A 72,089-nucleotide genomic window follows, 5' to 3' on the forward strand; every position below is an offset into this window, starting at 1 on the left:
CAGAACAGCGCTACTTATATTTTTACTTTAAACAATTTAGCAAATTGTACTTTTCCAATAGTAATAAATGTTCAGTTATATACATACAAAAACATTAAGTATCAGTAATGAAACCTAGGCTTGGGTGTATGGATCCCAAGGCCATATTTTTAGAAGGACAAATATTAAAACAGACAAAATGCAAGAAAGAGCATTTTCTGCATCATATCAGGAATAATTTGGAAATATATCGGGCCCAGACAGGCCATTTGACACACAGGGCAAATGCTTGGTGGGCCGCTAGCCGACGGCACGCCACATTTACCCGATCTGTTGCTCCAGATTGGATAATTTGCTTCATATTTAGTCGATCTGTTGTCAATCAAGCAGCAGATCGGGTCTTGCAGTGTGTGTCTGGTACACGCAGCCTCACACTATGCAACTATAACATTCATACCTGAAATTCATCACCCAGGATATGAAGCAGGGCTAACTGTAAATGTAAAAGGGCAAACCGTATGGTGGAAATCCGCTGTCTAATTCTGCCTTTGGAACTGAAATTCTGTACACAGGTTACATTTAAATACAGCTGAATATGTATCTAAAAGACAATCTTCCTTAATCTTTGCTATGTTGGTCTAAAAGCTTAACACTTTTTGTCTTCTGTAGTGCTCCACCCCTGATAGGAACTCTTTTTAGGGCGATGTCTGTATCAGCTAAAGGCCCTCCTATCAGATGAGATGGAGTACTTTCTACCGTCACGACGGTGCCACAAGGAACCTACAAAACAAATATTACATAATTACACAGGATATCCCTGACCATATCTTATTATTTATTGTTTTACAAAGTGACATCATATTCCACTTCGCTGTTAAGATGCTTTTAACTTTTATTAAATGCTCTACTGTACATTGCCATCCCCTGTCTTTGCTTGATGACTTATGAAGAAAAGTATTTTTTTTCAACACCATAATATGCCCTTGAATGTTTAACCCCCTAAGGACAACGCATTGTGAGCCCGTATATATACAGGCTTTGTCGTGAAGGGGTTTAAAGTCGCTATTTAAACCTTTTCCAATTAATGGAGCAATGACAAACCTTTTTAGCACTTACTGTTGTATTAAGGCGAGGAATATGTGTTGAGTGCAAAATTACATTTTTGGGTTTTACTTTAGGTCTTGACGATTCAATGGATTTTTCCTGAAGTCGTTTTGCTTTCTAAAAATAAAGATATAAAGTACATATGGTATGCATTAATATATGTGACTACATTTAGTAGCTGAACATATAATGAAAGGAATATATATATATATATATAAAAATGCAAAAAAAATAAAATAAAAAAAATAAACCAGGGGGGCACAATATCAAGCTTATCACATATCAAATAACAAAAACCCTGCATTACAGGATGTAAAATGGAGATGATACTATGTAATATTCATAAGGGTTAAAATATTACTTTAATACTTCAACTTTTGAAAGAATATTCTTAATTATATTCTAAAACAGTATTACTGACGGTTTTCCTAGGTAAGGGCTATAATATTGGAATGTATCCAAGTAACAATTAATATTATTATTTTTTTTTTTTTTTGGGTAATATATTTTTATTGTGTTTTCACAAATATAAGCAAAACAGTAAATCAGGGAGAGGGTAGAGGGGAAATACAGTACACCTGGAGAGGTAAGGGAAAGTGAAAAAGAAGTCCCGACGCAGCGGGAGTAGCAGCGAGTAATACAGTCACCAAGGAAGATCACAGGCAGTACAAAATGAAATAAAATACATATACAAAACTACAGTAGTACATGATGATAACCATACTCGACGCACAACCCGTGACTGGCAACAATAGGGAATGAGCTGACTAGGTGGAACGACATCACACATGGGGGACAGAAAGGAGAAGACAAGGGATTGCGGGAAGGGGAGAAGAACGGGAGGGAGGGTAGAGAAAGAAGAAGAGAGAGAGAAAAAAGAAAGAAAAAAGGTGGGGGGAGAAGGAAAAGCGTCTCCAACAGCACCTCACGTACCTCAAGGGCCACACCTACATCTAAAGTCTAGAGTCCCAAAATGGCCCGAGCATCAGGGCTTGCAACATACTCCATCCAATAGAACCACGTTCGATTATATTTCTCAATTTGATCATCAGAGGACAGAGTTAGTTCCTCCAATGTTCTAATGCTTTCCACCTTCACAATCCACTCCTTAAAGGAAGGAGGTACGGGGTCCCTCCAATGAAGCGGAATCAACGCCTTAGCAGCGTTAAAAAGATGAGGCACCACCGACTTCCTATAACTGGAGATCGAACTAGTGGTATTATGCAAAAGGAAGGCAGTCGGTGAAAAAGGAATGGAGCAATCCGTGAACCTCGGTAAAAGCTCATGAATCTTGCTCCAGAAGGGAACTATCTTCGGGCACTCCCACCAAATATGCAGCAGCGTACCCACCCCCTCCATGCACCTCCAACAGGTATTGGGCACATCCGGAAAGGCGCCATGAAGCGCTTCAGGGGTCCGGTACCAGCGAGCAAGAAGCTTATAGGAAGTTTCCTGTAACTTCGTGCTACGTGAGCATTTATGCGTAAGAAGGAAAATTCTTTCCCACTCCCGGGGGCTCAAAGAAATCTGCAACACCCGCTCCCAATAGCCCTGAAAGCACAGCGGAACGGCGGTCAGAGATTGTAATAGGAGTTGGTATAACAACGAGATGCCATGCGCAGGCATAGAGGCCCCGGTACAGAGAAGCTCAAAGCAAGTAAGTTCCCTAGTCAGAGTCCACTTCCGAGGAACCGAAGCAAGAAAGCTCGTCAATTGAAGGTAATGAAATCCGTCCAAAGCGGTAGGTACTCTGTCAACCAAAATGTCCGGCAGGGGCCGCAATTTGCCGTCAGCTAAAAACCCAGAGATCCGGGCCTGGTCCGTCAGCGTAGTGGAAAGAAAGGGGCCCGCACTTTGGCCCGGAGGAAAGTCAGGGTTGTTCCGAATAGGCATCAAGGGGGAGGGGTACGTCGTCAAAGCATGCGTCAAGTGTAGGGAGTGCAAGACTTGAAGTGTGGCTGCCACAAATGGGTGGCCGCGGGCAAGAGCTCGGGAATGATGGCGCGGCAACCACAGAAGGTGATGCAGCGGCAGCGCGACCGCAATGGACTCAATATTCACCCAAAGTTTATGGAGAGGTCGATGAGACCACTCCAAGACCCTGAGAAGGTGACAGGCCTGATAATACAAACGAGGGTTGGGGAGACCAGCACCGCCACAACGCTTCGTCCTGCAGAGGGTGGTGAATTTTATTCTGGAGTGCCGCCGCGCCCAGATGAACCGTATGAACATGGACCGCACCGAGGCAAAAAAGGCCAAGGGAATCGCAATCGGAAGCGACTGGAAGAAAAAAAGAAGTCTGGGCATGATAGTCATCTTAATCGCATTGATTCTCCCGAACCAAGAGATATGGTAGGGAGCCCAGCCATTGAGGTCTTTTTGGATGGAAACCAGTAAGGGGGCGAAATTATAGCGATACAAAGCCGACAGATCATTTGTGAGCCAGATACCTAGGTATCGCAGCTTCGCCATGCACCACTTGAAGGGGAAACTAGAACTCAAGAGGGCTGCCGCGGTGGCAGAGAGATTGATATTCAGGATTTCAGACTTGGAGTAATTGATTTTTAAATTTGCCAGTTCTCCATAATCCCTGAATTCCCGGAGAATAATTGGCAGAGATAGCTGTGGGTGCGTGACTGTGAAGAGCAAGTCGTCCGCATAGCCCAAAACTTTGTGCGTAGTCGTCCCAACCCTAAGGCCCCGGATATCAGCGTTCCGTCGGATAGATTCCAAAAAGGGTTCTAAGGAAAGTATGAAAAGCAAGGGCGAAAGTGGACAACCCTGCCTAGTCCCGTTTGTGATGGGGAAGGAGTCTGTAAGCATCCCGTTGACCCGAATCCTGGCGGACGGGCTGGAGTACAAGGATGCCACCCAACGTCTCATGTTAGGGCCAAAACCCATTCGTTCCAGAACCGCAAACATAAACGACCAATCCAACCTGTCGAACGCCTTTTCAGCGTCCGTCGACAGGAGGATAGTCTCGGTCTTAGACTGGAGCGCATGATGTATCAAATCCAGTGCCCGGATCGTACTATCCCTGGACTCTCGTCCCGGAACAAACCCCGTCTGATCAGGGTGGATCAGGGTCGGTATAAAACGCTGCATTCTAGTAGCTAAGATCTTAGAAAATAATTTAAGATCTGCATTAAGCAGAGAAATGGGGCGAAAACTGCTACATTGTTCCAAATCTTTGCCCTCTTTCGGGATCAGGGATATAGTAGCCATCAGGGTGTGCGAATGGATATCCTTGCCGTCTAATATAGCGTTAAGGGAAAGCACCATCTGCGGACCCAAGACCTCCAACAGCTTTTTATAGTAGAGCAAGGAAAGCCCGTCAGGCCCAGGGCACTTCCCCAACTTCGATCCCTTAATGGCAGCACCCAATTCAGTCAGGGTGATAGGAGATTCCATACTCTCCGAGTCTTCCACAGACAGTGTTTTCCTCAGGGTTCTATCAAGGTAAGTATGAATTTTGGCTAACCGCACAGTACGTGGGGCGGAGGAAAGAGGATCAGAGAGGTTATAGAGGCCGGAGTAATACGTCATAAAGGCCTGCATTATCTCTTGAGGGAGTCTACAATGGGATCCGGATGGAGAGCGTATTTTAGGAATATAGGAGAGCCGTCGGCGGGCACGTAGGGCTCGAGCTAAAAATTTGCCGGGTTTATCCCCGTGTTCATAGTACACCGCCCTCAGCCTCAGAAAGGAACGCCTCGCCTTAGCAGCAAGCAAGGAGGATAATTCCTTCCTAAGAAGGACCAGCCGCTGGAACATCTCGTCCGTGAGAGTATCCTTATGAGTTTGTTCAAGAGTCGCTATTTCCTGATACAGTTTCCCCAACGCAGCCGAAGCCGCTCTCTTCCTCTCAGCGCCAATCCTAATGAGATGCCCGCGGACCACACACTTATGAGCCTCCCAAACAGTCAGCGGGGACACGTCTGGTGTTGTATTTTCTAAAAAATAATTAGTCAAAAGCGTCCGAATGTCGGTCAGAAGGGCTGGGTCGGAAAGAAGCGTTTCATTAAGTCTCCAAGAAGCCGAAGTCGGTCTGGTTAACGTCGAAGCCAAGCACATAATCAGCGGAGCATGATCCGACCAGGTAATCGAGCCATATCGCGCCGCCTTCAACGAGCGAAGGTGATAATACGGCATGAATAAGTAATCAATTCTAGTGTAGAGCCCCCGAGGAGTGGAAAAAAAACTATAGTCCCTGTCGCAAGGATGGAGCGCCCTCCAACAGTCCACCAACTGAAAGTCATGGAGCAAGGATTTCAACCTGAGAAGGACATGGGGGGGTGTGCAGGAGCGCCCAGCAGAAGTATCCATCGCAGGCTCAAGAGCCACGTTAAAATCCCCTCCGAGGACCAACAAACCTTCCTGGAAGGACCGCAGTAACCCGAGAATCTTAGATAAGCAGCGATGTTGCTGCCTGTTGGGCAGATAGACATTAGCAAAGGTGTATAGGGAATCAGCAATAGTGCCCGTCACAAAAACAAATCTACCATCAGGGTCCGTCATACTAGCTTTTTCAAGAAATGGGGTATGTTTGTCAAAAAGAATAGCCGTACCCTTAGATTTAGATGTCACATTATTACTAAAAAACCCCAGGGGGTAGGAAGCATTGAGTAACGAAGGTGGTCTGGGTGCCTTAAAATGGGTTTCCTGCAGAAAGACCACAGAGGCCTTATGATAAGACAGATCCCTCAGCAAATGGGAGCGCTTTTCGGGCACGTTTAGACCCTTCACATTATAGGAGACAACGGTGAGATCCCTAGGTACACAGGGCGGGTGCCCAGCCGCTAAAGTAGCCATATTGGAGACCAAGAGAAAAGAAAAGGGGAGGAAAAAGAAAGAGAGCGAGAGAAAAAGGAGGGGAAAAAAAAAAAAAAAAAAAAAAAAATAAAAAGGGGAAGGGGGGGAGTATAGGGCGAGAAGGGGGAAGGGGGAAGGGGAAAGAAACCACTTGGAGTGCCTACTGGATAGTGGAACGCGTCCCCCCTAATAAGGAAGGACGGCAGTCGTAACCACCTCAGTAACGATACACACTCCCAATGAGGGGGTAAGTGTCACCCGGCCAGAGAAGGAAGCAGGTACACCTAAAACCGTGTAACTAAGAGAACGAAAAATAACACTGGTAAGGGAGACAACCGCCGCCACCCAAAACCAACAATAGTAACATGAAATCCCGCAGGAATCATCAGAGAGCAAAAAGGGCAAAACATCAGTATGATAACACTTTTACCAATAGCAAAAACATATGTGTATAGAAAAATCAGCATACATCACAGAATGGGCCACTAATAAAGGGGTAGCATGAGGAGTGAAACAGAGCAAGGGCCAGAGCACAGAACATATGCATGTATACGACACGTATAATACAAAACAAAATCCAGTCCAGGCATGGAGCCACATCCAGGAGAAGAACCCCAAGGAGCAAGAAAACCATCGTGAGGAAAGCAAAAGGAATACCAGCGTGATAGGTGTCATGGCGGCCTAATATGACCGCGTGAAAGGAAAAACGAGAAAAAAAAAAAAAAAAAAAAAAAAAAAAATGTGTGACAACAATATACATTCATATGAGGGCATATGGACAAGCCCGGCAAATCAACACAATAATAATAACTATACTGTGGTACGAAAGCAAAATAATACGAGGAAAGGCCCATAGAACGAGCACCGTGACACATGGTCTGGTCCCCAGATGGGAACAGCAAAATGTGATGCAAATGTACGCAATAATGAATGAATAAATGAATGACCCCAATAAACCACGTCCAGGGGAGCGAGTAAGAAGAGGTAGAGTGTCAAGTGCAATGGATATACGAGGAGACATATATATGAATAAAATAATAAAAAAAAAAAAAAAAAAAAAAAAAAAATTTAAATAAAAAATGCAAAAAAAATAAAGAAATAAATACATAATGCGTGATGATGTGGAAAGAGACCCACAATAACCTGGCGTGTGTGTGTGTGTGGACATCGGGGGCATACGTACAAGACGTATCGCAGTTGGACAAGCCCGATAAACCAAGGCCCCAGCAGTGTCCTAGAGGTAGAGGGACCAAAGCCAACCATGAACTGTGTAGTGCAAATGGACAATCAAGATAAACCACGCCCAGGACCGTGGTATGTGGGTGGGTAGTGTCAAGAGCAAGAGAGGCACGAGTAAGAATGGCAGGACAAGCGCCAACAGTGCTGCCTAATCACAGGTGCCCACAAAAACAAATAAACAAAAAAAAAAAAAAAAAAAAAATAATACAAAATGAAAGAAATAAAGAAATAAATACATAATGCGTGGTGATGCAGAAAGAGAGCCTCAATAACCTGGCATGTGTGTGTGTGTACATCGGGAGCATACGTACAAGACGTATTGCAGATGGAGAAGCCCGATAAACCAAGGCCCCAGCAGTGTCGTAGCGGTAAAGGGACCAAAGCCAACCAGGAACTGTGTAGTGCAAATGGGCAATCGAGATAAACCACGCCCAGGACCGTGGTGTGTGGGTGTGCAGTGTCAAGAGCAAGAGAGGCACGAGTAAGAACGTCAGAGCAAGCGCCAACAGCGCTGCTTAACCACAGGTGCACACACAAAGAAAAAAAAAAAAAAAAAAAAAAAAAACCCCAAACAGCAGTAACATGCCACACAGAACGGATTCCATGACATAATACACCATAAATAATAATAACACCATAAAACTACTACCAAACATCCGCAGAGTCAGGGCCACAGGGGGCCAGCCAGCACAGAGAAAAGACACAGCCACTGTGGTAGATGAAGCGAGGATCATAAAGCTGGAGACCGAGACCGCCCGCAAACACACGTGGCGGCGTAAATGGAAGTCCCAGGTGTATAGTCTCAGCGCCATGTTGTAGCCGGCGAAAAACCACGTGGTAGGGCCCAAATAGTCTCAAATGGGGCCTAAAAGTAAACCCCCCCCAAAGCTTGAAACTAACCAGGTAAGGTCCATGCAATATAGAGCAGGCCATGAGGTGTGCCAGCCGAGGCCAAAATGAACCCAGTATAAGGCCCAGAACGGGAGCCCAAAACAAAGGGCCGCAGACAACGATGTCCCTCAGGGGGACTACTCACTACTCGGGATAACCCTCACTCCTCTCGCAGAAAGCGTCCCGGGGGATCAGCAACACGGCGAGAGCCAGCAGCCGAAGCCGGCGGTCGTGGAGAACTGCTGGTTCTAGATGACTCCTGACGTCGTCCGCGGGAAGGGCGATCCATGCGGTCCGAGGGGAAGCGTAGATCCGGTAAACCCCAATCCTCAATGGGCAAATTAGAGATGCCCAGACCTTCCAAAAACTCCGGTAGCTCATGGAAGTAGCGCAGCGATTTAACGGAGTTGTTAACCCGTACATTCAGGCTAAAGGGGTAGCCCCAACTATATCGCAACTCTCTCCGTTGCAGCTCGCTCGTCAATGGTCGCAAGAGCCGTCGGGTCTGAAGTGTGAGATCAGAGAGGTCATGGTAAAAGGAGATATCATGGCCTTCAAAAGGCCAAGAACCCACCTCCCTCGCTCGCCGCATAATGGATTCCTTCAGCCGAAAGTCCACCAGGTGACAGATGACATCTCGAGGGGGAGCCGACGGAGGACCACGCGGCCGCAAAGCCCTATGAGCACGGTCCATACAAATCACCGTCTCTGGGGGCCTGTTGAGGAGCGTGTTGAAAAGGACGGTAAGTAACTGGAATAAGTCCTCACCCTCCTGGGAAAGCGCCTCAGGTAGGCCTCGGACCCTGATATTGTGTCTCCGTCCTCTGTTGTCGAGATCTTCCAATCGCCGTCTAAAATCCGCCAAGTAAAGCGTATGTTGAGAGGAAACCCTTGCCACGTTTTTGAGGTTATGCGCCACGCGGGTAGACTCCTGTTCCTGGATGGTAAGGCGTTTGTCAAGGCCCAATAAGTCCGCACGTAACGACGCCACTTCATCCTTCACCACGTGCTTAAGTTCCGTGATGAGGGTACTGAAGTCTTCCTTCCACGGGGCCGATGAAAACAGACGGAGCACAGTGTCCTGGCCTCGAACATCGGAGGGGACATCCTCACCCCCGCTCTGCCTGCTGTCCTCAGTGCCCACTGTACTCGCAGGCGAGGGAGCCTCGAGGCCCTCAGAAGGCAGTGTAGACAGGTCTCGTGGCGTCTGAAAATATTCCCTCAAGGAGGTCGAGGGCGCTTTGCCTTTGCCCCTAGGGGTCTCTGAGTCGTCAGATAACTTTTTATTTCTGCCCATGGTGCAGGATGGCTAAAGATGGCTAAAAACGGTTAGGGCCGCGACGGAGCTCTTCACCTAAGCGTCCATCTTCTCCGACGGCTAGCCACGCCCCCCTCCAATTAATATTATTTATGACTAGAATGTGCTAAGTGACATTTCTTTGTGTTTGTGGACTTTGGTATAAAGCTGGTGTACTCTAATATCAATATATAACACAAAAAGTACAAAGCAAAAGAATACCTTCAGAGCTTCATAATTTGATGTCCGCGCAAGGAAATTATCCCATGATTTCATTACTATTTCCCTCTGTTTGTGGTTTGCTTTTATCTGGATATAAAAAAGAACAGCTGTCTATGTATAATGCTTGACAAAAAAGACAAAAATGCATTTCTGAAGCTTGATGATCTTATGAGGGTCTGTTCATCAAAGGTTCCTACCTTAAATCACAGAGATAAGATCATATATGAATACGGCTTATAAACTGAGTACACCTCATACCATGTGATTTACCTAGATTTACCTTTAGTAAAGGTTAAATGTGTTTCAGGTCTCTATTCATGACCCCAACACCATTTCCACCCAATCCTCTACCTAGCCCAGGTTATTTTAACCCAAAACATCATTTCTACACAACTATATGAAATGTGAAGGTGCGAGAGGTGGTATATATGCATGGCTAACTCCGACAAGAGTGGGAGAGCAGGAACTAGAGCAGGAACTAGATCTGGAACCTGCTTTAATCCCCTCTCCCCTCAATCCATGGCTCCTTGTTCATTTCTAGAAGAAAAGCCTGTGACTCGAGAAGTGGGACAGATATGCAGTGCACCGTGGGAAGTTCTCAAAGCTGGTTCCTGGTAGCTCTTCTCTCCCTTCTGCAATTTATGGGACCGGGAAGAGGAGCAGCGGAATCAGAGAGGTGGAGCTAGCGACACACAGGGGCCACGCTGGCTCCCCCAATATCATTTAAATATGGTGGGCATGCACAGAACCAGAGGAGGTTGGGGATGAAGCCAAACTAATATTGACCACAGATCTACCTCTGTATATTTCTGTTGTTCTTCTTGAAGCTCCATTTGTTGGTGGTTTTCAATCATCTCAGTCTGGTGAGAGGCGACAATTTTACTAGTATTTTCTGACGCTTTTGCGATAACGTCCAAGACTTCTTGATCACAGGTTACAGGTTTTATATTTTCAGATTTCAGTTCCGCTCTGATTTCACTCCATACTTCCCCAACCTGAAACACAAAAAATAAAATAAAAGAAGGACATAAAAAGTAATAACTTTACAAATCCCATGACATAAGAATAATTTTAAAAACATATATATTGAACATTTCTATGGACACTGTTATGTATAAGTTTATTAACTATGCTGTGTTGATAAGTCCACTGTAATTACTTTGTATTTTTAATCATGAGTAGCTAAATCTTTTAATGTATGACAAAAACTAGTAAGGATATTATGTCTCATTACATCTTATTTATTGGCTTTCAGATAAAACATAACATACTGCAACAAACACCTGGAATATGTGGCAAAGCCTGTAGGTGAGGGCCATAAATGTCACCTTTAAGGATTTTAAGCATGGTCTTCAAGGGCAATAATGCTCAGGAACATCAATTTGTAGCAAACTGTGTGATTTATTAGCAAGTACACAAATTGAACACCCCAAAACAAAATCATAAAAGAAAAAGCCTAGCTCCCAATTGGAGCCGTCCCTGGCCCAGACAGACCAGCACATTCCGACTGGACCCGGCTAAGCCGGGATCTAGAACCCCCCCATGCCAGGCTCTGGACCCCCCCAGACACCACACACGGGTTCAGGCAAGTATTGCCTCACTTGGCTCTGGGATCTTCTTCAAGTCCTCTCCTTGCCCTGGGAGCACAGGGCCCTCTCCCCTCAACAGTCTCTCTGATTCTCAAGCACCAGGGGGTTTAATGTCCAGTACTTACGCAATACTGGAGATGGAGTATTGGCCCACCCTGCCCTCCGAATGCCCCACCCCAGGGACCCATACTTATAATTTGCACATGATCTATGCATAAAAACACAACAAAACACCCCTGAAATGCAGTGACATTAAACTTAAACCATTTTAACTTTTGTGGAAATTATTTAGATCGGTCCTTACCTTAAATTCCAGATACCTGCTTATCACACTTAGTGTCACATAATCCAGGGAAGACAGGCCGGGGAGATTTTCAAAACCTACAAAAGATAATTCAGCCTTTATGGCACTGAGCTTTTTGCTTTTAAAGTTCAAACACCAGCAAATATTTAGAATATAAATGTCCAAAAGCCATTAGAGCTATTTAACCATGCTAAGCAGCAGTGCTCTGGGGTGGTAGAAAAATACAGAAAATATTAAGATTCCATCAGGCCCTGGTCAGGATGCCAAACCATACGGCTACGATGTGCACACGCAGCATTCAACCCAGGGAGCCAGCATCCGCAACACCGTGATGCACGCTAACACCATTTAAAACCCCAGGCAGCACCCAGATGTCTCCTCGTTGCGGAAATCGAGCTTTAACTTAACCAGTAGCTTCAGGCAGCTTGTACTGGACAGAAGAAGATAAATATTATGTATTCCTATAATCTTCCATCGGATTGGTTATTGTGTTTTATTTTAAATTAACATTTAGCTGCGCAAATTCAAAGAAATTTGGTTTTGTTGTCACATGAGCAAATAGCGTGAAGAACTGAAAAAAGAAAAAACTTTTATTATTCATAAATAAACTACAGTCCTGAACCTAATGTGTTCAGTAAAATATGTATGTATAAATGCTGTGTAAATGGTACTCCGGTTAAAAAAAATTCCTAATTGTGATATTTAGTACATTTACAAGTATTTCAGAATAAACACCTCAAATGTCTAACAAAAGCAAATGGGCAACTTACCAATTTTGCAAAAAACAGAATAAATTTTGGCTCGAGTGTTTTCTGCAACTTCCATAATAGCAACGCTGAAGCAGCTGCCGGGCGCCGGCGTTATCTCCTGAGCATCCTGGAACGGTCCCACTAAAGGCTTCTTTACATCTGGAATAACAGCATAAAAACTCAGATCCACTTAAATCTTTCCAAACTCTTTCCACTACGTCCCCACTTTCTAGCACCCCTTCATTATATTCACAATGATAAATATTCCCTGTGCATTTATCATATAATGTGTATACTGTGCACAAAAGATGGAAACGGGCGATATAACAGTAACAATCAAGTACATTTCTGCTTGGAACTATATTACATTCCATAATGTATTTTATTACGAAAGCTTCAGCTTCACAATCTTATACAATACATTTTTTATCATAAAGAATGTTAAGTAATTGTGATGATTTTTAATCAACAGTAGCATAGAGACTTGATAGAAGGTATATTAAAAATGCCATGCATGCGCACAGGTCTTCAACGAAATATGCACATGTAAAGCGAAGCGTGGAAATGTAATTGGCTCCGATCTCATATAAGACTTATTACACCCCTAGTTTAGAGCTAGAGCCTTAGATTTGACTGCTGTGGAGAGAAATTCTGTGTATGATTCTGCATTAATAGTGAGAGAAGATTGCTTTCAACAACCCCACCACGGTCTACGAGATCTACAACTGATCAGCTACAGAAAACTTGGTACGTCCCAGAAGATTCCCCATAACATAAAAACACGTTTTGCTTGCTTGTAAAAGTATTTTCATTCACCGCGATAAACCATCTAGTTAAAGATTCAAATGACTGTCATCGTTCTTGTAAAATAGCCAGTGATATTTCAGTTTGAATACCCATTGATCCTCATTCAAATGCATTTAAACACCTCCTTGCCGAATTTATGAAAATGTTTCACGGGCAGCTGTAATCTCAAACTCAAATTAACCTGCAGCGTCCCCAAGTCAAGGAAGGACTGAATTGGATCAAGTCAACAAAACTAAGGGTTTATCATCAGTAAAAAAATATTAATAACATAAATAAATCATTCTGAGCAGTTTCATACTGGGTGTTAGCTTCAAGAACCCAAAGGTAAGAGAATAAACTATTCCACAGGCTATACTCACCAATAATACACCCAAATTCATCACGTCTCACACCCAATTCCTCCTCCTCCTGTTTCCACAACCGTATCAGAAGTTTGGCGGCCGTCTCGTTCTTTTTACCGCGCCACGTTGCGATATGTGGAATGGTTTTAGGATTGTCACAAAATTCCACTAATATTCCAAGTACTAAATTGGTCATGCTTTTGATGTTAAGCTTTAGGGAAGAACAAAAGTATGACATACAATAATCCATTTGAGGGCTAGTAAGTAAAAATCTCTGTTAAGATAAAGTAACTTAGGTTGCTGTTTTTGGGCAAGCTTAAAAATATAAAGAACTTACCGCTAATAAATCCAAAATGATAAACATTCCTTCTTTCTCAAGAAAATAGTCTTCAGAGGTGAAGCATCCCAAAATACAGCACCTCAAAAATAAATATAAATATATATTTAGCTAATTTAGTAAGACTTATGGGGTTTAAAACTTGAAATAGTTAAATTTTTACAGACATGTTTTTTTTCTCAAGGTAAAAGAAAACCAGGAATACATTATGGAAAGAAATAATAAGAGAGAAAGAGGGGGGACCGGATTATTAGAAGTTGATTCCAACCTTTGCAGAAGCTATGTCATCTAGATTGTGAGCTTATCGGTTTGTGTTAGTCTGTCAATTCTAGTTTTGTATGGACCGTAAGAAGCGCTGTGTAAATTGTTGGCACTATATAAATAAATGATAATAATAAAACAATAATACTAATATTAGTTAAGTCTTGTTTCGAGACTACTAGGTAGACTGACAACACCTGCAGAACGTTCAAAGTAGTGGCATGAAACAACCATTAGACGGCACACTATCGACACAAATGATAGCACAGCCAGACCTACAGCAAATCAGAAGGGAATGCATTGGTGAAGTCCTATGGAATCAGGACAGCAAACGCCTTACCTTAGAACATATTGGGTTTTCATTCATTTACTTACCTTATGTTATCTTACTTCAGGCTGAAAATAATGTGTTTAAAAGAAAGCCATCACAAATGGATCTTTAAGTATTGAATTCAATTATTAAAGCTACCTTTAAAAGCTCTAGTATTTACCCATATATAAAAATACATTATACATATATACTGCATATATATATATATATATATATATAATGTATTTCTGAGATATGAGATCTAGATCAGTGAAAATGTGTATGTGCAGAATTAGTAACAGGTTCTCTTTAACACTGCATGCTTGCAAACATCACACACTCTAACTTACCAGACACAGTCCAAAGTACAGAAGAGGAGCTTGTTGTGACCCAAACCGCTGTAGAATTTAGAGGGCTCCATCTTAAGTAACAGAAGAAGCATGTCGACCCCTTCTGTGCCAAACAGCTCCTATGAATTACAAACATGTATTGATATTTATCAATCAGAAGGACCATGGAGAAATGTTCAAACACCACACTGAGCTGATTCTGTATGGCAATGGTAACGGAGTCCTGCTTGTGCAATGAAATCCTTTGCTCCGTAGACTTTTGCTAGCCAGTGTCAGGCCGGACAAATAAAAATGTCGAATATGGTGCTCCCTGAAAACATTATGCAAAAAAGAGAACGGCACAATGCTTTTTTTTATCTCACACTAATAATAAAAATGCTTGGTGGGAGCTTAAGTTTAAACATCAGCACTGTCTGATATTATTTATGTGTATAAATATATATATATATATATATGCGTTTAATGTGTATATATATATATATATATAGATATATATATATATAGATATATATATACATACATACACACACACACCTGATTACTAGGCATTGTGGGGAACCAGGGACTAGGATTCTAGACTGCCCTTTATGACCAATAATTAGAAACACCGAATTTGACGGCAGATAAGAACTGTTTGGCTCATCAGGTATGCCTGTTTTTCCTAACGTGAAGACTACAACCTTAAACAGCCCTTAATTCAGGATAGTTTTCTGCCGATCACACGTATGAATTCCCTCACTCACTCAGGGCCGGGCTCGGGATGACGAGGCAGCCCTGGTGTTTTCTACCCGGTGGCCAGAAACTGTTAAAAGTGCAGCCAACAGCTAGATATCACACGCCACACGTTATGTTTTTACGCTCATGTAGCATGCAGGTGGGCATGGAGCGATCTCAGCCAGCCTGGGTCTGCCATCACTGTATTAACCTTTACCACTTCTGATGGGAGGCGGTTCGACTTATCTACTAGCCTCTCAGTAAAGTAGAACTTCCTTGTACTACATCTATGCCTCCAACTCTCTCTCAGGCCTTCTTGCAGGAGAAGTTTCACACAGTCATGTGAAATGTTCATCTGTTCTGAAAACGTCTGGTTTGATAAATACTCCTCAGAAAGGGTTCTACGTATTATTTTGTGAGGGTAAAAGACTGGGTGAAGATTTTGGGAATGTTGTATATTTTGTAATGAAATAAGGTTAACAATTATCACCTTTTGCCTCTATAGAGGCAAAAGGTGATAATTGTTGACCTTATTTGCATGCACCTACCCAGAATCCCTTGTGGTTGTGGCAGCACCGTGAGATTTCTGAGGGAAAAAACAAGCCTTCTGGCTTGTCTGTTGTCTGTAGATGAGTGTTTAATAATACTTCTACTACCCCTAAATTGTAGTGGAAGGGTTTTCCACCACCTTTACCCACCATAACTTATGTAATGGTAATGAAATAATAAAACAAGCACTGAATTCTTTTCGTCATTTTGGTTTTGGGCATTTTGATACAAACCTTTTTATGAAGGTCGTTTTCACAAATTGTTGACAGAATAAAGAGGATATCAGCCTGGATTTCCAAAAGAACGTAGTCTTCCTTTTCCTCCGTGTGATTCAATATTTTCCTTAATATCCCTGATTACAAAGGCATTTCAATTATTACACTGGTATAAATGTTAATAAAGAAGCTTTAATTGATATAAATTATTAATTGAGCATCTTTAATAATAGTGCAGTTATGCTTTGATTTGTCATGATGTCAGGACTGTCCTGGCTGAACTGGGATTTTAGATGTATGTTGTTGGCACCATTATACTGCCTAACAAAGGTCATTTCAATGTTATTTTTAACATGTCGTGGTGGCCTGTCTGCTAGTAGGTGGGCAAAGTGGTGTATTTTGGCCCAGTCACCTCCACAGCGACTATGCTTTATGCTGAGTGCCTGGATATGTCATCATATCCTGTAGCTCCGCCTCTGAAGGACACATGGTGCTGCATATGTTTATTGGAGTCAAAGGGATGGTTACCAAGAAGATCTCCCCAACCAGTCCATTGAACAGCGGCACACCTGAGAGTCTGACTGCCCCCCCACCCCCATTATGGGTTGGAATATACCACTGAGGGGGGAGAACTTGCAGGGGAACTAAAAACATTAAAAGGAATCATTTATGGATAAACATGTCCCTGAAAAAACTATCCAAGAATTACTTTCCCTTTACTTATGAGATTCAAAGCTCCTTCTTTAAAACAACATATTGCGTCTAAGTGTAAAAAAACTATGTTTTGATTTACCTAAGAGTTGGCTAATTGCTCCCTGATCACAAAGGTCCTGATTCACAGTCTCATCCCCAACGGCCACAACAGACCTCAGCAGCCTCAAGCTGTACCGCATCTGAGCATGCTTGTTGCCACGACCACCGGCGCCATGGAAACAGTTCCCTGCGCCAGAGAACGCATCTGAAACAACAGTGTTCAAAAGAATGGAGTTATTATGTTTGAGCAGCGCTCTGGGTGTCCCACGCTATACTTTACCTCCATATAACAAGACAATCGTGTTAATAAGAGCAGTATTTGTAATTAAAACATCACCCTGCCAAGATATCCCAGCAACGTGAGAAGGTTCGCAGATGTATAGTCCTCAGTCCATGGTCTGGTCTTAAAATATGCCTATGTTTATATTCATTCCCTCGCTATATTAACCTCTACAACTTCAGATGAGAGGTTGTTACACTTATCTACCACCTTCTCATAGTTACATAGATAATGCGGTAGAAAAATGACATACAGTTATAAGAAGGGTGACCCCATGTTTTTTATACTCATGCAGTCACCCTAAGATAGACAATGTTACGACAACAAAAATCACCTTGACTGATGCACCATTCAAGGAACAGAAGGATCCGCGTGCTCCCTTGGCAGGTCATGTAGTCCTCTAGCAGTAGGGGAGCCACTGTTGTAAGGGTTGCGATGGCGTGAAGCTGCAGGTCTTCAAACCGAGCAGAGGGCCAGTCATGGATCGCAGGCTTTTCATTAGCTTTCACATAATTGAAGAGAGCCAACACCACCTTCCCATCACAGAGCAACTTAAAAAAAAAATATATGTTTATACATTTCTAAAGTCCTTCTATCGTCCTCCATAATTATTCCATGGGAACCAACATATTTTGAAATTATATATATATATATATATATATATATAACTATCATTCAAACGTTTGGGGTCACTTAGAAATGTTCTAATTTTTTAAAGAAAAACAAATTTTGTCCATTAAAATAACATGAAATGGATCAGAAATACATCAGTGTAGCAGTGTGCCGCACCTGATTTTTTCATGGACTATATTCACTGGCGTACAGTATCACTCCCATCACTCTTGTGTGTTCATTAATCCTCTAGACTGTAGGCTCTTTTGATCAGGGCCCTCCTCACCTGTTGTCTCTGGTTTTCAATTTGTTATGTTACATACTACTTGTTATGTCCTGTCTACCCATTGTACAGCGCTACGGAATTTGGTGGTGCTATATAAAACAATAAATAATAATAAATAATAATCCAAGTTTAAATTTAAAAGGCTATTTGAACAATCTAAGTGACCCCAAATGGTAGTGTATGTATATAATATATATATATATATATATATATATATATATATATATATATATATATATAGATATATATACACCACTCTGGTTTGATAAGTATATACTGAAAAAGGGAAAACAATGTACCTGGATGGCAGATTCATCTTTGGCTAAGACCACAATAATGTTAAAGAGCAATTTCTTCATCTCAAAGTCTTCATTATTGTGTAGAAGTTTTAGACTTTTAACCAACGGATTGTGGCTCTTAACTGAAATCACAGAATAACATTATAAAAAATTATAATTCAAACAATAATGTAAGGGGGTTAAAAGACATTAGCATAAAGGGACTTCACAGCAAACCTGTAAAACACGAGCACAGAAAGGAACCAGTTACTGAGTAAATGTTTTCTTAAACCTTGTTACTCTAGAGTCTAGACACTCTGGTGTCTTTAGAATTACACGTAAAACCTGCAAAAAGATACAGGTAGTGACTTCAAATATTTAAATAAGAGCATCCCAAAGGCTAATTGCTAATTGTTTTAATGCAATAGGGTTCACCGAGTGAAGCATATCATAGATTAGGAAAGTGGGTTGTTATACATTCTAAACTCACCTTCGGAAAAAGTAGCAAACAGGATGAGCTGCTTGGCAAATCCGCTTTCCTGAAAATGTATAAAACCAATGAATGCATTCTAGAAGTGATAATAAATAGAATAAACGTCATCACTTCTTTCCAACTCTCTCCAGCAGGACTGATTTTCTGAAGGGTTACATCAGGTTTGAAATCTGGTTTCCTTCAAGAAAGGCAAAGTACTCTGGTTCTTTGTAATCCTTGGCACGCACCAGATCTCATTGAGTAGCAGCATGCCAGGGATCCCAGTCACCCCATTAATGCCCCACCTAAACCTGCCAACTCTCAACTTCCTGACTTTACTTAACTATATACTTTGGACTAAAAGTTCATAAATACTTCTTTACCATCGGCTCCAGAATGTTTTCTTTTTCTACCTACCCTTCATAAAATGGCAATATAGGGTTAGCCATCACTTCAACAAATAATACGTTTGGGGGAAACATGCAAGTAATTTACAAATGCACTATAGTTGCACATTTACTTACAATCATTGGAGGCCCGCTGTTTTCTGCAATCAGTGTAGCGATTACAAGCAGATCATTCCTAAGCTGACGATCATAATGCTTGTTACCATTTGTGAGAAGTCCAACAAATGAATCTTTCAATGCACTGAAAAAATAGCACAGCACGACAGATCAATATCACAGTAAAAACAAATAAAGGATAGAAAATAACTTTTTATTATACATCTTTTTTACCCTATATGCGGTTTCTAAGCTGCTGGACGCATACAGGTGCCGGAATGAACATGCCTTAGGGCGGCATATTGCCACCTGGGTCCCATGCCCCTTACATGGGTCTTGGTGGCTCTGAGCTCACTGTTAAGCAGGATTTCGGACCTAACATTTTGTGGAAGTGCCTGTTTTTGGGCAGACCAACCCAATCTGTATGATACTTCAGGTTGTGTTTTTCTATTGTAACTTTCTTTGGTTAGTTTTAAAATGTAAAGGTAATTAATTTGATATACATAAGCCAAACAAACTACAACTCCGGCTCACAGCATCCACGAAACGTAACCTCTTGTGTGATGTTGTCTATTATAATATGAAAATAACAGCGTTTCTGAAAGCAGCACTTACTAGATACATTCTATGTTGCTCAGCTGAGTAACGAGCTCCTCCTTAGGTCCATTTTCCAAAAGGTTCCACAAGATTTCAGAAGAACGGAAAAGCAGCTGTCCAGATGGATCGGGGTCATTCAGACGGGAACATATTCTGCTACCAGCCTGGGCTTTGGTCATAAGCTTACAATTCTCTGCAGTGCATTAAAGAAAAATGGAAGCTTAGACAGAAATAGAATTGAGCTTTTTTTGGTATTTACATCCGGGATTATGCATTTCTCTGGGTAATATGCATATAATATCTATAGCGGGATCTGGAAAAATATTACCAGTCATTACAAAAAGAATCATTAGATTGAACTCTCCAACCCTGTTCATATAGACAACCAATAATAATCAAGCAAAAAAACACCCTTTTATGCTGCATTAAATGATGTAGTAATTGGGGCTAGTGAAGATGTATTAGCTGGGAGGAATTATACTCTTAGTGTCAGATACCAAATATATGGTTTTCCCTCGGGGGAAAGCTCCAGCTAATTTGATGTCTTTCTTCCTGGTTTAATGTAAACAGTGTGATTACTGTAATTACTCTCTGCTGAATGGAACAGATAGTTCCACAATTGGAAACTCGTATTCATTGTTATAATGATTTTTTTATTATTTCCCATGTTGCACAAAAAATGAATGAACATTTTTAATTAGGCATTTAATGATTTCACCATCATTCATTGACCAGAATGCATGGCAAGCCTCCCCTGCATCTAGAGGCATATCCGCCGTACCACACTGATGAAGCCTATGAGAGGCTGAAACGTACGTCTGTGGTTGCTGAAATCCTCGCGCAGGGGAGGCTAATGGATAAATCTCCTCTGTAATGGTGCAAGTGAGCAAAAGAACGGAGATCCCCCTCCCGAGTAGGTACCCTCCTATAGGGCAGGCTATTTCAGCACTGTATGTTCTCGGTCTGAGATGAGGCTCCCATGTTGTTTTTCACTATATGAACTCCCGCACATACATACAATGGGAAAAAAAACACAGAACATACCAGTCGTCCTAGACAGCAGCTGTAATACTTTTAGCAAAGATATTTTTTCCTGCACACGATTCTCCACCAGTGTAAGCGACAACACCAGGGTCTCTGCCAACCCTCCAGCTTCAGCCATCTGTATCTTGAAATTCACATTTGTTGGTTGAAAACCTGCGGCCATACAGATCAGGAAAATTATTTTATTCTTTACAATTATACTTTAAACAGTATTTGTCCATAACACAAATGCAACTGTGCTAAATGTTTTCAATTGTATAATGTAACAGTTAATTTAACAAATGTCAGTTAAAAAATGAACATCAACAAGTACAACAATTATAACAGAAGAATATTTTTCGTATTTTAAAAAATGATTTAACGTTTCAGTTCACAATTTAAAAATTGTTTTAGTTTTAAACATTTAGGCAACAATATCTTTCAAAGAACCATTTTGGAACCAAGAGGAAGTCTCATAAATATAAATATTTCTCTTTGAGCTTTAAGAATTTAAGAGAACTGGGTATTGCGTCACATTGTTCCAATTTATGCTATCTGCGTAACTAGAAATCCCAGGGTCAGTGTGCTAATATTGCTCCCCGGCTTACCCAAGCAACATGTTCTACAGTGCCAGTTTTGCCAATAGTTTGTCAGTGCCAACTTTGTCCCCAAACAGCTTGCCTGTGCCATCTTAGCCTCCAAACAGCTTTCATGTGTCATCTTTGTCCCCAAACAGCCTGACTGTGCCATCTTAGCCTCCAAACAGCTTGCCTGTGTTTCTCTCTCTCCATGTAGACTGCTCCAGCATGCAGTAACTGGATGTTGTTAAGTGCTTGCTGGGCCAGACAGCATGCAGGGAGAGTGTGAGAGAGGACGATCTCTACACTCACTGTGCCGCTAACTGCAGGCAGCTAGCGGCTTTTAAAGCGGTGGTCGCAGGGGTCGCCCGGGCCCCCTAGAGTGGCGAGCCCAGTTGCAGTTGCGACCATGATTGTTGCACCCCTCTTATCTACAGGTCTTAGATCTTAGTCACTGCAAATTCAATCATCCCATTAAACAGATTTTTTTTTTGAAATGCTAATGAGTTCCTGCTTGTGCTAATAAAACCCTTTTCCCTCATAGATCTTAATTAGTCAGAGCATCCCTCTGAGTGATTAAGACCGAGCCATTCTATTCTTTAGCACAAAGCAATATGATGAGAGCATAGTGTGTGTTTGTCTAGAAGGGTGGGCCAAAATAACAGACCAAAACACCTAAAAAAAAGTTGTGCCTCAAATACATAATATCAAGAACCCAAGAAAAACATCTATCAAAAAGAAACATTTACCTTCAAGTTGTTGTTTAACAGTTTGTGGGTTGTAAAAATTGACAATAGAGTTGCAGATCTGTATCCTCAACGGAGAACTTGGCACTCTCATCAGACAGCCTATCAAAGAAATAAGAAATATCCAGCATTATTTGAGATTTTAAAGAAAAATTGTTCTCCTAATGCTGGTAATCAGAAAAGCTTATTCAATTACATACAAGTCACTACTTTTGACAGATATAGGCCTAAATGAGGATACCCTATATGAGGATATACTTATTTTCCTGTGCACAAAACACTTGAACATTTAAAGAACGGTAAACTAAAGTTTAGGAAACATTTCACACAAGCAAGAAGCTGAGTTGTTGGACAAATACCGCATAAGCGCGATAAAAGCCACAGAAAGAAAATAACTTTGTGTGCAGAAAAAAATCAGCTTAAAATAGTCATCCCTTGGCTGCAGCTGAGCCACGGTGCACTCCATTTATTAAGCGATCACAAACTGTTGAACACCCTTGTTTTATCTTATATGGCCTGTTTATCAGCTTAAAAATAGATCTTAGGCATGTCAACCTTTTCTAAAATCTGTATTTAGAAAACCTACTTTATCCACGTCTCTCTGCATACTTTATCTTTCCACTATGTTCCTAATGAGAGACTGATATTTGGAAGAAACCTAAAAATGTCCTTCTGGTAACTGAAAGAGAAGGTTTCAACAAGTTGATATCACAATATGTCTCCATCAACTATTGAAGAACTGAAGAACACAAGATGTTCCTTTGCGGTCAATGTTTTGATTTTCTTCAACAAAAACTGTACAATACTAAAAGATACACTATCGTTCAAAAGTTTGGGGTCACATTTCTAGCTGTAACATAATTGCAAAAGGGTTTCCTAACGATCAATTAGCCAAATAGTGAACACAACGTGCCATTGGTGTGATGTGGACTGATAAAGGGCATCTGTACAAGATATTCCATAAAAAATAATCCATTCCCAGATATGATAGTAATTTACAACATTAACAATTTCTGATCCATTTCGTGTTATTTTAATGGACACAATTTGCTTTTCTTTCAAAAACAAGGACATCTTAAGTAAGCCCAAGACGTTAAACAGTAGAGTATGTATTGTGATAAAAGGTTTCTTTGGTATAGGACACGTACCTAACTGGGATATTGACTCTGCAACATGTTGGGCATAGTTTATTTCGTCTGATGTCTTCTCCTTCAGAAAAGGTAGTCTGTAAATGTCACATAAAAATAAAATAATTACTAGAAATATTAACGTACAACAATTTCATAAAGCCATATTTTATGTTAATGATCATAATAATTCTACAAAGGTTAGCTACTTACCCAAACAGCTTTAGAAGATCAGACATGGGATCTATAAACTCTTTGTGGTCTTCTACTCTTGCGGCACAAACATTCAGAATTTTCATTAATTGTGTCAAATCCTTCAAAGGCTTTACAAATATTGTATATTAAGGAAAAACTAGGACTTTTAATAAAAAAAAATTCATCTGAATAAAAAAACAAACAAAATACCTCACATAGGATGATATATAGGTGAAAAAAGCCCCCCTCTCCCACCCACTTTCCCCCGGTATAGATGTCTGCATAAAGGATACAATACCATTGCAATAGTGTTTGGCTATTTTTTTCAAAGTCCTCACATGCCTTTCTGTAAAATCTCTCTGAAACAACAAAATCTATTTAATTTTTGATACACACCAACAAAAAACAAAAGTCTCCAACGGATTAAAAAATATTTGCTTATTTATTTTTCAAGAGTACAAGAACGTTACATTTTTTTTATATAAAAAAATAGACATACAAATAAAACAATTGAATACAAAAATTTTTTATAAGACATTATTTTTGAACAGAAAGTTAGTGTTCCCGCAACAGAGAGAAGCAGATGAATGTTATCCTCTGGGGCCGTTATTCTCATTATAAGGCAACCTGGGACTCACTATTAGTCATTCAGGCCACTATAACACCAGTAAAGCTAAAAGTTAGCCCAAGTGCCCTTTAACAACCGCAATCTCCAAACGTCTGCTCTGGGGATAAGTAGTATACGTATTTTCCAGCGATATTTCCGCTTTAACCCCTTAATGACAAAGCCCGTACATGTACGGGCTCAAAATGCATTGTTTTCAACGGGTTTAGGCACCGCCCATTGTCCTTAAGGGGTTAAAGAGACAGTTTAATGTCCCATATGTCGTCCCCAACCAGCAAAGCACATCGAAGGTTAAAAAAGTGAAAAGACTTAGCTTTAGAAGATACTGTGGCTCCAACTGTGATCTGCTATATGTGCCAGTTTTAGGTGATAATAAGCAGCCAATGACTGACAAGAAATCATTCCCATTATTCCTGCGCATGCACTGAGTCTCAAAGGCATCAAAGTGAATATAATGGCTGGAGTATACTTCATTTACAGCAGCTACCAACTGCTGTTGTATACGTATATGCATATGTCCATAGCTATTAATACTAAATGGCTTTTAAAATTAAAAGATAAAAGAAAGCTGAATCTATGCAAGGGGCTTATACCTGGGAACCTCTTCTTCAGGTCAACACCCAAACACGCCCCGCTCCCCGCCCATTTTCCCTAAAAATGGGGGTGTTTCCCGTGATGTCAACGGGAATGCCCCCGACGTGAGCGTCCGAATATGTACATATTTCTACAAACACTGATGGGATTTTCAGAAGGTTTAATGAATAACTCACAGAGAATGGATCTTCAAAGAATTTCAGCACACGAGCCAGATCCATGGGTTGGAATGAAATCGCCTAAAAGGAACATGAGATAAAAATAGTAGAAAGAGACATCATAAAAAGGACATGGAAGAATAAATTGGTTTCTGTGATCATGCAAGACGTTACTGTATAGAGACCATAGCTTACTTCCTTTATCTGCAGACCTGGAGGCTGCCATTGTAGACAGCCATGTGATACTTTGGGTGACTCTCCCTCTCTGACACCACTACGAGCTGATTCTTTACGGAAATACTAATGACATCTAGCGTGTCCAGTGAATTATTTTCTTCCACAGACTTTCACTAGTGATTAAGACTGAGCCATTCTATTGTTTACCACAGACAGTGTGAGAAGGAGTCAAGGCAGTAAGACTCTTTTTACTTTTTTTTTATTTATTCTGAATATTATTGAGTTATACGGAGCACAAAACATTATCAGAAAAAGCCACCATATGCAATATGGCCCACGTTAAGATCCGTGGGTATAACGTATACAGCTTATTACGAGAGGGTTGACAGCCAGTGAGCAGAATAGACGTCATCGTGGCTGAGATTTACCAAAGCAGGTGGTGTGCTGCATGGGGTGAAAATATTACTCCTGCCATAAGACCTTTAGAGCGAACATTTAGTATCAGGCCTGGACCGGCTATCTGCATGTTGGGCAGATGACTGGTGGGCTGGTACGGCTGCGGACTTCCTGATAAAGCTGCTCCAGAGACAGATCAGGTCCGGCACCTGTCCGGCCGACAGGTGAGCTACGGGAGTATAAAAGCATAACGTGCGGCCGCGCATCATCAATTGGCGGCTGTAGCCCTGTTTAGTATGCACTCAGTGTAATGACGTATATGGCATATTATTAAGATCTAGGCATGAAATAGGTTAACATGATGTATTTTGACAGTGGGGTCTTTGTATGTGCGTCACGTGTAACATGCATTGTATTTTGTTTACTCTCTGACATGTGCCCGCATACCCTTACATGAACACAGGAAAAACACTTGGTTGACAGCGCAGTGCGTGTGCGCTAAACCGCCATTCCCAAAACACATTTACAGAGAGGGGATGCCTAAACGATCCATAAAGCAGCCCAGACATCATGTAACCCTGCTGGCTGTACGTGGAATTGCAAGCAAAACACAAGAAAATGATCTTCATTCAGTGTCCCAAAGTTTTGGTACCAGAGGAGTCAGGGAGATAACTGCCCCCTCCCCCCACCCGATTACCCTAACCCTGCAGCCCCCAGCTTTCCCCCCCTTTATTCTACAGCGCATAATATTACCTCCTGATCGCCCAGGTCTGTATCGGTCACCACAAGCCTCACTACGGGACGGGCTATTTTCCTGCCGTTCGCCGGTTTGGAGTCCACGGGCAGAGCCATGCTCGCCGCCGGTAGCGGTGCCCGGACCGCTCCCAGCTCCTGTGCGGCCGGCATGTCTGTGAGGGAGACACAAGAGCCGGAGGCCGACCGCTTCTGTCACTTGGTCTCCGCAGGTGATTTCCGATCGCTCAGTCTCTCCCCGCTTTCCCGGGAGTCCTGGTTGTCAACACAAGGCTTCATTACCATGGCGACATGACTCCGTCTAGACCTAGAGCTACGGTGGCTGCCGAGGACCAAACATCTCTGCAGGCCACAAGAGTGTAATTCGCTCATTTTGAATCTTTAGCATTATTTTGGAAAATTAAAAACAATGAATGACAAACTCAGACTCTTGTTTTTACATATCAATCCAGTTTATTTTAAATTGACTAACATTTAAACACAGAACTTTATTAACTTTAATGTAAATATTCAAATTTCTTCTGCAATCAATCTTCCATTCGTAACATAGGCCGACTGTTCATCTTCTGCGTTAATGATGCCGTGACATCTTTTATCGCAGCTTTAAAGTCGGGTTAATAAAGAAAACACAGGAAAGCACAGAAAAGCAAAAATCTACGATTATAGCAGGTACTGAAAAAAGAAGTGGTCTCTCCATAATTCAACATTATCTCAAATACGTAATGAAACGTCATCACACCAATTGCACATATAGTAAAATATATTGCAAATACATGAGGTTATTCACTAAATGGAGAGTTGTGGTTTCTTCTCCCTGACATCACTATTCATTATGAAGGGCTTACAGTGGTAGGTTTCTCTGTCAAGAAGGGCTGAGCTGGCCCTGTATAATGTATAATTCAATGTATAAAGAGATTTTGGAGAAATCCCAATTCTTTGCAACAATCATCGCTTAACAAAAGCAGTTTTCACCGAATCTTTTGCAAAGGCCTCACAGGAACTACTGTATTTACTGAATGTATCATGTGGGCTACCATGTTATCTGTTTATACTTACTGATATATTTACAATATATTTTATATACATTATTATATTATGAAATAAAAATACAAACACAAAATAAACTCGATCTCATCACTGGTAGCGTTATTATTTTTTGGCTTTTTATGTTTAACCTTAACAGAAAATTAACCAGATTCTGACTTCAACTGACCTGATTCTGATTTTACCGTTGGCTTTAAGATAAATACACTGAAAGTTTTCCAGATCTGATAATATTATTAATAAAGAGAAAGAGAGAATGACTGTGTGCTGTGTTCCAACAGCGGAGAGTCGGTATTTGCTTTGCACACCATATCCATCGGTATTCTGCGTATTCACAGATTATTTCTTCTACTAATAATCTTTCTTTGGCGCATTCACCAGTTGAATTATTACACAGTTAGAATTTCAAACACGTAATGAACCGGAACAGACTCCATGTGGTCAAAGTTCTCTTTACCGCAAAACCTTTTGCAGCCAAAAACATAAATGAATATATAGAGGTATATCTTAAAAAAAAAAAATACAAGATCGAGGATAAACAAATATTCCAACACATTTATTTTGGCACCACCACCGATGTTGAATGACATAATAGAGCAGGTAGTTTTAAATCACTTTAACATTGAACGATCAATAACATAGAACCGCTACATACAATTGCGCTTACTTTTATTATTACTTACTTATTTTTCCTCCATCAGTGTTAACGTAATATCGTTTTTATTTATGTTCATCCAACTGCTCTGCTGGAAAAAGAAAACGGCCAATAGAAGACTAGAAAAACAAAATTCAAAGTGGATTAAAAAAAATAAAGCTATATTCTTCTAATTAAGGAGGTATTTAGACAATGCCCTAGTGAACCAATTACGAGAAGAAATTTCTAATCAAGATGATGTTGATCTGTGGGGTACGAGAGAGAGCAAAGTGCGGTGACCTAACACAGCATGCAGAGCCCCTATACTCTCCATGTCCGTATGTCTGTCCGTGTGACGCTTCTACAAATAAACTTAAGGTGTTGATTCTGGATAAAATAAAAAAAAAGCCAGCGATACGACAGCAAACCCTCGCACGCCCGGTAAAGAATAATTACAGAAATCATTAGAAGCAAATGTCCTCAGTGCCAGCTTCAAAGGGCCCATTTGGGCACCATTGGGGGGTTTTCATGCACGGCAAGGGCCAAAACTGTAACCACTATTTGGCATCTAACAATTAATTCCATCATAATTCTGCAGTATAACGGTAACTTTGTTCCATCCTACAGTATAGTATAGTGCAATTATGAAAAAAATCATTTCATTTTGTTTCCTGGGTGTGTTAATTTTTTTTATTGCTGGAATCGGACTCGGCCAAGCACCTCAATAGCGTCAGCCAATATCAGTACCGTATGCCATAGAATCCCAAAGTTTTACTCTTGTGAACTGGAAGACTATAGATGTCGAAATTCGAAAAACAAAAACCTTGAGACAAATGAAGGGCTGTTACCAGAATACTTAAGCCGTACAACGCCCATCGTAAAAAGCTTTAACGAGTCAGGGATTTATTATCGGACTCGGGACTGTGGGGTAATATTAGAGAATTCCTTTTAATACTATAGCCGTAGGAGGACCACGTGCCAAGGGCTGGTGTGCTGCAGCAGGGATTGGAACTGGATGAAGCTTGTGCTTTTGTAGAAGTAAAGCTTGCTGATTAAAAGGGACCACCAGTCATTATAAATCACTAACGCCACCTAGGATGAACTTTTTGGTCCAATGCTATCCTCTTTGTTTAATCAATTACCTAATTAATATACAATCAAACGAGTAACAATCTTTATAGAAAAAACATATCACACAAGATACACATTAAATGTCATCTTATATGCCATATAGTTCTGCCATATAAGAAACTGCTATATTTACAACAGCTTAGTGATATGGTTTACTACATATACAACACTGAATTAAACGCTTAATTGGAAGACATGGAAACGCAGATGTATTTTAATCAAACACCCAGGGCAGGGTCTATGTGCTTTACTGTAAAAGACTGGGGCAGATCATAAGACACAATAGGGTCTATTCACTAAACGGAGAGTTGACAGGAGAGTTGTGTTTGGCTCTCTCAACTCCCTATACATCACTAAGGTCCCTGTATAATGTATTGTTTAATCAATGATGTTTCTTCAATGTAGCCTTGAAATATTCAATGCCAGTTCAACCCTTTTGAAAGACTTGCCAGTGTTGATCCTTCATGAATAGCGAAGCCCAACTTTCCCTTTAGAGAACAGACCCCAGATTTAGTGTAACCGCAAAACAAAGTTATTGCCTTTGACCAATAATGGTCAGCCTCTTGTTTAAACAACACATGAAAACTTTCTTGAACGGGCAACAACTTTTATTTGTAACTCCCATGAACCACTAAGACTTAAACGTAGCTCAACAACATCTAAAGAAACTCTTAGTTGGCGACTCCCAACAAGTGTGTGATGCTAACAGAGAGACAGCATAGAGTGTCTCCTATTTGAAGAATTTGGGCTGTTAAAAGCAGTTGTTTTTTTTAACGTTATCAATCAAATCAGAGAAATCCCAGCCTGACCCTAACACTGCATAATGTATATTTAAGAAATGTTGTTAAGATCCCCTGCAGACTCCTGGTTTAGCAAATACATCTCTATTACCTGTGGGATTTCTGTACATGACCTTTGGAATTATTGGGTTGCTTGATGAAGATTTAATACCAGCACTAAAAACGATTCATCTACACGAAGCAGCGACTATCCCCTTACAGAGTCGGCGCAATTAGGATTACATTCCAACTGTTAAGGAAACAAAGTTTCAATCCATGTAATTTATATACGGGAATTAAAAATTATAGGAAAACAGAAAAAAATGTAAATAACAGGTATGTATAGAGATATACAGAAACAGAGGCTCTATTTATCTGTTAAGATTAATTTTATATATAGTATATATTTTTCTGTTAAGATTATATTATATATACAGTAGTATATAGTGTCTCCTGCTACCTATATAGCTGATGTACACACATTATTGTTAGAACAATTAAATTATCATACAGCGCCATCAGATTTATGAGGCCGATTCATTGAAAACTGAATGTGAATCAATCGCAGAATAGGGTTTATAAGGGCCGTCCCGCTTCTTTATTGGAGAACAGTTAAGGCAGCGTGAGTACGACAATCTTCTGAGGCATTTGCTTTTATCTCTGATAAATTTTTAATTATTATTTCTATGCCAGGCACGCTTTACCTTAATATCACTGGAATACTTTATAACTCACAGTCCAAGTAAATATGTGCAAAACATAAGCTACTATATATTATCATTCATAAACTGCCAGCAAGTTCAGTAAATATAACGTGATAATAGGTAAGACTCATACTCCTGTTAAAAGTTTACTGATTAAAATGGAAAAAATAACATATAGTCCTATTGGTTCAAGAGATGATGGAGACTTTAGCTAAAGGTGGCACCCGTTTTTGTCTTGGGACTATTAATCACGATGTATCAGTCTCGCTGAATGTGTTGGATGAATGAATTTGTGAATGATTTCTGATGTTAGTAATCATGTGGATAACTTTTTGTGGATGCATTTTGACGCTGCTGATCACCTTAACTAATTTTGCTTTTTTATTGCGTTTTCCTCTTTTTATGAATTAATGTTGGGGTGTGATTGGATATCATATAAATCCTTGGGGCATTTTTATTTCAGATTGAGTGAGCAGCTCAAATACATTTTCTACTGGTACTATATAATTAAATTTAGCTTCCATCTGCTTCATGCGGATCACACATAGTAGCTGGATTTCTGATTTTGTTAAGTGACGGATTTTATTTGATTACATTTCAGATGTAACCTCTGAGAAATAAAAGTAGCTTATTGCTGATACTTTGGGGTATCTATCACAGGCTTCGTCCTTTATGTGGTGCTATGTATGAGGACAGCCGTTGGAATATTTGCCCTTAGATACACATAAACATTGTTTTCAAGCACAATCTTCCCACTGAATACTTCTTGGTCCACTACCACCGATCCTTGGTCTGGGGCTGAATTTGACATTATTTTTTAAAATGCACTTTAACTATTTGGCAAAAACAGATATTTTTCTGGCTTTGGTGAAGGAATTATGTCACAAGAACACTATATCAAAAGCACTGTGATAGAAAACGAAGTCCTATAAACACTGCATGTATGACAATACATTCATGAGCAATACTTTCAATTATATTATATATACACATTACACATACGTATTAAACTCTGAATAAAAAATAATCCTAGTACCATTACAAAAAAGGTATCCATGAATGGGTTACTGGAAATACAAGACATGTAACATTACTACTGAAACCACTGTAGAATGGTAAGAGGTCTACCATGGCACAATCACACACACACACACACATATATATATATATGTGTTAAATCCAATCAAAAGGGAGAAAAGGGTCAGTAGTCAGTTATTGCCATTATGAACCAGGCATTTTAAAGGGAAGAACATTCTGCCACCTCCGGTTAGGGCTGAACTTTGGATGAAAACACAGCTCTTGGTGCTAGGAGAGCAGCAAAAAATGAATGTTCCTATATACCGTTGGATTTTCTAGACCCACAATTACAGAAGTTATAGCTTTACAATACTAAATGATAAGTTAAGCTGTCATGGTTCTTCTGCCATACCAAGGCTATGAGAGCTGAATATCTGGCGCTTCGAACCAGCATCCAAGCCGGTTCACATATTGGCAAAAGCTGTGCTTCAGAAAAGCAACTTGAATTTTTACTTGGCTGCAATACTCGATTTAAATAGCATGGCGGTTCCTTGTTTACCCTTCAAAAAACATCACGCTGACTTATAACGGGTCCCCCCAAGAGGAGAGCGTCACCACTTCAGATCAAATCGAGCTCAGCTGTGATTGTCTTCTACTGAATGTTACGCAGGGACAGGTTCTGGCTGATTTTCAAGAACCTGCAAAATCCTTGTCAAGGTTGAAATACTTTGTAACAAGGCATGAAACCCTCTGTTACGAGGATCCAATTTTTAGATGAGATTAAATTATTTCAGCAACAATTTCAGAACATAATTATATTTGAGGAGCGTTGACAAAATGCGCGTTGCTTCAAACCTCTGTTGTCAACAGCGGCCCGCACACCCTGTCCAAAGAACATGGAACGCTGAAAAAGAAACATATGAAATCCAAAAGTAAAATTGGCACATTACATAACTGTGACCCTTTCAGGTGAAACGTGAGCTGCCGATCTGCTTGTTTTCTCCTTGAAGTGACTGTTCTCCCATCCTTTTTTTATTCTTCTAAGCCTTCTGCTGACACAAGGGCAAAGCAAAATGATTTTACCCAGAATCACAATCGTTGGAAGGACCAAAGCCAAAACGAAGTTTGGAGGAGTGTAGAAACGGTAATATTCTTCTTCGAAAGCTCGTTTCCATCCGTAAAGTAAAATGTGGAAGGTGCTTATGAGCAAAGCAACGTATCCAAGGGTGGACTTTGGAGAGAGAGAAAGGAGAAAAAAATACCATTAACAAAAAACGACTTCAACTTGTCTAAGTGCACACATTTTTTATATAATTGATTCTAAATGTCAGCTTCTAAATGATCTTCTTGGTAGAAGTGCATTGATATGTGTTTTAACACCTATTTTACAGAAAAATAGACATAACAAATCGTGGCATAAATATTTTACTTAACAACTTGCTAGCAGCAGTTATTAAACAGGCAGACGGCAGAATTACCAAGACATAAAATTGTGCTTAACGACAATCTGGCTGTTATAGCTTTTCAATTTTTCCTGCAGAGATCATAAAAATGTTATTCCTCTAAATGGATCCGACAATAACTTCCAAGATACTCTTCAGACTTGGATCCATAATCAACGGACCGTAGAACCTGCCGATACTACAATGTGGTAATAGATCAAAAGGCAGTTTTAAACATATATTTGCTTTTAAATTGACTTCTCTTCTGCTGAGAAGGGCCTTTGTATCAGGCCTGAAACTGGTACAGGAAATGGGAAATAAGACGAGGGCCACATAAGTACCGCTGTGCCCGATGCCGCAAAGAAATCCTCGTTTACAAATATATTAAAAACTGATATATAAAAGTGTTTAAAAATATCATAATTTATAGAGAATATCAATGCGGTACCAAAAAATGCAGATATGACAATAAATGTCTAAGTTAAAAAAGAGGAAGCAAACATGTCATGAAACCATCAAAGGAGGGGTCCTCAGAGCAGATGTATACATCATTAATGTAACGCAACATCCACGGGCCCTTTTGAGATGTTTTACCCCATGTATGCCTCCTGTTTTGGATCTAAATGGCTGTTTCTTGGAATATGTTAATGAATTCACAAATTAAGTGCCCACTTTTAAAGCAAATAAACACAATTACGCTCAAATATAGCCTTGTGAATGCTAGGTAATAAAATAGTACAGACATCCTAAACGGCAGATTAAAGGACGTTTCAAAGGATCTGCACCAAGAAGCCTCGGGGGGGCTAAGACCTGGGGCCGTCCTCCAGCACAGGCGACACGGGGGTCTTCTTGCATAAAGTCATTAATCACAGTGGGTTTGCGTGGAGAACTGCGAGCCGGCTAATCGAGAACAGGTAGAACAAGTGATGGCAGTGTGACATCATTTTTTACCTTATTGCATCAGGAATGGGGGGTTAACTGTTTGATTCAGACATTACATTGAGACCAGGATGAGATGATGCAACAAGGATATAAAAAGACACAATGTGACAAGGAAAAAAAAAAGACACTATGCAAATGAAGCAGGAAGACACGAAAACAGGTCTAGTGTTGACACAGATTATGAAAATGTCATTGCATAATTAGCGAGAACTAATTAACGGTGTTATTTTGCTTTGGTCTATCATTTTTTTTGATGCACAAAGAAATTCCATGGACTATATGGCTGATTGCTGCCGTAGAGGCAAGATACCCATGTTTAAATACTTCCAATATTGTACCTGAATGAAACTGAATTCTCTCCAGTTTAAAGCATTGTTGACAGATGGGATTGAAGTCACTGCCAGTAAGGACAGCAAGCCAAGACTCATTATTCCAAAGGAGATGTACATTTCGATTCTCCATACTTCTTCCTCATTCCAAGAATTTTCGATATTGGCATGAACCTATAAAACACAGCTTATCGTCATTTAAAGGGCTTTCTATCTCTACCCTCTAATAACCTTCCCCAATTCACCATTCTGTCTTTATTCCTCTATTATCATTACATTCACAGTTTGTCGATAATAATATGGAGGATTGGGCATCACTCTGTCTCTTGGTACATCATATATGATCGCGTAATGTAATACCAAGAGCACCACTGCTGTATGTAGAACATTATGGTCTACCTTATTGCCACTAAAGAATACCTATTGAAACCTTTCAGAACGCAAGTAATTTAAGTATTCACACATGCTTTCACCAAGTTCTAATACGTAGTTAGGAGCAACGGAGACTATTGCAAAGTTACTCCCAAATAGGACTTATCGTTATGTACTACAGAGGAATGGCTTTTGACTTGCATACAGTACACATAGTTCAGTTAGATGCAAATAAAATGCAGAAAACATAATAGTTTGTACCGTTTCCAAATACACCTGCAGACAAAGTTCATCTTCATATACAAAAAAGTATTATCTTGTTTTCCAAAATGGTATTCATTTTATTTTTTACTGACATGTCTGATCTTGTGGGGGAAGGGTATAACAAACCAGTGTGGATTAAATATTGACTCCCCCATATAGCCTTGGACCATCACTAAATGAGTAGGACACTGTTCAAAGACCAAATCAAAATCAGCACTTTTTTGTTGTCTGGGTCACTGATTAAGCCGGAAGATGAAACTTCTACTGACGCTATTTGTGATTTTCTAAATGTATTAGTAACTTTTAGGTCAAAGAAATCAGTAGGTTTCTCCTGTAAGACGATAACGTGTCTTGGACAAAAAGTGTAGTCAAGTTGAAAAGTGGGCTCTGCTAATGTCTCCCATAATCCACTCCCTTATCTTCTCTTAGAGTTCTTACCTGTTGATAGGCCATATTGAGAAATAAGTAACGCTCCGAACGTCTCATTGGCAAACACATGCTGTACACAACATGCACAGCGGCAAAAAAGAAACTCAGCAAGCCCAGCTGTTTCCGACATTGTAACCAGTTCTCCAGCCACGGAGGAAAGTGCCTGTACTTTGTGCCATAATATAGCTGATAGGCGGCTGCCAGAAGGCCTGCCAAGTATACAAGAGAGAGGAGGGTAATTGCCACTATTGGTAAAGTCTTGTTCACAATTTCAATGGGAATCTTGTAGAAGTCACTCTGTTGGTTTTTGAAGTAGGGGTGAATGATATCTCTTACAAAGGAATACACAAAGAAGAAAGTAGCCAGGCTCACTGCAAGCACAACAGGACCTTTCCAAGGCGTAAAAAGGCGCAATGGTAAGTTTTCTATCTCTCTCGATGAAGACAATGTTCCCATATCAATTGGAATGAAGCTCATCTGACGAGCAAGTTCCATAATCCGATTACGAGCCTGGACGGTATTGCTGCAAATATAAACCTGCGAGACCAAATGGAAGACAAGATGGAATCTTTGTAACGTGGAACATTGTATGAAGAACATCTACTACAAAAACAGTTAATATGGGGCACTTTCTCAAATGGGGTTTCTCAACCTATGATTTGAATATTTCATTTTATATTCCAGAGGGGCACTTCAGAATGAGTTGTATTCCCGAAGTTGAGTATTTGGCAAAGATTAATGCTATGAGGGTTAACTATTGGAGAAATCAGTGGTTAACAATAGCAGGTTGGGTAAAGACTAAGATGTTGCAATACTACGTGTGTGTCATAAAGCGGTATAGATATAGCAAATAGAACTTACTTGACTACTGGCATCTTTTGGTCCTAACTGCAGTGCCCAGGCGGATACCACATTAAATCCCTTCACAACATAGCAGTCAGGAAACAGTGAAGCAAGGTACTCGGCGTTGGACTCTGGATACTGGCCAACTCTCATGTTATTGCTGACATCCACTAGAATCTTTCCAGTGAGCAAATGTTTTAAGTCATATAAGGAGGAATAGTGCTCTCTGTGTATTGCTACAAATATGATGTTTGATTTCATGATGGCATCTTCATGATGAGTCACATCAACGACGTGCGGGAAGAAGTCAGCTGCACATTTTGGTTCGCGGCTTCCTATGACCACGTGATAGCCGCATCTGATAAGTCTAATGGTCAACGATTTTGCAAAGTCTCCGCTCCCCAATATACCAATGGTGGCCTTATCTTCTTTTAAACTGGTTGTCCCATTCGGTAGAAAAGATTCATTCACGCTCTTTGGACTTCCCATCATTGTGATGGACTCCATTTTTTCCACCCTATGGCTACCCTTTTCACCTTAAAATAAAATACAGATATGTTTTACCGATTAAAAAACAACAACAACGTTTAGCCCCAAAACACAGCAAGAAGTGTAGATAACCACCTGTTGAGTGTTGCGGAGTATCCACTCTTGAAGGAATCTAAACTCTTTTGACTGTGTCAGCTGTAGGATAAGGACTTATTTTCCTGGTTCAAGCTGTAAAAATACTCCAGGTTAACCATTTCAACACTGGGGCCTTTAAATGTATCAGCACTACAGTTATTTTAGAAGTTTAAGCACAGCCGTATGTACAGTGATTTCATACACTGTTAGAAAGGAACATTCGAACACAATGCTATTCGTGATTTCAGTCGTGTTCTCAATGGGCCAGATGCAGCTGGACAATATTATGAGATTATGAGAACAAATAAAAATAAATGTGATGTTCCCAAAAAAAATAAGTACCATCTGATCTCTGTACCTCTGATAATTACTCAAGTTCCTTTTGTCTCCGTAAGTCCAAATTGTTATGTGATGCACGTCTTCTCCTGCTTACCTATTGTACAACGCTGCAGAATAAGACGGTGCAATATAATTCAATAACTAATCATATAACTTCTTCTGTGCACAAGAACTATATCACCCTAACAACCAATGGTTGTTCAATTGGTTTCTAAGGGGAGAACAAAAAAAGCAACATGGACTACTTTAAGCTGCTTTAATTTTCTTGTTAGGAGAAAAATGCTTTTAACAAAACAAATCACACATTTGTGCTATGTGGACTATGTCTAGGGCAGCAGGCCGGGGGGGCTGGTATAAATTAATAACTTGAATCGCTTTGCCAAATAACACTGGCAAACATATGGTTTTGTCCAGCATGTGCAGCCCCCCAGACCTTACTTAGATACCATGGAGTCGATTTATCTATTCTATATGTGGGCCGCTGCCCGTCATCTCTCCTGCAGTAGATGGGGTGAATGAAAATGCACAGTATGTGAACATAAAAATGTAGTATGCGGCCTGTCATATCCAGCCATTGGCTGTGATGATGTCATAGGGTGGCCATGGGCCTTAAAGTGCTCGTGCTATTTCTTTATCCCCAGTCTGGACCTATCTGGACAGCCTGCTATTGTAATGTTAAAGCGCCTGCTGGCTGGAAAACTTTGAACCATAAGGGTCACCCATGATGTCACACACTGACCCAGCTGGAGCACCCAAGGTCAACCCAACAAACACTCCACTTAATGTTTAATTTAGTTATTAAATAAACAAGTGAAAATATCTGCTTTCAGGTAACCCAGACAGGTTCGTTATATACATACGTTCCTGGGATTACTTCAGTCATTGGAAACCGTATAAATATACGGGGGTTTTCCTAAAAGTCTTTTTCTCATCAGATATTAAAGCTGCTGTTCCATCAACCTTGTTGAATGTAACACATTTGAAACTAAACACGATATTAGAAACATCAATCCTAGTTCACTAAACCCTTCTCATGAATACTTATTTAATGTACAATTTTTGGTCAGGACCACTTATTTGTCATGTAATGTAAAGGCAAGCACAGATATGATGTTGCCATAGCAACCAAAAATGCTTCCATAAAAGATTTAGTGTTACCATACAATTTTGGGGCTCCTTAACCCCTTGAATAAAGCAACAGATCATTGAAATAAGGAATATGTCTATTTAAAGCTAATCTGGGCCAGGCTGCCAAGGGCGGTTGCTATGGTGATTGCTCCACATTGAGAACTTAATCCCAGAATTCCTCTTTACAAGTATAGTCACTACCTTTACTTATATAAGCGATGATCATATATCACGTAAGGGTTATATTAGGTAGAATATTTAAGTGGCCCAATCACAAGTCGACAGCCTTCCTCCAGTCTATGGGAAATATATATATGTATATGCCGATAGCATAAGGCTCTCTCAACTCCGTACTAGCAGGGTCCGTGCAGCCCAATATTGGTTGTTTTATTAAGACCGCCACATCGTTTATTGATCGCTTTATCTTCGGAGATGCTATAGATCGATTACGGCGGAGCGATAATAACAAATCAGTGTAATACTTACACCGCAGCCTGTAATCTGCAACACCTGCAGCGATCCTGCTCGGGAAGATGGTCCATGAAGCCACTGCGCATGCGCAGGGTGCCACAGTCACCTAGCAAAAAACGCCTGCGCTGAGAGCGGATCAGCAGCGTCCCTATGCGCATGCGCATGTAGGAGGTGGCGGCAGTGGTAACAGAGGCTGGTTTGTGTCAGCGTTGAGGTTTCAGCTGTCCGAGTCATATTGACACGAGTGTATCTAACTCCACGTCATCCCATTCATCGTAATGAGAGGCAATATAGACACAAAACAGAAAGTAAAGCGAAGTAACAAAATATTTATATGTACAATAATACGATATTCCCATACCAGGGGGATATTAATAGGAAAAGCCACCTTAGCTTCCAGTGGTCAGGATCTCCATGGTAATTTCTCCTGTGGTCTTATCTCAGTCTCCTAACTGGCCTGTTTTCCCAAGTCAATTTTAGAAATGTACAAATATGGGACAGGGATCCAGATGTCCGCAGGCCCGGGCCAGCTATCCGGCACGCACTCTGCAGCGTGTGGCCACTGGCTGGATATGTCCATTTGCAAGCCACGTGGTCATTAAATGTAGCAGGCAGCCGCTCGTGTCTAATTATAGGCAGCACATAACTAAATCGGGCGGCCGCTCGTCTTAAAGTGCCAGGTCTGCCCTGTTATCGCCAGTCCGGCACCGGTTGTACGTATCACTATGAAAAAGAGCAGAAAATCTCCACTTATATTACATTTATAAAGCGCCAGCAGATTCCATAGTGCTCTACCACAGACTTTGTTGCAAGAGCTTCCTTCCCTCCTCCACTCACTAAACAGTCCCTCCATTACCCCTACATGTGGTGTGGCTGTTATGTCTCATGGCCCCTCTTCCCTTTGTGTTGTTGGAGCGAGTTGTATCCCCATAACAATCAGATGGGTACCCTGGCCAGTCAAGGAGTTTGTTGCTTGTCCCAGAGAGTTTGTTGGCACCCTTCTTGTTATCTAGCCACAGTGAGTGGTGGAAATACTACTTGGTCCTTTCTCTTGGTTCCCAGCCGACCCCTTCCAGACTCCCCAGCAAAGCCAACTGTGCTGTTTTAAGCAAAACAGTCACAATGTTCAATGACATTCTTACCGACTTGCCCCACACCCAAGCTTTTTGGTGATAATGCGCCAGTTTCAGAGATAAAAGGTTCTATTGTGAAGTCCACTGTGCTGTAGAATCGATCAAAGAATCACAGCTCCCATGTCCGAGAACACATCTCCTCCATGTCCGAGAACACATCTCCTCCATGTCCGAGAACACATCTCCATGTCCGAGAACACATCTCCTCCATGTCCAAGAACACATCTCCTCCATGTCCAAGAACCAGTGGCGTCACTACAGGGGGGCAATTGCCCCCCTAGGTTAATCCTTGCCCCACCTGTTGCCCCCCTGCCGAATTTGGAATAAAGTCACAATGTGACTTTAAATCCTGTCTTATTTTTTATTTCTTTTTTTTTAATGCGGAGGAGAGAGAGGGTGTGGCCCGCGTAAGATCGGCAGCCAGGGCAACCGATCTTACGCGGGCCGCACCTCGAGCCCTGCTACTTACCTGTGGGAGGGTCTTCTGTACTGCATAGAGGAAGCGGAACCTAGCAGAGTTCACGTGACATCACATGACTCTGCTCCAGTCCTGCTTCCTCTGTGTAGTACCAGAGAACGCAGAGGGAGGCCGCGCCCTCTGCTTAAGTCTGTGAGCGGCATTGAGGAACTGGTAAGGTTGTGGGGAGGGTGTTTGAATGAGTATGCGTGATTGAGGGAATTAATCTGTGAATGAATGAGTATATGAATGAATGAGTGTGGTAGCATGGATGTGTAAGTGCTGGAACCTAGGCATGATGGGACTGTGATTGCTGTTAGCAATCACACTCCTATCATGCCAAGTCAGCCAGTACATGCTGAAACCTAGCTAGCTGCCCCCCTTGTGTATTGATGCTGCCAGCAGTATGGGGTCTGCACATCACTTACAGCCACCCTGTACCAGCATGTACTGGCTGACTTGGCATGATAGGAGTGTGATTGCTAACAGCAATCACAGTCCCATCATGCCTAGGTTCCAGCATTTACTGGTTGGATGTTTAAGTGCTGGAACCTAGGCATGATGGGACTTTGATTGCTGTTAGCAATCACACGTCTATCATGCCAAGTCAGCCAGTACATGCTGAAACCTAGCTAGCTGCCCCCCTTGCTTCCAGCAGTATCTACACATCACTTACAGCCACCCTGTACCAGCATGTACTGGCTGACCTGGCATGATAGGAGTGTGATTGCTAACAGCAAGCACAGTCCCATCATGCCTAGGTACCAGCATTTACTGGTTGCCTGGGTATGATAGGAGTGTGATTGCTGTGTGGGCAGTGTGGACGCCTGGGCTGGCTTTGGGGTGTGCAACCTGTGATCTATGCCTGTAATTTAGGGGGTTTTAAATATACCTTTTAATGCCGTATTTTTATGTGAATTCCAATTGATCTATACCTGCAAAGCTTATTCAGTTGATTAATACCTGCAATGCTGTTTCCATGTATTTATTTGATCTATACCTGCAATGCTACATTTCATATAGTATTGTATACCTGCAAATACAGGATTTGTATGTCTGATTCTGTTTATTTGATATATACCTTCAGTGCTGAGGTCACAAAAGAATTTCAGTTGATCTATACATGCAAAGCTTGGTTTGTGTGTTAATGTGTTGATCTATACCTGCTATCGGCAACTGGGGCTAATATTAATATATATGGGCAGCAGGGGCATCAATACACAAGGGGCAAAAACACTAAGGGGGGTATAAACGACAATGCAGTGTGAAAAATCCATCCTGATGTAGACGTCTGTGACGTAGATTGTGTCCTGATGTTTGTCTGTTTTTGGTTATCAGTGTAGCTTGGTTGTGTGTGTATAGGTGTTGGTGTGGCAGAGCCTGTCCTGCTGTGTGTTTGCATGGCGGACACCACAACAATTTAAAGGGACCTCTCAGCTCTCCTATGTATTTAATGTGATGGCTGGAGTGCCTGTTTAATATGGGGATTCATAACACAAGGGCTGCACAAATCATTAAGACAAAAACATTGTATTGTGCCTGTTATGCACACATGTTGCCTTAAGGACTAACCCTCAATGTTCTTAATGTTCATGTACAACAATATGTACCGTGTATAATCAAACTCCTGAAACATCAGTATAAATAATTAGTGTGATCGAATGTTGCATATTTTATTGGCAAGTTGCTTGCGAGATAAAAATATAAAAATATTTAATAAGCATTTATTAATGCCACAAAATATCAAAAAACTGTATATATATATATATATATAATCATTGTTTATTGACTGATTTTATGTTAAAGAATATACCTTTGCTATAAAATACATAAACCTACTGTTCCTGCCTGTTCATAAGTTAACTATATTAAATAAGGGAATGGTTCGTCTTGCATACAGTTGAATCTGGTAGAGAGAAGTGGGACATTAACAAAGTCCACAATGGGCTGTGTACTCATGAGTAGGGATACAGTATATGTGGATGTGAGGATTTGCAGTCAAGGCTGCGTTTAGTCGTCCTGCCCCTAGGCTGGGTATTAAAAAAGGTAGAATGCACAACCCTATAGTGCTTGCTGTGGCCCTCACCAGTTCCCTTCTTTGGTATAATTTTTATGAAATGCCCTGTTGTGGTTTGTAGTTAAAACACCTATGAATCATATCCCGATGGAATGTTTTCTCTTTCATCACCACGATTTCCGAAAACTGTAGGAAGAACAGGGACAGCGAAGCGATGGAGAGCATCATCATCTGACTCAAGATGATTTAATTTACATATATTCATAGCTCATTTCTACAAGACGTTTCAGGATTTTCCTGCTTTTGTGCATTGAACGTATTATGTGTATGCTGCAGTTTAAAGTCTATAGGTGACACATGATACTGTTGTTGTCCATCTTGTGCTTTGATTCCCAGCCACATCTTATCTTCTGTATTCTTCTATTTAAACATGGCAGAAAGAGGATGACTTTACAAAGCAGGACGAAGGAAGGGAGAATAACCGCTAGCATGAATGTAGGAGGTGTATACCCTATAAACTGGCTCAAATCCACCCATTTGTTCCAAGCAAATATCATTGCGTGAAGAGTGCAAAGGAAAAGTGCCACATACCCCAACTTGCTCTGTAAAAAGAAAAAATATATATTATTTAGTGTAGATCCTATACAGGCAAAGTATTAAGAATATATTGACTAAAAAGTCTGCTTTCCGTAGAAACTCAAGTGTGAAATATTTAATTAACAAGGATGGAGGTAAGCTGGGAAAATATCTAGCTTTAGGTTACAATCTAAAAGAAATATTATATTATATATTATATATCAGTTCACTACTAATTCATCATACATTAAAGTGAATATGTAATCCCCCCCCAAAATACCCCATTTTGCAGTTCACAACCAGCAAAACTCCTATTCACGTGATTTGAATGAATATTATACATTTTTAACATTTAGCCTTTTGTTAAGTTGCCTCTTTGGCAGTTGCCTTTGTAACAATTGAGGGAAGAGAAGGGAGATAATATAAGGAATGAACACATACTCGGCACACTTAAGAATAATTCCTACATAAAAACATTTAAAGGTGAGAAACCCCCCCCAAACATTTTTATACTCAGCCTATACATAAACCAGGTCTTAAAATACAACACATATAATAACACAAATAAAAAATAGCTGAGCTAGTATATTGATGAATCAATCGAGCAGCAGCAAAATCCCGACAGCAAATTAATGTTTTGCCTCTGGTCTCCGCTTCTAAAAGGTAAAATAGTCCAATACCTCCAGAATAATCACATTAATGAAAAACACAGTACAAACTACACCCTCTCCATCCAAATCAGGACGTCTGTGTTGAGGGTATACTAGAGGCACTGGCGCCATGACTGGTCCAGGAGTGGGGTTGGGACTACCCACCATTGCGGCGCTCATTTGCAGGGCATTGTGATGTGGCCACGTGTGAGAGCTCCATTGAGTCGTACCTTCATTGATTTTACAGGTGCCTGGACCAGTTAAGGGAGATCAGAGGATCTCCTCGACTGGTCCATGATCCGCACTGCTCTTAAAAGCAAGACAGTGGGGCAGCTACGCAGGTCAGAGCCCAACACTTATAGTGTCCTACACTTGGGAGGTATGAAGCTATGTACCTAATAATTCCCTTTTAGTTACGCTAAAAGGTGTGACAGTAATGACTGGCCTTTGAAGATAGTTCTAATTATTAATGCTCTCTGTTAATAGATATTGTCAGTATAGTACGCAAGGTGTATCGTCAGTAGCAGCAGAAAATTCTGGCACCAATATATAGATTTAATTACATATCTTCAGCTTCTTGAGGTAAATGTTGTAATGTTGCTACTAAAATTCAGGACAATTATTGACACCCTAAGTATAGTTTTTAAAAATCCACCTGCGCCCATAAACATTATAGCAATAGTAAACAGAGTAAAGAAAGAATGAAAAAATAATGCTATGGAATACTCCCAGTAGGGAATATATGTGTGTTTCTATATCATCGCCTATACTGTAATATGTGAGATGAGAACTTGATGTATACTTGTGCCATACAGTTATTTTGCCTGCCTTTGTGTACCTTAACATTTAGCTGTTGTGTTTATTTTTTTATTTTGGCAAATTGGCTGCTTTAGAGTCAAATGGTTTTTTATGCAATCCCTATGCTTAATTATGTCTATTGGGAAGGGGAGTTCCCTGGATTCCTAAGGGCTTCACACCTCTTTCAGTAAAGAGAAGTTACTCCCATTTAATACCCAACTATTTCAAGTAAACTCCCTTGGTGTTCAACTTTAAACATCTTTTTTGGGATGACAATGTCATAATAAAGGTTATTGTTAATGAGCTCTGAAATTTGTTATATAGGTTATACTACGACTATTGGCTTCCGTAGGATTTTTTCCAGGAGGGAGGGGGCAAAATATCCTTCTCATCTTTCCCGTCTCTTAACCCCAATACCTCCTTACCTCCTCCTCATCGTCTACTTTTGTTGGCTCAGATACTACATTATCCTGTGTCAACAGCATACAAACTGTGTTTCTGCCCAGGTGGGAACTCTGTGCCTGTAAAGGAGCAGCTGCCAGAATAAAGGGGGGAGACCAGCTAGAGGAAGTGAGCTGCACTTAAACAGCCTATTGCTTCTTCCTCCCCTGCTGCTGCTGCCCCAGTGGGCCTCTTTAAATTTCCAGGGTGGGCAAGTGGCCCCCCTCCAGATGCCCATGACGACATGACTACATTAGTGGTTTTTTTTGTTCTGATGCATTTTACAAGAAGATGGACTGGATTATGGTCAGAGTGGTCAGAGTGTTTTTTCAATGTTATGATATATGTACACCAGACTTGTGAATCATTCTTGTGTTATAGCCTCATAACAATCTCTAGTTAGGTAGTTGTTGCCCTGCGTGCTTAATCCTTTTACCCTATAATATGTACATTTTGTGCCTTCAGTGAAAGGTGAGATCTGGTAGCGTTATTTATAGACCGGCCAGGATTGTTTTTAGTGATTCCTTAAAAGCTGGTTAAACATGCTAATCTTGCAGTAAAAAGTCGCTTATTTTCATTTTTAGAGCATTATATTACAGCTGTTTATATGGTCGACACTGAAACTATGCCTTCTTTTTTTATGTAAGCATACCGCTCATGTTTTTGCATGCACGTAGACCCAATCTGCTTTTTAGTGCAATATAAAAATACTTTCCGTATGTATAATAATTCTTCCCAGAAATGCTAGACAGAAAAACTAAAATTGAACAAAAAAGTAATACACAATTTAAATAATTTATCTAGATATAAGTCAAGTTTCATCTCCCCAGTGCTCTGCTACCCCCAAGAAAAGGAACGTCACTGGAGAAAGAAAAAGAGTCCACATTTTTATGGGCCCCATAGTTTTCATGGCAGGCGATGGGGAACTGGGGCAGATATTTGCTTGTGAGCTCCCAACAAGTTCCCCAGTCACTTCCCCTTCTGAGCCTATGCATTTACTATTTACTTCTTTCAGAGGATGGTGGATAACAGGAACCGCCTTCTGGGGTATGCAGTAGAGGTTAATACAGTGATGGAATGCAAACATGTATGGAATATAGCATATGGCCATTCTTAATATATGGTAAGACCTAGGACTGAGTAGGGTTTGAGGTTTTTACAGCAAGGACAAATGTGCAGACTAGATGAGCCGAATGATTCTGATCTGCCGTCAAGTTCTGTTTCTGTTTTTAAATGACCGCATGCTATAGAGGACATAAAACAGTGCATTATCGATTGTAGACTTCACAGTCTACCCCGAAGAGCTTGTAATAAGTTAATAATCGGGGGCTTACAGCTGTGAGCTGTTTTCAAGATCAATATCAGACGTAGTAAAGAAAGCCCAACCTTTCTGAAATCATCGCAACATTGTCTCATAGTTTAAATGCACATTTTCTTTCTGCACTTAGTTGTTTAATGGCCTTTACATTTAATTCTATGGTATGCACGTAGCCCAGACATCAAAGAAGGAAACTGTGTCTCGTATAGGAAGTGTACAGACCAAAATTAAAACACTTCGAAGTTTAAAGCAGTAAATCCTTAAGTAAGCGTCGGAAAGATTAAGGGATCAGCAATCCAACAGTTTTACACTGAAAAAGTTTGCTTCAGGAATGACAACGTTTTAAGGATGGTACAGAGGAACTGATCCTGGATGGTGCGCGTGAATCACTAGTCTGCCGGAGATAAAATCGCAGCTGACTGCATTATACCTGTCTGTACAAGAATATTTTCTTTTCTGATATGTTAAGAATGGAGACAGGTTAATATTGATTGTTATATCATAGCACAGACAGAGATAGACAAACCATAGCGTAATAATTGAGAATATATACCTTACTTCTACCATGCATTTTACTCATTTACCCATTTAGCATTTTACCCATTAGCCACAGTAGGTATCAATCTACTATCAGTGTACCTAAAAGTACTAGAGGGTTATCTTTCATCACAGAACTTATTGATAACTATCAGTCTAGTACTAGTGTACCTGGATGAAATGAAACTCTCTCCATGATAGTGAGGCACCAACAGATGGGATCGACGACACGGCCAAAAGGCTCAGGATACCAAGTGCTATAATTCCTAGGGACACATATATTTCCATTCTCCATACATCATGTTCTATCCACGCATTTTCTCGTTGGTCCTTTACCTTCAATAGATCAGAAACAAGTACAATATAAATAATAATGATAATAAACATCTGCTATTTTAAAAATTACTTTATTGGTATTAAATTTAAATCTGAATGACAAAAAACATTTTTTTACATTTATTTACATATAAAACAGGTTTATTGTATGTGATTAGCAAGAACACACCACCATCACAATGTACCATCCAAGGTTACCATACCATGCTAAGGTTGTCATCTTAATCTTTGTAATAAACTATACAAAGCTTTGGTCCAGAAAGGTTTACCTTTGGAGCAAAGAGCTAATCTGACGGTGCTAATTTATAAAAATGTGTTGATGTTTTGGAGAAGCAAAGCATCTAAGCATGGGTCTCTTCTGTAATGTTACCTGTTGAAATGCCCAATTCAGAAGCCGGTATCTGTAGGACCTTCTCATGGGATAGGATAAGCTGTAAATGGCATGCATTATTCCATAGAAAAAACTCAGGAGTCCAAACTGTTTTCTTCTAAGCATCCACATGTCCAGCCATTTTGGAAATCTTTGGTATTTTGTTCCTCGGTGAAGCTGGAAACATGTAGCCAAAATCCCAGGCAGATAAACCAAAGTCAAAAGTGTGATGGAAACCACTGGCAATACTTTATTCACCACCAGAATGGGAGTTCTGTAAAATTCATTTTTGCCGTACATTAGAAAAGGGTGAAGTACTTCTCTGCCGAAAGTGTAAATAAATACAAACAGTGACAGAATAGCTGCCACTTTTATAGGTAAACGCCATTTTGGAAATAGGTCAAGTTTCTTATCAGAGGAACCAACGGGTGCCAAGTCAAATATGTCAAAATATGCTGCTTTTTCTTTCTGATCAGAGTTTATGTAGTCAAGCTGACTATCCTGGTTCTGTGAAATAAAGAACAGAGGAATACACATAAGAAATGTACTAGGTCACATATCACTTCGCGCAGATGATTCTCCAAAGTCAAAATGGGTAGCCATGACTCATGCTACTTATTTTCCATTTAGTATCAGGAAATTAAATAAAGAAGAATGCTGTATAAATCAAATCCTAATTCTGTCAATAGTGTCTATCTTTCCTCAGTACAGTAGAAGCCTTACTCCCTATTTCATTCAAGCTGTTTGTCACCACTAAACTGAATGTCCGGATCACCTTCATGTTATCGCCACCATAACAATCTAACAATATTTATGCTTGTTTTCTCATAATAATTCCATGGATTTTTGCACATGACATACATAGTCTCTGGTACTCTGGAAAATATGGGAAAAAATTCCCTAAAATCTAATGTAATCAATCTTTTTTTATTTTTTATTTTTTTTAATTATCTACTTATATTGAAAAAATAGTTTGACTAATTTACCCCATAAAATGGAAAAATAGTCAAAGCACACAGGAGGGTTTAACGCCTACTAAAAGGTCGATCATTGTCCATGGAGAATCAATTACACCCCAAAAACTAGACTTTTTTACATTTATCTTTTTTTTGTCTATTTTTTTGTAAAGTTGTCCTATTCCCATTCATACAAAACTCTGCTTTGTCATATCAAAATAATAATTTCTCTGGCTGAAAGCAATATAAGTTATATATAACCTATATATACAACAGGTGAACATTCACTTGCTGAATAATCATGGCACATCCAACTACGCTTTATTTTTTCATGTCACATGATGTTCACGCCATGATGGCTGACCATCAATGATTCAGCAAGGATGAAAGTGACATTTTCCACCATTTGTAGAATATGGGCCAACCTTTTTGTCCACCTCTAACAGGGCTTATCATCAGACAACTGAGCCATAATCAAGGCCAAGTATTGGTCGAGACATTCAAGGCCATTCTATCAGTGTCCTTTAACAGTTCAATGAACATGTTCATCCAATCTGTTCCCAAACCTCTGCTCTGTGATCACGCTGATCAGACTGGACGTCTGGATAGCAGCGTGTCAGATGCCAGCAGGGAATCCCGCTGATCAGCTCGCAGCTCACAGAAGAAACACAAGGTTCTCAGAGGGTAGCTTGTCCTTTCACCATCAGCAGGTGCAGAACACTAATAACGTCAAAAAATGGACACAGTGTTTTTTTCCATTACAGCCAGAAGCATTATTAGGGAGGATATTGCAGCTGATGCCTTGTGTGTGTTATAAAAAGTCATGATCAGAGTTATGAGTACTGCGAGGTTACAAAAACTGGGTAAACAGACAAACTTTAGAGTTAAAAATGTAAAAAAGGGAGGTTGGGGGAAGTGTGTAAACTGCATGGATGATCACAGAGAGTGTATGTATGTATGTTTGTGTACATGTATGTTGTTAGAGTGGGTATGGGTGCATTTATGCACATGAAAGTATATGGCATTAGAGTGACTGTGTGTATGTATGTACATATCTATAAGTGTATGGTGTTAGAGGGTGGTTGTGTTAAGTGTATTATGTTACAGTGTGTGTGAGTATGTGTTTATATATAATTGTATATATGTATGTATGTATGTATGAATGTATGTATGTGCATAAGTGTAGAGCTTTCCCTAATCATCATCATAAGGACCCACATCATCATTTATTCCCATCCCTGGGATCATCACTGTGCAAGCAGCCTCAGTTTACTTGTGGAGGCGAGAACAAGGCAGGGTCAAATAACACAATGCTAATACAATTATATAGCTGTTCTCCTATGCATTCAAGTATAACAACAATGATCACCTTCAACTCTAAATAATATCAATCCCAGCCCTTTGTAATCGTTATAACTGTATTAATCCCTGTATTTTATTAATTTAACATATGTATGCTACACGCATATTCTCTACAGTACTCACCTGAAAGATTATTGCCAAAGCAGAAATCCAACTTTTTCCCCCAAGGTTGTCAATTAACAACAATATGCACTTTACAACAGCAGAGTGACAATATAACGGAGATGAATAAATATGCAGAACAGGAAATTAAGATGGCTGCTCTCATGGTGTAGACAAAGGGGGGGGGGTTAAATACATATTTTACTTGTTTTAACCTGTAGATATTATTGCATTCATTTAGTGTACTGAGCCGTAAAATGTAGGTTTTGTTGAAATGTGACATATCTGCTTGTTTGCATAGAACATAAAGCTTTGGGCTGGCATTGTTTGTACAAAATACGCTTAGTGAACCGGGCTCATCTGTAACATAAGGGAAGTCCTTATGGACATGATGGATTTGGGCCAAAAACCAGCTAAGGTTTGATTGGTTGATTAAATAAGATGTCAAAAGGCTACAAAAATGAAGACACTCGTTATATTGTCAATTCTTTTGTTTTCAAATTCGAAATTTCTACAGGGGTATTCATATAGAACAGCTCTGGGGCAAGGTTCTAAATCCAGAGCAATTAGTAGCAAGGTTCTATTGGTTTTTGTGATGTTGACTCCACTCCATGTTGAACTTTGCCCAGATTTGCTCTTAAATCCCTATCTTTCCAAACTGGCAAGCATAGTTGTTTACAATCATACAGTTATGGCACACAAACATTTTTAGATTTCCTCAATGAACAAAAAACATCTCCCGACAAAGGAACTTTATCGCTAGGTATGCAATATATCCACCTAACCGGTGCATAAATTGTACAAACAGGTACTGGCACTCGCCGGTAAAAAGGACGCTTGGCAGGTGGCCTAGAAACTGAGATACATAATCTGTTCATTTAAAAAATACTCAATGGTTGGAGCATTACATACTTGGTATTAGTGTTATATCAGTTCTACTCTACTTCATAATCCGATAATTAGCCATTTAGGGAATATATTGCATCTCACAGAGAATGTATTGAATTAATGAAGGATTCTTAAATTTCCAGTCACAGTGATACAAAAACCAACAAGCAAATATTTCCATTAGTTTCTAGTAAAGTTTAGAGGCTCTCTTCTGTTCCACTGATACAAAACATTAATTGAACTTCCTCCCTTGTTACACAAATAGATTATAAAAAAACACAAAAGTGGCAATAATTTTTTTTCTAGGGAACTTATCACGATCATATAATTTCTTCAGGGAAGCGTTTGGGCATTCAATTCATTATTGAGTTTAGGTGCTTCTGTCACACCCATTACCAGCAGTTGTAAAAAAAATCAAGCACATAGGCCGCCATCTCCATAGACAACCATTGGCGGTAGAATGGGATGTACTGAAGAGCTCAGTGACTTTAAACATGGCGCTATAGAGTTCCAAACTGCCTCTGGTAGCAACATAAGCACAAGCACTGTGTGTCGAAATGGGTTTCCATGGCCAAGCAACTGCACACAAGCCAAAGATCACAATACCAAGTGTCGGCTGGTGCAAAGCACATCACCAGTGATCAATCAAACTTCACTACCTGGAAATCTGGTGGATGAATATTGGTTTTAATGATACTAGGAGAATGTTACCTACCGGAATGCATAGTGCCTACTGGTTGAGCCCCTTAGTTCCAGTGAATGATAACGTTAATGATGGAGCATACAAATACATTTAGACAATTGTATGCTTCCAACTTTGTGGCACCATTTTGGGGAAGGCTCTCTACTGTTCCTGCATGACTGTGCCCCTGTGTACAAAGCTAAGTCTATAAAAACATGGTTGGATGAGATTGGTGTGGTTGGAATTGGCTGGCCTGCACAGAGTCCTCACCTCAGCCTCATCGAACACCTTTTGGAATGAACTAGAACCGAGATTGCGAGCCGGGCTTTCTTGTCCAACATCAGTGTCTGACCTCACAAATGCTCTTTTGAAAGAAAATGCAAAAGTTCCCACAGAAACATTCAAAAATCTTGTAGAAAGCCTTCCCAAAAGAGTGGGGGCTTTTCTAGCTGCAAAAAGGTGGTCAACTCCATACTAATGGTCATGGTCCAGCAAGCTAATACAGGTGTGCTGGTCAGGTGTCCACATACTTTTGGTCATATAGCGTATGTATCAAGAGAGGGGCCCAGTACATTCATACTGAAATATTATTTGTCTTATACGAAAACCAATCATCTCCATTGTCTTACATGATGCAGAAATTATATAGACATAGAAAATTAGGAATAATTAATAGTTACCATCATATTATTGAATTCCTTATTGCTCCAATCTTGTTGGTTCCGAACATCGTCATTGTCTATATGGAAATCATAAAACCTGGCATGAGTCACAGGCGAATGCTGCAATAAAGCAAACACAAAGGCATTTCATACATATATGTAGTTGGATCACAATAGATTGTGCACATATATATATATATATATATATATATTAAATATGTCACTTTTCAAAAATCTTGTATTTTACAGTTCTATTTACATATTAAAATGAGATACACCGTAAACATTTAATAAAAACGCCACCTCTCAGAATCTGCATGGTTATTCCCCCATTGAGTTATCTCTCCCCTATTGTTAAGCTGCTGATTGTTGTTGATTGGTCCTGGTAGCCCTTGAAGGCGTGGGTTGAGGAGAAGGGAGAGAGCTTCAGGACAGGAAGTTGATAGAATAATGCTGTCCCTGCCACATTCAGACACATCTCAACGTCCATGAGACAAATATTTAATCAATATATGATCAAAGCAACTATACGCATTGACAAACAAAAAAACTTAAGCTACAGGTATCTTCAGTACATTAACTTACTTGTGCCTAAAGCTGTCTGACTTACCGGCACACTCATCCCGTTATCTTCCATGGTCTCCTTGTTTAAATTAACTTAGTTAACCATGAACCTGTCGATACAGCCAAGAAAAAGATTTTCAGTATTAGTGAATCTAGTAACAAGTTAACATTGTAATATTTGCTTGAAAGTGGCTAGTTTTGTGGGTCTTTTTGAAATTGTTTTTTTTTTTTGCATGAAAAATTTCACGCAAGGAAGGAACGTTTCTGAGGTCACAACGGACCTTGAACCACTGACGGGAAAGTAAGCAGAATAAATTACAAGTCTCCTGCTTGTGAAAGGATGCCATTGTGCACAGTTTTAAAATTATTCTGCCCTGTAAATAAAGGCACAGGAAGTAAATCACGATTTCCAATTTTGCAAGATTTGTCCAAAATCTGATTCCTTAAAGAGAGACCTAAGAGAGAAATTATTTTCATTAACCTCTTCCTTGCCAATCATCGTACGAATATCAACCCTTCCTTAAAGTCTTTCGTTACACCATTAAATACCCCTTTCCCATTAAACAAAATACTGTAGCTATTAATATAAGGTCCTTGATAACAGAGTCAGGCATGGCAAGTAAAACAAAAAAAACATCTCTAATCATGGGTTAAGTAATTTTTTTTATTGGTGTCATTGTGGATAAGGTATTTTTTTTATTAAGTTTTTAATAAATACAACATTTGTCTTGGATGGGTGACAGTTTATAGTAAAAATGTTGGGAGCATTTAAATGATTTTTAAAATTTGTTTCTGTATTTTAAAATTCTGTATTTTGTTAACCGTTTAAATTTTTGTTACTTTGGTATATATATATATATATATATATATATGCAACTGATATTCAATTAGCTCCATGTTTGTATAACACATGCTATAGGAAGTACTCCACTGTCATACCATTGCAATATGGTAAGGTGATGAATGCTGTCAGAAAATGACCAGACAATTACTGAACAAACCAGTTTATACTTCATTACAGAGTGAGGAAGCAAGGGTTTAACAAACTCTCATATAACTTTCTTTTACTAGAAGGCAGAACACCATAGCCTGTAGTCTCCTATAGCGCATGTCTCCTATAGCACAACACTAGAAATGATTTGCCGACAGCCTGTGCACATCATATAGATTTAGTCTGGTATATTAGGTGGGATAATAAATATTCTTTATTATTTCCTTATTGATCTAACTTTTAAAGAATGGCACACACCGCTTTAAAGACATCAGTTTATAGTCCTCATAAATCACAGTCATCATTACAAACATATGTTGCCGTCTCCTCTTATGCATAGATTTAAGTAAAAAGATTAGATCAACAACAATGTATGTTAAAAAAGGAGTGTATTGTATTACAATGTATTCAAATCCCCACCTGACATTTAGTGTCATTCAGATCATGGCTTTGTAAAAAGCGAGTAATTTTAAACCAGACCTTTTAGTAAATTATAAAGGCGATGTACGAAATGGCCCACTATGTGACTTTTCAACAAAATCAGGAGCTTAGGAATTCAGCGCTGTAAGGGTGTCTTTTCCTTCTTCTACAAGTTATGAATGGAGCGGTGATAACTTACCCATACACTCAGAGGCAGCCTGTAATTCTGACTGTGCACAGGCTGAGCCGTGTGTCCAGCGTCATGTGCTGTGAACATGCCTCCTCCTGTATACCGTGCACGCCCGCCCCAAGGAACACCCCAAACACGCCTACCTCTGTGGCACACGCACACCAAACCGTCCACATTGGATTTCCCTTTGACATCACTGAGTTTACATAATCTCAATTCACAATGTATACGTCTCGCTGCGGCTGTCTACATGTAAATGTATAAATTTACGAGCAATTCCAGTTCCAGCTGCCTGAAGAAGAGACCCGAGTAGGGTTAAAAGCTTGCAATCTAATGCAATTCGGTTAGCCAATAAAGATATAATCTTTAGGACGTTTAGATTCCATACTTTTTTCTTGCAAAACAAGAACAATTACGAAAAAGGAAAGGCGACGCTAAGGATTTTCACGGTGATTAAAATGCAATTATCTCTCCCACCAGAAACATTGTTCTCTTACTGAATCAGCAAAACACCATGTTTTTGTACTTGATTTTGCTTGAGATACATGCTGCAACTCATGTAGTTCTTGTACATGTAATATAACAAAGTTTTACTTTACTGAGAGGATAGTAGATGAGTGGAACAGCCTCCAGGCAGAAGTGGTATAGGCATATGGCTATCCAAAATCAAAGACAACATCAAGGAGTGATTAAGGGCTGAGTTTTTAAATCAAGAAAAAAAGCACACATTTTTGTCACCAACACTCAACTTTACAAACAGATATAGTGACAATACATTGGCATTGTCATATTTCTTTAGATGAGGTTGCTATAATAAGTTCGTTTCTGCACATATCCTTGATGGGTGCTCTGTTAACATTCAAAGCCAATGGAATTGAAATTGTAAATAGATGGTATTGGGAAGGCCAGAGGTTGGCTCGCGCAGGGGGCAATGATGTGACACCACGGTAGTAGTGCTGTAGCTCCCATATAAAGACATGTTTGTTACAGTGAGTGTGTCTGTGTGTCACATTAAGTGTGTGTTAGTCTGTTTGTAAGTGTTTAGTTACAGTGAGGGGGCTAGAAGCCAAGAGGCGCTTTAGATGCCAACTGGGTCCAAATTTGACAGCCCTCCCTTCTGGATGATATTCAATCTCTACGCATATATCTAGGTAATATGCCCATGTCCTCAGAGTGGCACTTACATGAGTCCTTGTGGGTCCATGGGACCCAGGCGGCACTTTGACAAGACATGTTCTTTTAGGGTAGATTCATGGAGAAATTGCATTACTGGCCCCTCGGTGCACTTCCACAAAAAGGCATAGCCATGTGTGTCAGCATGAATGTGTATGTATCAGCATGAATGTGTATGTATTAGTGTGTTTGCATGGATGTGTATTTGTGTGTTCGCATGGGTGTGTATATGTATGTGGTGTGTGAGCATGGGTGTGGATGCATAAAATTGTGCACGTGAGTAGGTGAGTTACTGGGGAGGAGGGGGAGCAAGGGACAGATGGCGGTGCCAAATATATGGTCCATGCCAAATACTCCCCTGACCTGGAGTCGAAGTCCAAGAAGTGGATGAAAAACAAAGACATGGGAAGAAGTGGACGAAGACAGAAGAAAGAAGACAGAAGAACAAGAAGAGGCAGGAGAAGAAGTGTCGCTGCAGGAAAGAAACACAGGCACGGAAGCAGTCAGCGAAGAAGGTAGGCAAGACATTGAGAGACAGTTTGAGAGAGCATGAATGAGAGAGTGTGAGAGATCTGAGTGAGAGTGTAAGAGAGCATGGCTTTGGTGGGCATGGCTGTGGGAGGGGTCAGCTTTTTATTCTTGGACCAGGCAGCACAATGTCTTGGGCCGGCCCTGCATGTCCTAGTACTATTTGTGTAGGAACCTTTGTATGTGTGTATGTATATGCCTCCCTCTGTGTTCATCCCTCCAGATGTGCCCTAACATTCAATGTCTGCTTTGGAAGCAGAACCCCTTTCAGCTGACTCTGAAATCTATTATTCATATACAATGTCAATTTTCCTGTTCCCTTACTCCCACTTAGCATTGAAGGGGTGCAGGGATTTACTAAGACGTTTTATGTGACTTTGTCAGCTATTCATAGCTGCTTATGTATATACGTATTTTATTTACGCAATTTAATTTATAAACACATTTCTGCTGTTTCTATACACATTTTGGGGCTGCAGAACACCAGGATACACTCATACCCTACATTCTGAGCTCCTTAAAAGGAGGGACATCAGGGAAAGAAAGATGGATGGAGGTATTTAGTCCCAAAGTACCTCCAAAAAGGGAACACTTGGGAGGTGTGCTATCCTAGATTCCTGTGTTTGTGAAATGGAAAACTATTTTTCTGTTCCTGTAGGACTAGAATTACCAAACATAGATTTGCAGTGTCTGTAGCCTAATTATTGGGAGGCTGTGGTTATTTTTGTACACAGTTGGTACAATGGAAAATCTCAAGCAGAGGGAGGAAGCAAGGTAAGAGGGTGGACCAATGGAGAGCGGGCAAGCCGTGCTGATCGCATAAGAAGGAGAAGGCGAGAGTGAGTGTGATTGTGTGTGTATGTATATATTTGTGTAAGTGTATGGTGAGTGTGTGTGTACTGTATGGCTATAGCATGTGTGTAAGTGTATGATGTTAGCATACACATGGATCAACTTATAGAGGTAGAGTGAACATGTGTTAGTATAGAGTGTTAGCATGTGTTAGTGGTGTCAGCATATGGTGCTAGAGTGTCAAGGGTGAGCCTAGGGTTCGTCATGCAAGGAGCAAGATATTTTTGTAAGTAAATGTAGGGCGTTAGAGTGAGGGGGTATTAAAGTGAGTTTGCGAGTTAGAATGTGTGTATGTGGAGTTATGGGGTGCAAAGAAATACTGTACTCAGGTGCCACTAACCTTAGTCTCAGGGTCCAAATATCCTTAAGGACCTATCCACAGCTGCCCCTTTCTCCACTCATTCTCGTTCAATGACCCATTAGGGTGTGATTAGAGGAAGAAAAGCTTCAGGAAAAATGAGGATAAGAGGTCCCACTCCCCCCAACTAGGTAGCCAGATAGTCAGTCTGGGCCTGCCCCAGTTTAGATGATATCTTCCATTGGCATTTCCTATCAGAAGTTGTGCTTCGTGTGATCGGGTGCGAGTTCGTCTCACAAGCTCTGCAGAGACTGCCTGCTTTGCGGGATATCTCTTTTGTGTTTTCCAACGCTGGCAAGTGATGTAGGCTGGAATTGGCTCAATTGATTTCACAGCTCAGTTGGCAGTCATGGCAGATCTGTCGAGGGAGGTATTCTCCTTCTATGTCTTTTTATTATCATATTATTATACCATTTTGCTGTAATTCATGGACAAATTATATTTCTGGAATTTTAAAACCAAGTCAGTAAGTATTGAATAATGCAGATTATCTAAGGAGCCAAAGAGACAGAGAGAATTAAAGCACATTTCTCTACTTTTTCCTTAATCTGTTTCTGATTTTCTTGATTGTGTGGTCAGACTAACATTTCCTAGCTCTTCTGGCACAGAGAGGTAAGTGTTCTTATAATTTTACAAGGAAATGAGAACACTGTTTACACATTGAGATGGCAGCCTGATGATCCTGTGCTTTCCAAACATAAGCAGGAAAAGCTGTATGTTTTTTATGCTGCTTAGAATTTAGTGCTTTACGTATATATATATATAATGCATACACGATCCATAAAACCTTATAACCAATAAACCAGACAGCCAGCACCTCAATCATAAAAAATAAGAAAACCGAATAACATAAAATGTGTTGTAAATGAGAATGCTATGCAATATCACTCAAAAGCAGGGCAATAAGCAGCGGAAAACCATTGGTTACTATACATTAATTATAGCATTTGCACCAGAACTTTTTAAGTGAGGTCAGGCACTGATGTTGGATGAGACGCCCGGCTCGCAATCTCCATTCCAGTCTATCCTAAAGGTGTTCGATTGGGTTGAGGTCAGGGCTCTGTCTTGGTATGCTAAAGGGGAACACTTCCTACTTTGTGGGAACAGTTTGAGGAAGGTCTTTTTCTATTCCAGAATGACTGGGCCCCAGAGCACAAAGTAAGGTCCATAAAGACATAGCTGGATGAGTTTGGTGTGGAAGAACTTGACCGGCTGCACAGACCCCTGACCTCAACCCCATCGAACACCTTTGGGATGAACTGGAACAGAGATTGTGAGCCGGGCCTTCTCGTCCAACTGATATAGCTACAAAGGGGAGACCAACTATATATTTATAATGTGATGTCATAAAAGTCGCTGTTGTTGTAATGGTCGGGTGTCTCAATACTTTTGTCCATATAGTGTGTGTATGTGTGTGTATATATATATTTATATACATATACATATATTAACCCGTAGCTGACAAATATCAGTTCTCTTGAAAATACAAGACTTCCTGAACTCTAGCTACTGTAATTGTTCATTTGGTTGAACATACAGAGTGACATCTTGTGTTGACAAATAGAGGCTCCCTAATTAAAACTAGATGTATATATATATATATATATATAAATATAATGTTTAAATATTGCTGACCATCACAGATAAGGTTCTGCGCTGTAACATGTGGAATTTATAAACTCATGGAAGGAAATTACGCATTTATACATCAATTGGGTCAGTCAATTTAAGGGTTAACACGATAATGACCAGACTTGGCTAATGTTGCATGCCCTCTCATGCTATCACTCGTAAAACAACTCACAGACTCATTAATCTCAAGGCATCTGAGGGATGTGTGCAAACAACTTAAAATTTTGCGAGTTACAGATAAGGGAATGCAAATTTAGTGCTATTCTTCATGAAATTATATCATTATAATGTTTCTTATAAAAACATTTGGACCCCCTAAACCTGTATGCTTTTAGCTGCTAAAACCTAGAGCTGCACTAAAGTCCAGGTTGCTTAGGTCTCTAGAAATGAATTTATTGCCTCTGAATTGAACTATAATCGGCCTAATATAATATCAGTTGTGTTCACCAAAAACTGAAAGCTTGTGTACAATAAATATTAATACATAGTGATACGTCTCCTGCAATATTTTACATCTATAAGATACACAAATAGCTCTTTATTTATCATGGTAGGTTGCCCTCTAGTGGCACCATTGAAAACTGCTGTTTAAAGTGTGTATACAGTTTTTCTTTTCTTCATCTTGTGTTATTGCTTTGGACAATTAGAGTTATTTCTTTTTTTCTGTGTAATCCACATTAGTAACAGCCTTGAGTTTAGTGCATAAGACTAATTCTGCAAACTTAAAAAAATATGAGTCCAGTGATGTCCCTCTTGGAGCCAAGATCAAAAAACACGATCATATCAATTTGAAAGTGGCTGGTCAGGATGGTCGGCTAAGCAGTTTAAAATAAAGATGAATACACCACTAAATAAACTCATGAAAGCCTACTGTGAACCACAGGTTACTAGAATATGGCTCCCTGTTCTACCACCTTCCTCATCGTATGTTAATCTGTATGTATCGACAATGAAAAATGACTGCTGGTTCTAAAAACTATGTTTTTCAGTATAATGCTATACTTTATTGGCCTTATTTTAGAATGATGTGCTTTTCTATAGTTATTGATTCAATTACCCTTTTGTTTCAATACCCATACTACACCCTTAGATTGTAAGCTCATGGGCAGGGGCTCAAAAGCCCACCCTTCCTGCCAGGAACTTTGTGTTAAAGTGTGTTAAAGGGTAGATGGCAGCTCACAAGCAGGGCGCTTAACTCCTGATGTGTCTGTATGTACTAATGTATATTTGTTGTGGATGTGTTAACTGCACCAATTAAATTGCACAGTGCTGCGGAATTCGCTGGTGCTTAATAAATAAAAAAGGCAATAATAATAATATTAATATATCAGAAAAGCTAAAATGAAACAGAGAGCTTAAGCAAAATATATCCGTCAATAAGCAATCTGATTCTAACCAGTAGCATATGACACAGATAACGTGTGCAATTAGAAAATTAGTACCAGCCCTCGTGACTAGAATGACACAATATGATCCATTGTGAATCGGATTGTGATTGCATTGCTGCATTGGATGAACTGGAAAAATGAAGCATCTAAAGACTGGAAAGGGGACTTTTCTTGCTCTGTTAATATTATACGTGTCTCCGTTATTTGCTGGACCTCTCCATGCACAATGTAAACTGGAATGGTATGTACCGGTATCAGCAGGAATCTTTTGTATAGTTATCTCTGATGTTCCAGGGCTGGATGTAAAATAGTCTGTACTCATAGAGCTTAACATGTACGTTTGCTCATTTTTAAAATTAGATTTTACATTATTTTAAGGCATTTAATTGTTTTATTTGGATGCATTCTCAGAGGTAGAGGTATCCATTTTGTTTAGAATGGCAAGTGGAAGAATCTGGTGGCAAGTAACGGATTTCTCTTTCTGGTGTGGGTTAGTTAGATGGTCCTTGAGACTATTGAGAGTAGATGTCCAGGAGCAGCTTTTCTTCCTTTACTTATCGGTGGTCTGATTTTGTCTGATTTACTTTCCATTTATGCAGGATGATGTTTTATCTTTCTTTATAAATGACATTTTTTTGTTGCATATTCCTTTCTAGCATGTCTAAACATTTTCAGAAGTAAGTGAGTCTCAGACACATCCAAATATTAAAACATGTTGTATATGTCATCCTGTGATCTCAGACCAGTGTACCATAAAAACCTTTTTTATTTGTTCATTGGTATAATATAACTATGATACCAGCTGGCCTAGCTCCAAATACAAAGATGGTGATAATTTAAGTAATGGACAGTCTTCTTACTGTCTTATGGCACATATCTGGTCCACACGTTGTCCTTCTGGTCCACTTTGTCGAGCCCTAGTTCCAGTTCCTTTAAATCCAACCTAAACCAGGCTTACATTCTTTTTAGATGTAATATAAGAAAGCTCTACTTTACAAAGATGGCGGTAGATAAAAGGAATTAATAGCGCTTAATACAGCGAGGGGATTTAAACATCCATGGTATAGACATAAATCTATCCTGAATCTAAGACAAGACCAAGGACTGATTATGGTCTGAGTCTTCACATCAGAATGGTTCTATCTGCTATCAAAGTCTATTTTTCTTATTCTAAAATTATCTTTCTTAGCTACTTAATCATTACTTTCCCGTTAAACCAGTATCTGCAATTAATATCTGCAATATTTTGCAAAGCCTTCCTAAAACATGGGTTTAAGAGAGAATATATTTGCAGCATATTAATCCCAAATCAAGTCTTTGCAGCAGGGCCTGTTTTAGAATCTTAAAGATTGTATCCTTAATTATATATGCGGTATATTTTATATACATATGTCCCTGTATATATATATATATATATATATATATACAGTATATATATATATATATATATATATATATATATACACCACTCTTTAAGCCCTTGTGTAGATATTCATTACGTCTCATCAACAGATAGTACAGAATAACATTAGATTTTGAAAGAAAGTTTTCATCATGTGAGTTTGCTGGGTGTGCACCTCCCATACTGTACAATGTAAAGTAATGCATGACTCGTTTGATAGAGGATCTCAATATTTTATTGTAGAAATAATAATCAAAACCTGGCTTTAATTAATTTAAGATTACTATAAATTCTTTAAGAAACACCATATTGCCTGGCTCCCCTCACACGAGTGATGTCTTCTAAAAGGCACCATAAAGGGTGTTCCAATGCGTGCTACTAGATCTCAAGATTTTCGGATCCCTTAAAGGCATCGTTTACTATCCCTTCTAGACCCACTAAAGAAGAATATATATTGATCCGCTGTGGGAATACTTTGATATGCATTTCTTGCCTGAGGTAGAAGCTGCAGCCCTGCTACAGTCTTTCACCTCTGTGGTCCTACCATTACTGCTACTGATTTGGCTAGAAGAAGCAGCCAATCAGTGACCGGAAATAGCTTCCCTTGAAATATGTGGGAAAGCTTTCAGCGCATGTATACCCGGGTCTGAAGAGAAGTGAAAATATTTTTACAATATAATAATCAGATATGTTTTTATTCTATACATTTATAACAATCTGGTTTACAGACGATCCCATTTTTTTAATTAGACTTTAAGGTTCACCCATGCATGGATACATTTAAATCGTTAACGTGAAGCACTAATAATTTCAATTTGACTTAACATGATAACTGTTTGTTATGTAGGAACTTTGGAATCCCGTGTTTCAGTGTGTACACGGCTTTGGTCAAACAAATTAAGCTGTGGACCGCAGCAGATAACTGTAAAGAAGGAGGAGAAAGATGTCTTTATGATGTAAGTATGGCAAACGACTAACGCTATAATACATAGTCAAAATGAACCGTACGGTAAAAGCATTTACTCATCTTATACAATATCTTGTTTCCCTAAAGATGCTTTGGGAGCAACATATTGTAGCTACAGTAGCGGAACTACTGTACTCATTGTACTCCTCTCTCAAAAACACAAACCAACACACACATATCCAACAATGTATGTTTTGCTTCTATGGCCTTGTGTGCCTTGGTGGCATGCTATGATGAAGCATTGTCAAATAAAGTATATATTACGGAAACATTAGGCAAGCATGGTTAGATAAGTATTTATTATAAATAAAAGTTCTGAAGGAAAAATATTGCTTTTAGTTCTGAATACTTTGCAGTTCTTGGTTCTGTTTCTGGCCCCTGTAGATATATTTTTGGAGAGTTGACCTTCACATCTTCACTGGTGCTTCCATTTAATTTAATATGAATTCTAGCGCTACATTAAAATGATGCTAAACCATCAGCAACAAATTAACAGATATAGGAAAGGCTGAACTTGATGGACGCATGTCTTTTTTCAGCCTATATAACTGTGTAACTATGTAGATAAAGGGAACGGCTCTTTTTAAGAAAACTAAACCCATGCTTCCCTTGTGCACCATATATAATAGATACGGTGTTACACATCTCAACATATGCATCCATTTATAAAAACCAAATATTTAGAGAGATGCTTTCCGCAAATATGTGCAATAGCTAATTGTGTGAATTCTCTCCCAGCTCGTATCTGCTAATGAACATTACGTAGTGGCAAAGCATACCAGCCTAGTAGGCCAATACGTTGATGACCTGACTTTCAAGCTGATCCCATATGAAAAAAAGCTGTCTTGCCATGTATCTGTAAGTATTGTCGTAAGGCTTGAGATAAGTATTGAAACAAAGGAAAATTGCTGTGCAATTCTGATGTCACATCTTCACTCTTTATTGCGTCATCAAACATGATAAGGGAATGTAATGGTAAGTACCATGATAAAGATAACTATTTTTCTTTGAGCCTCATATACTGTATATAATAATGTAGTTTGTGACACACAAATATAAAGATGATGATGCCCATAGACCGGAGTTCTGCAAGCACATGGAACGTATAAATAACCTCACCGGAGCCAACATTTCCATCTGACATAACTTTTATCGAGTGGTTGCAAAATGAAGAAAACACTGGTGGCGCTGTGATGGACCCTGCAGCGCATGGAGGCCAAAATTTGCCACTGTCTCCACCGTCACCGCGCCTTCCGGGATTTCGGCATAATCCCTTGTCCCTTGAGAACGAATTTCTAGGTTGAAAAATTGGGCGCTTATACTCGATTGCACAATTTCATTGATATTGAGGTCATGAGGTCCTTTATAATGCATTGTGCATTCAGGAAGTTGAAACCACTTTGTTATGATTGCTACTTTATACATAGCTTTGCTCACAATAAAAAATATTATACGAAACAATAGTCTTAAATTGTAAATTCTCCCAGTTGCATATCTAGTGTTTGGTTCAAGACTTTCCTACGGAAGGTCCACTGAATAAAATTGTATTTTCCCTTGTTGTTCCCAATTTATAGGCTTTCTCAGTATCTGAGCCATGGTACATTGTGCTGGATAAAGGGATAAACTACTGCAATCTACATAACCTTGTGGAGGGTAAGATTTACAGATAAAAATATTTTTTATATATATGATTGACTTTGATCTAATAATGTGTTTTGTTTTGGTAGGTAGCGGCTTGGACACAGTCCAGGGATACACAGAGGAAACAAATGATTTCAAGTGCACCCAGTATTCCTCTGCTAACTGTACTATATACTAATGGCGATGTTTGACGTTATTACATGCCTAATCTTTAATAAACAAAGCGATCTAAGAGTGGTTACTGTGTAGCCTAAAATCATTCTCGGAAGCCCTCTGGGTGTGACCCTGCTTCCTTGGGTCTCTGGGTCAGTTTCTTTTTGGCCAAATCCACTCACTGCCATCCCTCCCACTCACTGCCAACCCTCCCACTCACTGCCATCCCTTTCCACTCACTGCCATCCCTTTCCACTCACTGCCATCCCTTTCCACTCACTGCCATCCCTTTCCACTCACTGCCATCCCTTTCCACTTACTGCCATCCCTTTCCACTCACTGCCATCCCTCCCACTCGCTGCTATCCCTCCCACTCACTGCCATCCCTTTCCACTCACTGCCATCCCTCCCACTCACTGCTATCCCTTTCCACTCACTGCCATCCCTCCCACTCACTGCCATCCCACTCTGCACCCACTAGAGGCTGTCATCCCTTACACATGGCTAGCCTTTTTTTACTGTTTTGTTTCAATCTGTGAATTTTGCCAAAATGGAAGAAAATCCCTTTCCCAATAGGGGTCGGGGCCATCCTAATAAGTAAGAGGGCCGGGCAAGCTGCCCCCTTCAGCCCAATTGTACCTGAGTGTGAGTGAGGTGGAGATCTGTGCAGCCACCCACTGCTGGGTGCTGGGATATAGCATCATATCCATGCATTAAGCACTGTGATTCAGTACAGGAGGTGTGCGCTGCCAGCTGCACAGACCTCGTCCTCCAGACTTTGATGGCTGTTGAAGGGGCACAAGGGACTGCTGCTGTGGGGTCTGAAGGTAAGCCTGAAACCACGGCAGCTTCCCATTTTGCCGTATGTTACAGATGCCCCTCTTTGCCGCTTTTTGACAGACTCTCAAACTACAGGTTAGGTAGCTCCGGAAATCTTCCGGCACTCAGCATTACAAGCCGGCACCGAGACCGAACAGGGAGACTCGCCGCAGAGGAGAGAGCGAGGGGCGCAGAGCGGGTACTGACAGCTTGGTAAGCGAAAACCACTCTCTTTCTCTCTCTTTCGCTTTAAAAAAAAAAAAAGGGCTTGGGGCGGCGAAGTGCCGCCCCTTCAAAAGTGCCGCCTGGAGTGGTTGCCCCACTCGGCTCCATTGTCGGGCCGGCCCTGACAATAGTATTGATTGTTTCAACTAAATAAAAAAGATGGTTTATGAACTCACAAATGGACTACATGAAAACAGGCTCTTCTCATAAATTCAACCCTTTACTTCCACAATATCTAAAATAGATGAGAAATCTCAATATCTAAAATAATGAGAAAAATTAAAATAGATTAAAATAGAAACATTTGATTAATGAGATCCGAAACACTTACAGAATGTATTTCCAAATAATCTGAGATGTACAAATAAGACAATGATCTAAAAGGATCTGAAGATGTTGTCTTTATCCAAAAAACGCCTTATAGTGCTTTATGGGAAGTGCTTTGGTAAAGTGCTTTAGTCTTCCAAGGTACTTCCAAAAAAAAAAATCTAAAAAATCCACAAAAAAGTGTCTGCAGTTACAGGGGCATTTATAAACCAATTGTGTTGGAATCTAAATTATAAAAGCAAAAATAGATCAAATATAAATAATTAAGAATAAATATCTCAACAGTAAAAATATATATATCGCAATAAAAACGTATTTCGCCTCCATGTGGCTAGTGTGTGTGGTTGAAAGCTCATGTATGTGATTAAATATAAAAAAATACATGAATATTAGCAAATCACTGAAGTTAAATTATGGTTTCCGTCTACTTTGTGTACAGAGCTGAAGTATATTGCAAATGCCCCGCTGTGAACTACATACTCTTGACTGCTAGCGAGGTTACATAAAGCGCGGTGTCATCACGGAGTCCTGTGGAACACTGCGGCATATAATGCTTTCTTAATGTTTTTCCTCTTAACTTTTTTGTTGTTTTTTAGTCTATTTTTATGTGCACTCTGACACAGAATATTGCTGTGAGACATTCCTCGCACTGAAGGTTAATGAAAAGACATAGCATCCCTTCATCATGCTGCACTGGGCAATGTTATCTTCTCAGCAGGATTCACAAGTGTCTAGGATTCATTAATTCTGCTTATTGTGATCACTGTTTTTTAAAGGTTCCTTCTTATTTTAATTTATATATATATATATATCGTATTGGCCCGAATATAGGCCGCACTCCCCCCCCCCACTTTAAGTCTTTAAAGTGGGGGTGCGGCCTATATTCGGGGTCTAGCGCCTGACGCCCGGGACATGCAGTCTCGGGCGCGGGGCAGGCAGCGGGGTTAGGATACAGATCCCCCACAGCGGTGCAGGGGACCTGCATCCTACTCTCTGATACGCTCTGACAGCCTCCCGGCACGGGAGGTTGTCTAAGCGCATCGCGCAGACGTTCACCGGCAGCGGCGATGAGCGTGAACGACCTCCGCTGCCGGCACGTCTGCTCGATGTGCTTTAACAATCTCCCTTGCCGGGAATTCCCACGGGGGGAGTCCCGGCAAGGGAGATTGTTAAAGCACATCTTGCAGACGTGCCAGCAGCGGAGGTTGTTTCTGCTCCCATCGCCGCTGCTGGTGAACGTCTGCGCGAACAATCTTCCTTGCAGGTACTTCCCACAGCGGAAGTGCCGGCACTGGAAGTTGAATACGCGTTATGCGTAGGTGTCCCCCGCTGGCCCCGCAAGACCCCGTGGAGTCTGGTGTGGGGGGGGGACATCTTGGGGACAGAGTGGCAGCATATCTCGGGGGGGGATAGAGTGGCAGCATATCTCAGAGGGGGGATAGAGTGGCAGCATATCTCGGGGGGGTACATCTTTGGGACAGAGTGGCAGCATATCCCGGGGGGGGCAGAAACTTTTTTCTTTAAAAAAGCACCTAACTTTTAGGGTGCGGCCTATATTCGGGTGCGGCCTATATCCGAGCCAATACGGTATATATATATATATATAGAGAGAGAGAGAGAGAGAGAGAGAGAGAGAGAGAGAGAGAGAGAGAGTGATCAGCAACAGTGGTGACGCAGGATAATTTTTAACCTGTAGGAACATAATTTCATGACGTACCTGGTACATTATTGGCCGTGAAGGGGTTAAATTATCTGTACTGGAAATTACCTCAAATGGGTCTATTTACTAAGATGCAAGTGCATGTGAGATTGCAAAGAAACATGCATTCACTGTACTTACCAACTTTTGCTTTAAATTTCCCAGGACATAAATGAGACAGAGCCAAATGTAGGCGGAGTTATATGGTGCTGTGTGACTCCACCTACTTTAGGCTCCACCCCTGCTGCCCTGGGGTGTCTGGAGTTGATTTAGCGTCCCGACAAATATAGGACTCCATTATAGGAGAGTCGCGATCACGTGAGTTGAATAAAGCAAACAACTCGCCTGAAAATAAAATAGTAAAAATTCACCACTGAAAAAACACATGCAAAAAAACAGCGCTTTTCGCCTATTAACCTATATAATATGTTCATATGCCTTAATGTAAAACAGAACTGTACCGAAAATAGTGCAGTTGAATTGTAGAGCCCTGCTACCTAAATAGTACAGGGCGGCATGTGGTTCTGGGGATAGATGATTAGGTTCATTTAAAGGTCAGCTATAGACTTTAATGGGAGGTCAAAAATTCACAGGTTCTTCTTTAAAAAAATAAATAAAGGTGCTTAGATATATAAAAGAATATTCTAGGTACGCGCTATTAAGTGAAGGGAGTGTTCTTAATGCCTCAAGGGGAACTGCTGGCTGCGTGTATAACCGCTGAGCAGGAGAGCCGCGGCGAGGATGGAGGAATTGCTGGAAAAACTCCCTCCTATAAAATAAAAAATATATATAATTCATTTATTTTTATAAAAAGTGTGATCAATATTTTGTCGTGTACTTTTATTGGGGTTAAAGTAAGTTAAGTGTCGGTTAGCCTTCTGGCTTTAGGGGTGGTTGGCTTTGTTTTAATGTTTTATTGATATGGAGGTGAGACTCTGGGTTTGGGCCGAGAGTTTCGTTATAGGTTATTATTGTTTGGACAATAATTGTTATTTTAAACTAAATAAAAGTCCACGGCCTGTTTTATTCCAGTGGCAAGTGTTTGTGTCTTTATTTCAAATGTTTTGATACTTTTGTATCCCTTACAACTACATGTACTTTTGTTAAATTTTGTTGTTAATCTGTAATTGCTTCAGAAAGAATAATTATACAATAATAGATTTGTACCCATGACTTAACTAGTCAGACTCATATGAATTGCATTCGATCATGACAATTAGGTTGTAGGTAATACAAGGGATTTTGTGACATCTTTCCCTGCTTTCATTTAAACATCTACAGTTTAGCTATTATTCAGCATGGACGATATACATAAAATGTAAAATACTTCAGATCAGTCAACTAACTTTTTAAATGGGCTTCAATGGAAAGTATCGGCCAGCTGCCTCAAGAGTTATTGGCCATATACAGTATTTGTACACTGAGTATGCTGTTCTATAGACGGTATCCAAGTGTAGCTACACCATCAATGAGATGTGGCTTAACATTACTTATTAAGTGCTGAGTTGGCATAAACCACTCACTAAGAATTTTATAGGGCAAGATATTCTAATAAAGTCCAAAGACAGAGTCAACACTAAGATCATGGTTTACCCCTTTAGTCCTGGGTAAGGGTTAAAAGAAGAAGACAAAAAGATGAAACAAAAGCGACATAATGTATACAGAATGATAATGAATATAAATATTCTTAAACTGCATTAATGAAACATGATAATGTTTCAGTGCGAGTGGCAATGTTGGGATTATTTGTGCTGTGATCACACATTGATAACACTTCCATACAATAAGCTATATTTAAAACTATTTTAATTTACTGTACATTAATTTTGTCTAATTAATTGTGATTTTTTTCTACAGTTAGAAGAAAAAAATCACACTAGATTTAGATTAATGTTTTTTATGCTACAGTGTTCTGTTTATATGTTTGTGATTCCAACTCCAGCAGGAGGAGCTGTGTTCCTGCAGAAAGATGGTTCTTTTGGTTAGATTTTAGAGATCGTGTGTTTTTTACTTCTAATATTTCAATTTCGTATGGAAACGCGGTAACAAAATGTTGAAGTATTGGCATAGCTCTTACTTTCGCTCAGCTTAATAACATTTTTTTTGGGGGGGGAGCAGGCAGAAGGGCACTAATATATTCACTAAACTTTAGTAGTCACCGACTTTACCAAGTGCTATGAAATGCACACCCTGGCTGAGCTAGCCTTACATAAGGGCCATCGAGCCTTGATGAAATCATGCCCCGAACTGTGCAATCTTATAAGCAATTCAGCATTGACTAGAGCAAATAGCTATAAAGGAAAGCCACAGGTGTATCAACATGATCAATCTCTATATCTACTTTTTTTAAACATATAAAATAATTGAATTTGTATTTTTTTGTTCTTAAGCTTGCTTTTAACCCATAGTTTTACCAAAAGGAGATAACAGTATTTTCCCCCACATTAAAGTGCATATGATGCCTGGGGTGTCTCTTTAAAAGCACCCACTGCAGGCTTCCAATTCTGGAGGCAATGTTTGACCTAGTCTTATCACCACAGCAACTGATGCAATGTTTCAACCATAGGGTAATTCAATGATGCTATGGTCATAAGACAACTTTCCAAACATTATCAGCCATACTTTTAAAATATCCCCTATAGAATAGTAGATACGGGAAAATATGCTCTCATTGACTGGTAGCCCTGCGGAAATCTTGACAATATGCTGGCATCGTCGGTACGGATCACATATTCTTTGCTAAAGTACTAAATTTTAATAATGCTGGCAAACAGAAAGAAATTGAAATATTCCTGAATTATCTTGTAAACTGTTGATGTATAAAGGTTTTTAATAAATAGGCATGGTAAGTTCTTTTCACATGTCCAATACCAGTAATACTTAGACTTGCTGACTTTGGCTAGTTGACTATATATATATATATATATATATATTAAAAAAACAATTATTGCTTATATAATGTAATTATAATCAAAAGAACAATTAACAGTCAAAGTGAATGAGTTAAATAAGAGATGTCTGACTTTTTAACACTTTTCGGAAACAGAATTCAGACACAATTCTAACGGGTTTAATACTGATTTAGGTTAGGCATTTTACTATAGGCAAATTAACTTTGCAAAATATTTTAAGTACAATTCCAAAGTCTCGGGAGAACATAGCACATGCTCAAAAGACGAGCATTACCTAAAATCTAGAAGAAATGTTCTTGGTTGATAATACGTAAACATCTTCATTCATGTTTGTTGTATATACAATGGTGTTTCTTTTACGTAATGGTTAAAACTTTTTTTTTTTTTTATTATACTTTGGCCAATTTTTTACCCATTTTTTGCACTTGTGACATCTTTTTAAATCAGTGCGTCAGTATTAGCCTTTATTGAACAAAAGATGAAGCGGCGTGGAATCAGTAGAATCAAACTGGTAATATCCCAGTAGGACTCCAACTGGTGTGTAGAATTCTATTGCATATTAAATTAGGAGATTATTTTAACTACACCATACGTTTTTTTTGTTATAAAATCTGGACACATACTGTAGAAGAGAGAGATCTCAGTTACTAATGATTTATTTTTATATCTTTAATTATATAAAACATAACATGTAGTTTGCAGATTATCAGCAGTCTACACATTGTGGCTTGGTGGGATGCTTCAAATGGGATTTGTATATAGTGCTTGGGAATTATCTTGAAAAAGCTCCATAAATAAATATGATGCATATGGCAGCTTATGTTTGCTTGCATAACATACTTATGTCAAGTACTTTGGGAAATGATGCTATTTGCACATGCTCCAGCATGCATATGGATTCAGCACTAATTGCTACACATACTATAACAGCAAATTTGAAATGTTTTTTTGTAATGTGTTTGCATATTCCCTTTGGAGGATTGCAATATTTTCGTTTAAGATTTGGAAGATTTAGAGGTGCTAAAAACAAGCAAATTATGTTCAAATGTTCATAAAATGTATTTACCACGGTCATCGGCATTATAAAAAAAAACACCAGCTAACTTAGTTTATGGAATACTGACCTTACAAATAACATAATTTGGCGATTTGTACAAAAGCCACAAAAACAAGATCAGACACCCCCCATGAAGTGGATGAAAACGAGGCAAGAGGAAGAGGAGGATAAGGTGAGAGAGCAGGTGGAAGAGGAGAACAGAGATAGAGTCAGAGGTGGAGAAGGTGTGAGAGAGGAAGAGAAGGTGAGAAACAGAGGAGGAGAGAGTAAGGAATGGATGAAGAGGCTGAGTGAGTTAGTGTGTGTATATGAGCATATGGTGTTAGTGTGTGTGTGTGCATATGAGCGTACGGTGTTATTGTGTGTGTGTGTGTATATGAGCGTATGGTGTTAATGTATGTGTGTGTATATGAGCGTATGATGTAAATGTGTGAGTGTGAGGAAAATTCCTAGCTTTTTACTTAGTTTTCGCCCACTTCGTGTGGTGTCTGGCTTCGTTCTTGTGACTTCTATGAATCGCAAAATTTGTATGAATCTGAATGCGCAAGTTTAGTAATGATTTGGTTTCATGATAACCTTTTACTGCATATCTGTTTTAACATTAGAAAACGTAAATGTGCAAACCTTAGAACCAGATTAGGAAATTTAGATCAAAAACTCAATATTGCAACATGACATACGGATTATAAATTTAATATAGCGGGGGCACTAAGGAAGTGAGTTTATATAAATCAACTAATGATTGCTGCGTTTAAATCAAACAAGTTGCATGGAAAATGTGCAGGGAAAAT

The 72,089-nt window shown here is 39.9% G+C and overlaps 3 protein-coding genes across 3 annotated transcripts; all 3 read right to left on the reverse strand.

Annotated features, from left to right (window-relative positions):
- Window positions 1-597: 597 nt before the first annotated feature.
- Window positions 598-26,376, reverse strand: LOC149280568 (cilia- and flagella-associated protein 69-like). Its single transcript, XM_089500415.1, has 23 exons — window positions 26,224-26,376; window positions 24,916-24,978; window positions 23,814-23,879; window positions 23,539-23,648; window positions 23,347-23,423; window positions 22,202-22,300; window positions 20,896-21,048; window positions 19,870-20,044; window positions 19,276-19,399; window positions 18,770-18,818; window positions 18,301-18,422; window positions 17,438-17,654; window positions 16,864-17,028; window positions 16,089-16,207; window positions 14,593-14,711; window positions 13,672-13,753; window positions 13,353-13,545; window positions 12,208-12,345; window positions 11,438-11,514; window positions 10,342-10,539; window positions 9,545-9,631; window positions 1,096-1,200; window positions 598-759 (listed from the first exon to the last, which is right to left on the reverse strand). Exons 1-23 carry the CDS (start codon window positions 26,374-26,376, stop codon window positions 598-600), a joined length of 2,853 nt encoding a protein of 950 aa, XP_089356541.1.
- A 6,102-nt stretch (window positions 26,377-32,478) lies between these two features.
- On the reverse strand, window positions 32,479-36,660 carry LOC149280569 (metalloreductase STEAP2-like). The gene is made up of 4 exons (XM_089500383.1): window positions 36,172-36,660; window positions 35,320-35,847; window positions 34,255-34,419; window positions 32,479-32,763 (listed from the first exon to the last, which is right to left on the reverse strand). The coding sequence occupies exons 1-4, from the start codon at window positions 36,658-36,660 to the stop codon at window positions 32,479-32,481; spliced, it is 1,467 nt and encodes a 488-aa protein (XP_089356509.1).
- A 6,006-nt stretch (window positions 36,661-42,666) lies between these two features.
- On the reverse strand, window positions 42,667-52,637 carry LOC149280570 (STEAP1 protein-like). The gene is made up of 5 exons (XM_089500416.1): window positions 52,611-52,637; window positions 52,019-52,120; window positions 47,349-47,855; window positions 46,814-46,978; window positions 42,667-42,924 (listed from the first exon to the last, which is right to left on the reverse strand). The coding sequence occupies exons 1-5, from the start codon at window positions 52,635-52,637 to the stop codon at window positions 42,667-42,669; spliced, it is 1,059 nt and encodes a 352-aa protein (XP_089356542.1).
- Between the last annotated feature and the right edge of the window lie 19,452 nt (window positions 52,638-72,089).

This window comes from Sceloporus occidentalis, unplaced genomic scaffold, assembly GCF_023333645.1.
Source record: "Sceloporus occidentalis isolate IW3139 unplaced genomic scaffold, rSceOcc1.0.p SCAF_154, whole genome shotgun sequence".
Classification (NCBI taxonomy): domain Eukaryota; kingdom Metazoa; phylum Chordata; class Lepidosauria; order Squamata; family Phrynosomatidae; genus Sceloporus; species Sceloporus occidentalis.

What these genes read in the sequence shown, in the direction of transcription:
- LOC149280570 (XM_089500416.1), bottom strand. Translation starts at nt 52,637, where the DNA reads ATGGAAGATAACGGGATGAGTGTGCCG. An exon ending in AGGAATTCAATAATATGATG is followed by an intron (nt 47,856 to 52,018) that starts GTAACTATTAAT and finishes TTTATTTCACAG; the next exon opens with AACCAGGATAGTCAGCTTGA. An exon ending in TGAATTGGGCATTTCAACAG is followed by an intron (nt 46,979 to 47,348) that starts GTAACATTACAG and finishes GATCTATTGAAG; the next exon opens with GTAAAGGACCAACGAGAAAA.
- LOC149280569 (XM_089500383.1), bottom strand. Translation starts at nt 36,660, where the DNA reads ATGGAGTCCATCACAATGATGGGAAGTCCAAAGAGCGTGAATGAATCT. An exon ending in CAAAAGATGCCAGTAGTCAA is followed by an intron (nt 35,848 to 36,171) that starts GTAAGTTCTATT and finishes TTGGTCTCGCAG; the next exon opens with GTTTATATTTGCAGCAATAC. An exon ending in GAGAATTCAGTTTCATTCAG is followed by an intron (nt 32,764 to 34,254) that starts GTACAATATTGG and finishes CTCTCTCCAAAG; the next exon opens with TCCACCCTTGGATACGTTGC.
- LOC149280568 (XM_089500415.1), bottom strand. Translation starts at nt 26,376, where the DNA reads ATGCCGGCCGCACAGGAGCTGGGAGCGGTCCGGGCACCGCTACCGGCG. An exon ending in TGAATGGTGCATCAGTCAAG is followed by an intron (nt 17,029 to 17,437) that starts GTGATTTTTGTT and finishes CTGTTGTTTCAG; the next exon opens with ATGCGTTCTCTGGCGCAGGG. An exon ending in CAAATTATGAAGCTCTGAAG is followed by an intron (nt 1,201 to 9,544) that starts GTATTCTTTTGC and finishes CTTTATTTTTAG; the next exon opens with AAAGCAAAACGACTTCAGGA.